Source organism: Anabrus simplex, chromosome 10, assembly GCF_040414725.1.
Source record: "Anabrus simplex isolate iqAnaSimp1 chromosome 10, ASM4041472v1, whole genome shotgun sequence".
Lineage (NCBI taxonomy): Eukaryota > Metazoa > Arthropoda > Insecta > Orthoptera > Tettigoniidae > Anabrus > Anabrus simplex.
The window spans coordinates 102182525-102254024 of NC_090274.1; the positions used below are offsets into that span (position 1 = coordinate 102182525).

At 37.3% G+C, this 71500-nt stretch overlaps 1 protein-coding gene across 1 annotated transcript; it reads left to right on the forward strand.

Annotated features, from left to right (window-relative positions):
* The first annotated feature begins 28118 nt into the window (after positions 1-28118).
* On the forward strand, positions 28119-57972 carry LOC137502375 (gastrula zinc finger protein XlCGF57.1-like). Its single transcript, XM_068229416.1, has 3 exons — positions 28119-28164; positions 49262-49344; positions 56783-57972. Exon 3 carries the CDS (start codon positions 56868-56870, stop codon positions 57957-57959), a length of 1092 nt encoding a protein of 363 aa, XP_068085517.1. The 5' UTR covers positions 28119-28164; positions 49262-49344; positions 56783-56867; the 3' UTR covers positions 57960-57972.
* Positions 57973-71500: the final 13528 nt, after the last annotated feature.

Here is a 71500-nt window from a genome sequence, read left to right on the forward strand (position 1 = left end):
GGATGTCCATTGTGTGCGGTGCCAGAAGTTGCTTAGGTTTAAATGGATGCGTAGAATTTGTTTATTGATTTGCTGTTTCCTTATGTACGCGAATTTGATTTCGTTTCTGATCCATAGTAACTGTGATTGAGATATTGATATTTTATCCGAAGTTGTTGTGGGTTTAGCTTTAATGGGTATGTACTTAGGAACGAGCTCTAATTATAGACATTTCTTATTAAATGTAATTGATTTGTCTATGTTCATGATTTTAATTTTAAGTGATTTGAGTTTTTGGCTTCGTAATTTGCCTGACTGGCCGAATAATTTGTTAAAAATGAAGCCATGTTTTCCAGTGTTGACTTAGTTAAATAAACGGATAAGGTAACACAACAGTCATAATGAAGAAAGATGAATACATAGAAAAAACAATAGAATTTATCAACAACAACGGTATTCAAGAATTGCAAAGAAAACAACCATCCTCCAGGCACAGTGGACACACTATTAAATAATCATAAGAAAAGTCGCCGGGAAAGCACCACACACGACAAAGAAAACTACGTGGTTCTCAACTATGTTAACAATAACACATACAAAGTAGCTAACATTTTCAAGAAACAAGGTTTAAATTTTAAAACCAAATAAAGCAAGCTATCAAGGAAACAGACTTAATTTTCACAAAACAAGAAAAAGAAAGCCTCACCATCAAACATCCTAAACTCCCCACACTGAGAGCCCTGCCCAAAATACACAAAGAGCTGTGTCCCATTAGACCAATAGTAAATTTTAAAGATGCGCCAAGTTACTATTTAAGCAAACAACTGAACATGATTCTAAAAGAGAAAATTTCACTTAAAGGAGACAGATCAATTAAAAACAGCCAAGAACTAATTAAAGAATTAAATAAACTTACAATAACAGAGAGCACACGTATGATATCCTTTGACATCACTAACATGTACACCAACATACCAATAGGTGAATCCATTAAAATAATCGAAAACCTTCTTAAAGAAAACACCTCTCTACAAGAAACCAAAGAAATTATTAACCTTCTTAGAACAACACTACACCAAAATTGCTTTGCATTTAACGACAAAATCTATTGCCAAACCGTTATCAGGTATAATAGCAGACATTTTTCTGAATAACTTCGTGAACATCTTCTTAATGGGCCAGTTTTCAAAAGGAATCTGACATTGGAGCAGATTTGTGGATGACGTCATATGCATATATGATAATGACGTCACTAATGCAGACCAGTTATTAAACACTCTAAATTCTTTACACAAATCCATCAGCTTCACTATGGAGCCAGAAAATAACAAGAAAATAAACTATTTCGACATCACAATCAACAGGAATAATGACAACCTATCTTACGAAGTATACAGAAAGCCCACTCAGACGTCGCACACTATTGACAACAACTCGAACCACCCATACACACACAAAATAGCAGGACTGAATAGAATGACACATAGAGCTATTTCCATACCAATGAGCACAACAGATTTCAATGAAAAGATGCAAATCATGAAACAAATCACGAAAGAAAACAACCATCCTCCAGGCACAGTGGATAAACTATTAAATAAACATAAGAAAAGTCGCCGGGAAAGCACCACACACGACAAAGAAAACTACGTGGTTCTCAACTATGTTAACAATAAGACATACAAAGTAGCTAACATTTTCAAGAAACAAGGTTTAAAAATAGCTTTTCGAACGAATAACACACTACAGAGACACTTCAGCAGGTGCAACCTAAAAAAAAGGACCCTTTCTCAAAGTCAGGAGTGTATGAACTCAAGTGCCAAGAACCTAACTGCAACGCCACATACATAGGTCAAACAAAACGTAATTTCCATACAAGATACAAAGAACACAAAAACGTGATCAGATATAATCGGCATTCAGCCTTCGGGGAGCACATCTACGACTGTTCACACCATTTCACAGACATCAACACTAATGTAAAAATTTTACACTTCGAAAATAAAAGTAAATCTTTGAATACCTATAAAAGAAGCAATAGAAATTTACGTCGCAAAAAATGCTAATGCCAATAACCTGAATGAGCATACACATTTAAATAATTCCCCCCTATTCGCTCTACTCACATAGTATCTGACCACACCTACTCATTAAATTGCTTCTATCGTAATAATAATAATAATAATAATAATAATAATAATAATAATAATAATAACACAAAGACAAATCGCTTGGCAAAGGTGTAATTCCCTGAAGAATCCAGAAAGATATGAAGACTTTCTGAAGGCTAGGAAACATGCAGCGAAAGTGATCCGCCAAGTAAAGCGCGCATTTGACAAAATCCAACTGACACAGACCGAGCAGGACTTCAATAAGAATAATACTAGGGATTTCTATAGAACCTTCATACGCAACCTCACCAAGTACACCCCACCAAGTCTACATTTCCGAGATCACAATGGAAAGGTTGCCCACAACGACAAGGATAACTGCCAAATCTTGGCTAAATATTTTGAATCTCTTCTTAACTGAGAAGAACCAGAATCAGAATTCACCTTTGAAGAATCCAGACATCCCAACCCAGACTCTTCTCCCCCCACAAAAGAGGAAATCAAACAGATAATTACATCATTACAGAACAACAAAGCACCTGGAGAAGATGCGATAATTGCTGAACTCTGGAAGTCTGCAAGTGAAAAGGCGATCGATAATCTAACTGAGATCATTCACGAGATATGGGAAACAGAGAGGATCCCAAATGATAGGACAGCAGCCCTGATTCATCCCCTACATAAGAAAGGTGAGAAAACAGATGTAAACAACTACCGCGGCATCTCCCTTCTCTCAGTAACATACAAATTCTTTCCAAAGCTCTTCAAACTCGGGCAGAAGAGCAACTAGATTCACAGTTGGGTGAATACCAAGGAGGCTTTAGAAAAGGACGATCTTGTGCAGAGCAGATCATGAACCTTAAGTCTGTCCTGTCGTACCTAAAATCCAGGAATAGGAATTTTGTAGTTACTTTTGTTGACTTCCAAAAAGCCTATGACTCCATAGATCGACACACTCTCCTCCGCATTCTGAAGGAAATGGGCTTAGACAACAAAACGAGAGCTATCATTCAACAGATCTTAACCAGCACTACGTCCAGGGTGAAATTCAGGGGAGAAATTTCGAATGTCTTCGAAATCAAGACTGGTGTTAGGCAAGGGGATGGACTATCGCCCCTTCTCTTCAACTGCGTTCTAGAGAGAATCATTCAGGAATGGCGCAAGGAGATGTGAAAGGAAGAGGTTGAGAATGGCCTTAGAATAGGATATAAGATAGATGATCTTATCATAGACTGCCTAGCTTTTGCAGATGACCTAGCGATCTTTTCTGATTCCCTAGATACTGCTGAAAAACAAATTAACCAACTGAAAATCCAAGCAGCAAAATCTGGCCTCCAAATCTCTTTCCAAAAAACAGAGTTTTTAACCAACATCAAGCCAGCTCCCAGAGAGCTCATTGTGGAACAGGGAAAAATCAAGCAGGTGGAAAAGTTTAAGTACTTAGGTGAGTGGGTAGTACCTAACAACTCTGAGAAAGAAGCAATCATGTACAGAATCAACAAGATGGAGATGGCATATCAGCTGACTAGGAACGTCTACAACAAAAGATCAGTGTCCATCAACGCCAAGCTTAGGCATTATTGTTTGGTTGTACGCCCGGAAGCACTGTACGCAGCAGAATGCCTTGCAATGATCAGAAAAGGTCTGATGGAGAAGCTAGAAGCTAAAGAAAGAAAAATCCTGAGAAAGATTCTTGGAGCAATCAAAGAAAATGGTGAGTACAGGAGACGACACAACAGCGATCTGTACCAGCATATTGAGAGGATAACGGACACGATTCGGAAAAGGAGGATTCATTTTTATGGCCATATAGGACGCATGAGCACACAGAGACAGACCAATAGGATCTTTTCCTACTTTCTTAACAAGAAAACCAAGGGACCCTGGTTTATCGAAGTTGAAAAAGACCTTCAGGAAATAGGAATCACACTCGAAGACATCCAGAAACGTGCTCCTCTCCAGAAAAAGCTCCAGGGATACAAGAGGTTCCAAGAAAGGCCAAAGTTGAAAACAGGCAAGAAGTGGACTGATGAAAGAAAGGAGGCTCACAGAATGAGAATGCGTGAGTACTGGGGAAGAATTAAAGCTCAAGGATGCAAACGGTTGAAATAACGTGGTCCACAGCAGGCCGAAACGAAGAAAGAATAATAATAATATTAATAATAATAATAATAATAATAATAATAATAATAATAATAATAATAATAATAATAATAATAATAATAATAATAATAATAATAATAATAATAATATCGTTCCTTACTTTATTCACCTATTAAAAAAATTAATTTGCTTTCATCCATATTCCATGCAGGTACAATTAACATGAAATAGGTCAATAACATCTTCCCCCCTCCAATGTTGATGGAAGGTTCCACAGCGCTCCAACCGCGCGGCCTTACATCTCCCTCCCCTCTCCACTCTATAGTCTACTCGATATAATCATCCAATAGGAGAGATCCACATCGATCTACAAGGCGCCTCCCTTTCTTGCCCGCCCCTCTCCACGCGCAGCGTGCCCCACCAAAAACTTCAATCAATCATCAATCAATCAATCAATCAATACTGATCTGCATTTAGGGCAGTCGCCCAGGTTGCAGATTTCCTATCTGTTGCTTTCCTAGCCTTTTCCGAAATGATTTCAAAGAAATTGGAAATTTATTGAACATCTCCCTTGGTAAGTTATTCCAATCCCTAACTCCCCTTCCTATAAATGAATATTTGCCCCAGTTTGTCCTCTTGAATTCCAACTTTAACTTCATATTGTGATCTTTCCTACTTTTATAGACGCCATTCAAACCTATTCGTCTACTAATGTCATTCCACGCCATCTCTCCGCTGACAGCTCGGAACATACCACTTAGTCGAGCAGCTCTTCTTCTTTCTCTCAATTCTTCCCAACCCAAACATTGCAATATTTTTGTAACGCTACTCTTTTTTCGGAAATCACCCAGAACAAATCGAGCTGCTTTTCTTTGGATTTTTTCCAGTTCTTGAATCAGGTAATCCTGGTGAGGGTCCCATACACTGGAACCATACTCTAGTTGGGGTCTTACCAGAGACTCATATGCACTCTCCTTTACATCCTTACTACAACCCCTAAACACCCTCATAACCATGTGCAGAGATCGGTACCCTTTATTTACAATCCCATTTATGTGATTACCCCAGTGAATATCTTTCCTGATATTAACACCTAGATACTTACAATGATCCCCAAAAGGAACTTTCACCCCATCAACGCAGTAATTAGAACTGAGAGGACTTTTCCTATTTGTGAAATTCACAACCTGACTTTTAGCCTCGTTTATCAACATACCATTGCCTGCTGTCCATCTCACAATATTTTCGAGGTCACGTTGCAGTTGCTCACAATCTTGTAACTTATTTATCACTCTATAGAGAATAACATCATCCGCAAAAAGCCTTACCTCCGATTCCACTCCTTTACTCATATCATTTATATATATAAGAAAACATAAAGGTCCGATAACACTGCCCTGAGGAACTCCCCTCTCAACTATTACAGGGTCAGACAAAGCTTCACCTACTCTAACTCTCTGAGATCTATTTTCTAGAAATATAGCAACCCATTCAGTCACTCTTTTGTCTAGTCCAATTGCACTCATTTTTGCCAGTAGTCTCCCATAATCCACCCTATCAAATGCTTTAGACATGTCAATCGCGATACAGTCCATTTAACCTCCAGAATCCAAGATATCTGCTATATTTTGCTGGAATCCTACAAGTTGAGCTTCAGTGGAATAACCTTTCCTAAAACCGAATTGCCATCTATCGAACCAGTTATTAATTTCACAAACATGTCTAATATAATCAGAAAGAATGCCTTCCCAAAGCTTACATACAATGCATGTCAAACTTACTGGCCTGTAATTTTCAGCTTTATGTCTATCACCCTTTCCTTTATACACAGGGGCTACTATAGCAACTCTCCATTCATCTGGTATAGCTCCTTCGGCCAAACAATAATCAAATAAGTACTTCAGATATGGTACTATATCCCAACCCATTGTCTTTAGTATATCCCCAGAAATCTGATCAATTCCAGCCGCTTTTCTAGTTTTCAACTTTTGTATCTTATTGTAAATGTCACTGTTATCATACGTAAATTTTATTACTTCTTTGGCCTTAGTCTCTTCCTCTATCTCGACATTATCCCTGTAACCAACAATCTTTACATACTGCTGACTGAATACTTCTGCCTTTTGAAGATCCTCACATACACACTCCCCTTGTTCGTTATTTATTCCTGGAATGTCCTTCTTGGAACCTGTTTCTGCCTTAAAATACCTATACATACCCTTCCATTTTTCACCAAAATTTGTATGACTGCCAATTATGCTTGCCATCATGTTATCTTTAGCTGCCTTCTTTGCTAGATTCCATTTTCTAGTAAGTTCCTTCAATTTCTCCTTACTTCCACAGCCATTTCTAACTCTATTTCTTTCCAGTCTGCACCTCCTTCTTAGTCTATTTATTTCTCTATTATAATGAGGTGGGTCTTTACCATTCCTTACCACCCTTAAAGGTACAAACCCGTTTTCGCATTCCTCAACAATTTCTTTAAACCCATCCCAGAGTCTGTTTACATTTTTATTTACCGTTTTCCACCGATCATAGTTACTTTTTAGAAACTGCCTCATACCTGCTTTATCAGCCATATGGTACTGCCTAACAGTCCTACTTTTAAAACCTTCCTTTCTATCACATTTATTTTTAACTACCACAAAAACAGCTTCATGATCACTAATGCCATCTATTACTTCAGTTTCCCTATAGAGCTCATCTGGTTTTATCAGCACCACATCCAAAATATTTTCCCTCTGGTTGGTTCCATCACTTTCTGAATCAGCTGTCCTTCCCATATTAACTTATTTGCCATTTGTTGGTCATGCTTCCTGTCATTCGCATTTCCTTCCCAATTGACATCTGGCAAATTCAGATCTCCCGCTACAATCACATTTCTTTCCATGTCGTTTCCCACATAGCTGACTATCCTATCAAATAATTCCGAATCCGCATCAGTGCTACCCTTTCCCGATCTGTACACTCCAAATATATCAAGTTGCCTATTATCTTTAGAAATGAGCCTTACACCTAGAATTTCATGTGTCTCATCTTTAACTTTTTCGTAGCTTACAAATTCTTCTTTCACCAGAATGAAAACTCCCCCTCCCACCTTTCCTATCCTATCTCTACGATACACACTCCAGTGCCGTGAGAAAATTTCGGCATCCATTATATCATTTCTCAGCCATGATTCAACTCCTATTACAATATGTGGTAAATATATATCTATTAAATTACTTAATTCTATTCCTTTCTTTACAATACTTCTACAGTTCAACACTAATAATTTTATGTCATCCCTACTTGATTTCCAGTTCTCTGTTCCCTTATCACCGCTCCCTAGGCCATCCCGTTTCCCTGAATGTACCTCCCTATTACCCTTCCAAACAAATTTCCTAACTTATACGTACCACTGCGGTTTAAATGAAGGCCATCCGAGCGCAGATCCCTTTCTCCTACCTACCCATTAGGATCTAGAAATTTCACTCCCAGTTTCCCACATACCCACTCCATAGTCTCATTTAAATCCCCACTCACCCTCCAGTCAGTATCCCTCCTACACAGTATTCCACTAATAACAATCTCCGCTTTCTTAAACTTCACCCGTGCTGCATTTACCAGATCCCACACATCTCCAACTATGTTGGTACTTATATCAGCTTGCCTTACGTTGTTGGTACCAACGTGAAACACTACCACCTTCTGCTTCCCCTCCTCCCTCTCTCCTACTTTCCTCAACATCTGCCTCAACCTAATTCCTGGATAACATTCTACCCTGGTTCCCTTTCCTCCACACACTTTCCCCACGTGTCTAACGATGGAATCCCCCATGACCAGAGCCTCAACCCTACCCACCTCATTTGATCCCCTCCCCTCCTGGTCAGCCCTATCTTTCCTGATAGCTGCAGAAGCTACTTCCTCCTCCCTTTTCTCCTTCCCATGACCCTGTTCCACCTGTCTTTTCCTATCCTCTACTCTACATTTCCCTTTCCTACCTTTTCCCTTCCTCCTACTTCCACGCATCTCAGCAACAGTTCCCTGTCCCTCATCTTCCCTCTGTTGTTCTACCTGGAGTGACTCGTACCGATTTCGCACAGACACCACAGTCCTGAGATAGTGTTTGGTGACAACAGACTTAACATCGGCAGTCTAGATAAATACGTAAGTTTTTTATTATATTAATAATTGTATATATTTTACTTTTTGTCATTACTGTTTCATGTTTTCGCTAATCTCTCTATCATTGACAAGTTTACGCTACGTAAACAATACTGTACATATATAAGCTTGTTTTTAAGTGATTTGATAGAATCTGAGGATGTTCTTGTAGAACGAAACATGTCATTCTTTGTATGTTCGTGTGTGTTTTACAGATATGTTTATAGTGTTTTAATTTACATTGTATTTGCTGTGTGTTTGACAGACTGAAAAGCCTTTGTTACATTTTCTCGGTATTGTGGTTTTGGTTGTCCCAGATGACTTTTGACTTCTGTCCATGTGCAGTAGTTAGCTGGAGATAAGTGAATTATACCGCGTGTGTAGGTATTAGGTCGAGGAAGGACGCACTGATTTAAATTTGAGAGACCTATTCCCTATTTTCGGTTTACTTTCGAAGTGGTTACCTTGTCGTTATGTAATGTTCGTTTTAATCAGTTTTGTACTGTACATCTCGGACATTGATTGCGGCTGCTTGTGCAGGTGTAGCTTTATCCTGTCGAATGTGCTGTTTCTCTTAAGATTATCTACATCAGGTAATTGCAGTTTCTTACTTTTTCACCGTGTTCAAAGGAGTCTCAGTCTTGTACATCTCCGTATGGAACATTAAATACGTACTTTACGTGATAGGAAATAAGGTAAGCTTTGTTGTTCAGTTCGTATTTAAACATAAAAGATCAGCGGCAGATAATTCAGTTTCTCAGCCGACTGTAAGCTGTCTACACTAAATGTATCTCAGCTACCCTTCTTAGTGATAATACATGCAAATTTGTTCCAACATGCTACCGAATTGATTCTGTATAGCCTGTTTAATGTGCATTAGTATACACTGGCACCAAACAGTAATGGTGATGGCAAGACACCGATATATTTATTGAAATGTACAGTAGTAAATGTTACCGTGTTTTTGCGGTAGGTAGAGGTGAAAGAAGGTGCGGGCGTGAACGGGTCTCAAACTACGAAATTAAAGTTAATGTAAAATTTAACAAGGTTATATTTTCTTTTCAAAATTAAGAAATAACAAGCATGGCAGGTACAGAGTAGCAAGGCAACAAAAGTATAGTTACAATATTTACCGGATTAGGGCTTCGCGCCCCGACTTCACAATTCTTGGGCAATCAGCCCAACCTTACTCCAAAATAAGTTTTAACAGAGGGGCAGAAAACCCCATTCATGCTCAGGAGCACTTGCTCCAAATTACACAGAAAAGCCTCCTTGAGGCATACAACACTCAATTTTCAAGAAAGAGCGACTCGCTCTCAAACTTTAAGTCTCTCAAAGGCCACACCAAACTCCACCTTCAAGTTGTCCTCTCAGGACATAGACACAGGGGTAAAATACCCAACCTACTGAGGTCTATTAAGTGAGAAAAGGATTAATTACATGACCTCTAAAATAACAATTTGAGAGGAGGCGATCCGCCCTCCTAATACCTTTTGTTAAAAACCTAACCTGGCTCTAGGCCGCTAATGCAAGGGCTAATCCCATACTAAAGAGGTGACTTAGGAAGGAAACAATTTACATTACGTTAAGGAAGAATCGGTTATAAAAAAATAAGTTCACCTCAAAACAATATGAGTGGGAGCTCTATCCCAATATGTAGCTTAAAAGAGAATAGATACAAGGAGTCTTTACATTTTAGGGAAGTTACATGGTGGAAACGCTTCGGACCCGCCCCGAGAGTTAAACTGCTGACCTAGCAAGAAAAGAAGTTATTAACTGGCCATTACCTGGATGTTGAACTGCTGCCCGAAAAGAGGGCGCTTCCCGCCCCCTGCTATGTACTATACACACTGAAAGATGGTAGAGAAGTGGCACAGAGACCCTAAAATCAGCAGTTTATATACTCTCGCAGAAAGTTCGAGGCGTTTCAGGAAGGAAAACACCCGCCCACAATCATTTTATTGGTGGATAAAGAAAACCCCTACACAATACGAAGAAGAAACATACTATTGGTGGAAAATTAATTAAAGAAATTTGGGATTGGCTGAATTCAAAACAAGGGGAAAGAAGGGTTAATATTGCCAACTTAAACAATGACTGAAAGAAATTTAGCAAGGAACAAACTTTTGAAATTAAATTTTCTCCAAAAAAAAAAAAAAAACAGTTCTTTCACTTCGCACTAGGGTGCACCGTTGTAGTTCTTCAGTAGTGTCCTCTAGAAGAGAATGTTCACACTTCTTACTACAAGCAAAACAAAAATACGTCAAAAACAACACAGTTCAGAAACTTCAAAATTTCCAAGTAGTGACATCTTCAGGGTAACTAGAAAATTAACACATAAGACAAAGTTCAGACTTCTTCCAGTAGGGGAGTTTCAACTGGCGCAAGGTTTGAATTAGCGGCGTGGAGGTGTACCGCCCGGTACAGACAATATAAGGTTTTTCGAGTATAAATGGTTTCTCACAACAAAAGTAATAGTTTACAAAATAAAATCAGTTGCTGTACACATCAAAAAAGTATTAGCACACCTATACACAAATGAAATTAAGCTCTCTGTAATTCACGTACTCAAGTCTAGTAGCCTGTGTGCATACTGATGGCAGCTTGTAGGCGTCTTTGCATCGAGGGAACCATGTTGCAAATTATCTCTCCTAAGATCTTTAACCATTCTTCCAACAACACCATCTGAAACTCGCGCCTCCCTGTAGAAAGACATTTTCAAACTTTTGTCTCCAAGTGATTCCAAAGATGCTCTATTGGGTTAAGATCAGGGCTCTGTGTGGAGTGAAACCTCTTCTTGGTATATTATACAGTAACCAATCCCGCGTTCGCAGAGCCATATGTTTCGGGTCATTGTCTCGTCTAAAGTAAAAGATGACATCAAGACCCAGTTTCTGTGCACTGGTACATAAATGGCCTCGCAACACATCGGTATATTTACGCTGATCCATGACCCCTTCAATAATTGCTAAGTCATCAAGATCAGAAATTCCCATGCATCCCCAAACCACTATACTTCCTTCCCCATGTTTTACTGTAGGTAGGTCATGTTGTGATTGGAGTTCTGCATTTGGTTTGCCCCACACATCTACATTTCCATCAGACCCAAACAAGTTAAAACTTGGATTCATCAAAAAATATTACAAAATTCCAAAATTCAATTGAATTTTTGACATAATCTTTGGCGAACTGGAGGTAATTTCGTCGGTTAATTTCCAGAATAAATGGTTTCTTTCTGGGAGATCACCCATGAATATCAGCTGCATTCAAAACATTCATAATAGTTTGAGAACTGACCTGTTTGTTGGGCCTTGACTGGATGTCCGATACAATCGACCTTTTATTTTAAAGGACACTTTTAGAGCAAGACAAATTATGCCTCGACGCTCCATACATGTAAGAGCTCTTGGACGTCCAGGTCTGCGTTTATTGTCTGTTGTACCAGTGTCCTGAGACTTGTTGATGATTGCCCGCACTGTTGAATAAGTAACAGAAAGTTCTTTACCAATTTCACGGAAAGTATTACCTTGCAAATGTAAGAAAAGCACCTTGATGCAGAATGACATGGAATACTCCTTTGTGTTCAGATTCATTGTGACAAGTGATTGACCCATACACTGGCGTTGGGCAAGCGGCTCAACTGTTTGTCATCTCCAATTGCACAAATCTGGTACACGTAGTGCTGTCTGTAAAGCTCGAATAAAATGACGAAAAGTGTGCCACTACTTTCTTGAGTGAGAGAAAACCCTAACTTAATAGATTACGTGTGTTATGTTGTGTTTAGAAAAAGTAAAGGTTAATGGTATACACATAATGTTGTTAGTATTCATACAATTATATTATATGTGAAATGGTGTCTGTGACAATATTTTTTGGTGCCATTGTTCATGCTCTTCCGACAGAAATTCAGAACTGCTTCTCAACTGTGAGTTCTGAATTCATGCTGTTCTAAATATATTCAGAACCATTTCAGAGCCAATGCTAGCATTGCGCGTTGAATACCAGGTTCAGTACCATGTTGTATATATTCACATTTGATTTGACGAGTAAATGGTGTGACTACATGCAGTACTTCTCGTTGGAATAATGGGGTTTTCCGTCATCCATTGTTTAACGTTTTGTAACAATTGGTAGATGGCGGTGATACAGTTCACAAATGCCATTTACTACTTCTAACAAACCATTATTAACAATCAGTTCTAGAAGCATGCTTATTCATGTATGCTCATTAAAGTAATTTTGAAGGACTTCATAGCCAGTTCGAAACTTTTTGTTGTAATGGACATACAGTATATATTGTAGCATAATCAGTAATGGTTCCAACTTTTTGGATAAAGTTGCCAATGAGTACATGGCTGTCTTCTATCAAATCATTTGTTTGATCAATAAGGAATCTGGCTAAACTACTACTGAATTCAACATATTGCATGGTAGTTCTTAAAGAGGCGCTAGCCCAGGTGAGTACTGTGCATCGAGAGAAGAACTATGGCTATAAGACCTGTGTAAGAAACGGGCTTGATAAAATATATAATGCGCAGGGCTTACCCACAATTATCATTAACATCCAGGATGATTTGCATAATTTGTAAGTGTTATGAATAAGGCTGGGCTCACCACTTACTATCCTAAGGTTCGTAGATTGAAAGCAAAAATTGAAGGTACTATATGAGAACATTCCCATTAGTGACTTTCAAATTTTATATTGTATCTGAACCACTGCTGAACTCTAGTGAAAAGAGAGTGATGTTTATATTGAGCAATACAAAATGTACACGGCCAATAGAGCCAGTGGGGGGACAGGGCACGGGGATTGTGTCTTCACAATGGCTAAATGCTTATCTTGCCCTGCAATTTGAGCAAGAAATGAATAGTTTTGAAGGTTAGCTTGTAAGATTTCTTCTTTTTTCTTACAATTGGCTTTACATTGCACTGACACAGATAGGACTTTTGGTAATCATGGGATAGGAATTGGCTAGGAATGGGAAGGAAGTCACAGCCCAAGGGTCAGTTTACTGTGTTTTCCCATTTTTGCACCAAAGAAATGCTGGGAATCTACCTTACTCACTGCCAAATCCACTTGCTTCCCACTCCTAGCTGTAATGCCATAAGTCCTATCTGTGTCACTGTGATGTAAACATATCGTAAAAAAAGAAGGTACATCAAACAAGTGATTGGATTCCCAGTTTAGTGGGTGATATGTAAGTTGCATAGTCACAGGCTTTTCACAAGGGGTGTGCAAAGTAATCCCATTCTCTGGGTGTGGGATGTTCTTTCATTGAAAATGTTTATCACTGAGGTTCAGTTTCCAGGTAAAACTGGAGGCCCTGTGGCTATGAGCACAATATCAACAGTCACCTAAAGTTACAGACTTGACTACAAAAGAGCAATAATAGTGTTTTTCGCTCATGTTTCAGTGCAAGATCTGTGGAAGTAATTTACATCTCAAAACCGTCTATACCTTCACGCGCTATTTACAATGGACTTGGAAATGAATATCAAAGAGGAACCAATCTGCTGTGAGGAAACATCAAATACTCCATGCATAAGTATGATTCTAGGTAACTTTATAGTGACTACAATTAAACCCTTAGCAGTCATCTGAGTTTGAATGGTTACATAACTCTACTTTTATCTGATGTTCGGGAGATATATGAGTTACTTCCTGTCTATTCTTAATGCACGTATATATTTGCATATTAATCTCAAATTGATTAAGTATATTTTTATGATTACACGAATGCAGAATTTACGGGTATGCATCTTTAATTTGGCACAGCATGTGTTAAAGCTGAAGAAGTGGGTTTCTCTACATCTCTCTTTGCTTTGTAGTTCTTGTCAGGAAAAATGGCAGTCTTAGTAGCTTATGTTGTGGAGGTCTTGCCTTCTGATTTCGAGTTTGCATATTAAATCCTTTTTCACCCCGATGGTATTAAAAATGCTCAAATACATTAGCCTCTTGTGGAAATGATTTCCGTCATCTTAGTGTTTCGAAACCTTTAAAGCTAGTTTGCAAGACAGAATCAATAAGTATTAGGCTGGTGAGTGGGTAGTCTTCCTCTGCATCAATAATTTACAATAAGAAGAGCATATAATAGCCACGAATTCAAGGACATGATGGGAGGTTTGATCCTCTCCGTCGAAATTCCAGTCCAACACAAACATAGAAAGATTCCATCTGACCTGATATAATGAATTGCTCATTTAGATCTTAAGGAGTCAAATAATTCAATGGTAAACCAGTTCATTCTAGAAAGCATTCTAAGAATAACAAGGCAAAAATGTTAATTTTGGTAGTATAATAGTTAATTTTTTAGTAGGTCTACGCTTATGTGGGGTATGACAGAACAAACAGTAGCAAGAAACATTGTATCACTGATCAGTTTTTCTGAGGAAACATTCTGGCATTTTAATACGTGTACTAAAGTGTAACATAACATAAGTATAACCAGTTGAACCTTTCATAAATGTTCTAAAGTGTTCCATTCAGGTTAAAATGGTTCCATTACAACAATCATTATCAAGATCTGGTCATTAAGTGTGTATGTGTTAAAAATAATGGTATATATTGATGACATCTTATTCATAGATGAATAATGTTAGATCCTATGATATGGGGAATATTTATATATGATGTGGAAATTGCTGATGAAGTGAGTTGAGGCTCCTGATACATGTACGAGTGAAATAATTTTACTAAATTAGAAACTGATAATATATTGAGAGGGCAGACTAAACCATCACCCATAGTATATTATGTGCTGGATGTCATTCATTGTTATTGGAAATAGTAGATAGTTGTTGGCATTGGAACCTTGTTTTCATTATTTTTCCCCATGGATAATTTCATGATTAGTTACATAACACTTATTATTTTCAGTGTAAATTAACTGAGCAGGCCCTATTCTTTAAAGAATGAGCACGTTTATCTTACCTACAAGGCCCCAGTAAGATTTCCAATGAGTTTGAGATATCAGTACCTGAAATTTAGTGCTGATTCTGGATCCTATCAGTGGTATGGACTTTTTTCATTTGGTAAAACTACTCGAGTGACCTTTGTGATATTGTTCATGATAAGATTACTGATTTTGACTGGTCACTTCTTTTTTGCCTAAAGTTATGAGTGGATTGTGACCATTAATGCGGTATTGATAATTCTATATTACCCTCTTTGGCACGAACAGATTTAAATTAACGTTTATATGGGGAGCATTCTCATTAGTGATTTTTACTCATCTTTTCTCCTGATTGAAAACTTTTTATATTATTGATGGTCAACTTTGATAATTGGATTTTTCACTATGACAATACCCTTAAAGCTTCCTAAAGTGTTGCTTTTGAGATTGCACAGAGGGATAAATCTAGAGGAATACTGTACTAATTCCCTGTTAGGGTGAGGAATTTACAGCACTCATGTGGATAGTGAGATGGTTAAGTACTCCATTGAAGTGAAAAAGTCATCTTATACCCTATTTAAAAACCAGTTAATGGCAAAATAGTTGACCACCTCTTTTTCTACCATGATGTAACAACACTGGTATCACCTGATCTGATTGTGTGGCTATAGGTACTGCAACAGCTTTATTTATTATTTATAATGCTGTTTGGTTGGGGCATCGAACTGTAGAGATCTTCGCCCCTAATTGCACCATCTAATATGAACCTGCATATAATTGGAATGGAGTCAGTGTAGAGTGTTGAATGTAAGGAAAGGATTTTAAGGATGACACAAACCCCAGTCCCCAGGCCAGGGATATTATTCATTTAAAATTGGAAACCCCCGACCCAGTTGGGAATCGAACCTGGGGCCGCCAGGTGACAGGAGTGCTCCCTACACCACGAGTCCAGCTTTATTAATGTTCTATGAAATCTACCACAATTGAAGGAATGTTATAACAACCTGTTATCTTTTTAGAAACAAATTCCTGCAGGGTTTCATTAATTTAGTTTAGGAGCAAATCTAGAGGCTTAGAGTGATAGGGCATGCCATGATGTTAATATGATAAAAGAATTGTAGTAAATATTACTTCAACTACAATGCTATCCCTAAGACCTCTTAATGGGTGAAGTGACCTGCCATGTTCACTGACTGCCCAGCTAACATAAAGATATGCACTGTTTAATTAAATGATCAATCATTATTTTCAGCATAATTACATCAGAGTTTAGTTGTTTAGCGGTTTTGAATGATGTCACAAACCCGTATGGCATTCCATAGCAATTGAATAGTAATCCCAGAAATTGAACGATTATGAATGAGCAATAGAACACTAAAAGTTCAAAATTCTCTGTTGTCTAATTTAGGGTAAAAATACTAAAAATAGTTCAATTTTGCAGTTACTGTTAATACGAATGCCGTGAGGGGTATAAATTTAAAAAAAATTTATATCCATTTTAATGCGTAGTATTCCCTATGTAGCCACTCATTCCTTATACCCGGCTGACAAAATTTCTCGGATAACACTGTGCTAGATAGAGAAGAAGCCGGTAGGACTGGATAAATTGAAATGGAAATGTGCATCATTCTAGTCCATGGACTGATAAGCCATGCATATTAGTACTGACTGTAATCTATATCAAAAAAATGTAACAACTGTGAATCTATATATTGATTATTTTGGCTGCATTTTCTTTTAGTTATCCATTTCAGGTGTAATAATGTACCTAAATATTTTTTAGCTTAGGGGTTGTGCCTTTCTTTTTTGTTGTTGTTTGAGTTCTTGTAACTGAAAAACTACTGGATGTATTTTAACCCACATTTAGAATCCTCTTATCCATGGGTAGTTTTTAAGTTCAGTATCATTTCAACATCCATGAATTGACTGGGGATTTATGTGAAGACTGCAACAGTAATTTTACTCTCCCAAAAATATACATGGCCATCCGTATTTGAAATCTACCAATCTTAGAGGAAATCTGCTTGTAGAACTTTCTGCTCATGTACACTATTTTGATAGGGGGATTAATGATGGAGATATATTTTCAGAATGCCCTACAGTCTTAATTCCTAAAGCACATAGCCTGTGAGAAACTTTCTTTTTACCTGTGAGGAACTTCACATTTATTGTAAATTACTCGGATTTAATCAGTTCTTATATTCATATGAAACGGTAGAAGTGCTGTCATAATACCAGTTTGAGGAGTGATGAGTCAGACTGTTTATGAGAGGGAAAGCTACTGGGGCAGTCATTAGCATCCTCCTTCACAGTTTCAGAAGTCACTGATGTGGACTAGTCACCTCACATGACACTGTTTCCAACTTTTTCCCACGATACACTTCTAGCACCCGTGCTAATGGCCATTCGATCCAGTTCTTCCATCAGCTGCAACCAGCACCACATCTCCTCCAGATTTTATAGACATTTTATTCTTCTTCTTGATCAACTGACTTAGGTAAGTTACTCTTCTCAAAATCTTGTTGCAACTGTAGTAGAAATCAACATCTCTTTGACAACTTCACAGAATCCAGTTGATCTAAATATGGTATTCCCATGCAGACATCGCCTTGCAAAATACTTGAAGGTGAAAGTTGGTTGAGATCTTCAGGCTTCTCAGGCAAGTAGCTAAGAGGACGGGAATTAATGACGGCTTCACACTCACACAGTAGTGTCGTCATCTCATCGCAACACGGTGAAGCTCTCCCGAGGACACATCTCAAATTTCTCTTTACTATCTGAATCAGACTTTGCCACCAACAACCCCACCAGTCTGCTTTGGCGTGGTTAATGCTTTACTCTATTTGCTGCATTGTGGACTCTCTTTCTGTGTGGTTTTAGTCGACAGTTTATCAATTACAAGATGGTGGAGAGCTGAGTCATAGTGTAAAGTGTGTGTCAAGGCAAACTCGTAAATCTGCAAGATAAACAGCAACTAAGTGCCATTCGTGACCTCATCTACATAGTTTTAATAATCACCGTCCAATACTGACAAAAAACATGACGCTACGGGATGTAGTTCAAAAGGTATCGGCAATTGAAGATTCAATGCAGCATTTTCGCGCCCAACTCAAGGAGGCGACCAGCAGCACCAACCGGGAGGAGAAACTACAGCGGCTGGAGGAGAAGTTCTGTGCGTTTCAAGAGAACGTGTCTGGTGAAATGAAATACATTAAAAACAATATTTTAAAAATAGAGGAAAAGCTGAACGAGCAAAGTGAACGGATGGACGAAGCGGAACAATACAGCCGCCAAAACTGTCTAATTTTGCATGGCGTCCCGGAAGCACCAGGTGAAAACGTGTACGCTAAAGTATTATCAACTATTAAAGGAAAACTGGATATCGAGTTTAATATGTCAGACATTGATCGTTGCCATCGCCTAGGTGTTCCAAAGTGAACAACGGCTGATGTGGTTGCCACGGGTAAACGCCCTTTGATTATTAAGTTCCTGCGGTACTAGAATCGTGACCGCATTTGGGGGGCTAAACGTCGGCTAAAACGCACGCACCTTCTCCTGACGGAATCGCTCACGGGTACCAGGAAAACATTTTAAATCGTGCACGAGATCACTTTGGCTTAAATCGTGTCTGGAGCCAAGACGGTCGCATTGTTGTGCTATGTGACAATGGACGAAAGGTGTTAATTACTACAATGGTACAACTTGTTAGTTTAATGTAAAACACGAGTGAGCATTTATACTGACCCATTACTGAGATGGCATTAATGCATGATGATGTAGTTTTAAGTAAATGTGCGTGTATGTGTGTGAGTTAATGTGAGTACTTGTGGAGAAAACAAGGTGAGTAAGCAGAAGTATTTCCTAGATAATGGCTAGTCATAATACGAGTGTTATTTGTACCGATTGTAGTGACCTTGATGCCAGTGACCCGCTCCCACCCCCTCCCCAGTCGCCCCCCTCACCCTACCCTTCAACAGCGTCAGCGGGAAACATTCTCAGGGAATGTCTTTCAAGATATCGGCGAGCCCTACAGTGTTGTCATATTAACGCGCAATCGTTAATGGCTCACATTAACGAAATACAATCACTCTTTCATGATAGTAATACCTTTCACTGCATATGTGTAACTGAGACTTGGTTACAACCCTCACTAAACTCAGGCCTTGTTGAACAAAATAACATGACTTTACATCGTCTAGACCGAAGAAAACGTATAGGGGGAGTGTGTGCTATATACTGTCGTAATGATCTCAAAAGTAAAATAGTGGCTACTTCAGACCAGGCAATTCCCAATCGACGTGAGTTTATGTTTATAGAAGTTTTGGCTAACAATCAAAAAGTACTGATCGGAGTAGTTTATAAACCCCCAGACGTAAGACATAAATTTGCTTAGCCAAGTTAATTCCACTGTAGGAAAATATAATTATACTTTGAGATTTTAATACAAATCTGCTGACTGCGACAAATGACTCATTACATTTACAAAATATGTTCTTTAAATTAGACCTGAACATCCTACCTCTAAACGCTACTAATCATCTACATACAGTTAACCGGATGACTCATACTTTGGTTGACTTGATCATAACTAACAATACTCAGAAAGTTTTAAAACACGGACAGCTTGCAGTGCCAGGTATTTCTACCCATGATCTAATATATGTCTGCTATTCATTAAAGATGCCAAAATACGAAACTAAATATATAACACGCAGGGATATAAAAAATCTGGACAAGGAAATAATACGACACGAAGCATATTATCTGCCGTGGAACGATATTTTACACACGGATGATTTTGACGTAAAAATAAATAAACTAGTGAGAAGATTAAATCAGAAATGGCAAACCGTGACTCATGGTACAGAAGGTTTAAACGAACGGGTAATGCTAATGACTTTGAAAATTACTGCGTTCTCTGCAACAAGGTTAAACAGTTAATCAAAAACAGTAAATATAAACACATATGTCAAGTATCGAAATGCAAGATTTCGACAGAAGTATGAAAACAATTACGAACGATGGGTATAGGTCGAAAGTTATTAAAGCAAGCGCTGAATGTATCCCTTGATGACTTAAATTTATACTTCACGTCTGCTGAATCCACTGTAAGAGCAAATAATAATAATAAAATAATAATAATAATAACAATTTTCATAACTGTACAAGTAATGATAATAATAATTTTATAATAATAATAATAATAATAATAATAATAATAATAATAATAATAATAATAATAATAATAATAATAATAATAATTTTCATAACTGTACAAGTAATAATAATAATAATAATAATAATAATAATAATAATAATAATAATAATAATTTTCATAACTGTACAAGTAATAATAATAATTTTTATAACAATAATAATAATAATATTCATTTTATGCCAATTTAAGATACGTTTGTCTTTAAAGAGGTTGGTATAAATGACGTAAAACGAGTTATGTATTCTCTCAGATCAAATGCTGCTGGACACGGCGGCATACCACTGTCCTTCTACAAATATATCATTGGCGCCATTCTGCCGATCGTAACACACATTATTAACTACTGTTAACCCAGAGAGTTTTCATTACGGTGTGGAAGGATGCCCTCATCATCCCAATCCCAAAAAAGGATGGACCCAGTGTCCCTTCAGATTACCGACCAGTTTCTATCCTACCACCCCTGTCCAAAGTGCTGGAACACCTGGTACGTGAGCAAATCCTTACGTACTTTCATAAATATGCTTTACTCGACTCTTACCAATCAGGCTTTAAGAAAAAACATAGTACCATGACAGCTCTGCTGAAAGTGACAGATGACATTAGATATGCGATGGACAACAAACAAGTGACAATACTTCCTCTTATAGATTTCAGGAGCGCATTTGATACTGTTGATCCTAGGTTGCTTCTTCCCAAATTACAGTCCTTAAACTTTAGCCAGAAAGTGCTGGAATTTTTCTATTCTTACCTCACGAACCGCCGGCAGTGTGTGGTTGCAAATAACAATAAATCAACGTGGCGAACAAAAAATATTGGTGTTCCACAAGGGTCAGTCCTAGGCCCTCTCATATTCACTTTATATATAAATGATATCACCAGATCAATTAAGCACTGCAAGTACCATCTGTATGCTCTTGATCTGCAAATTTATTACCACACTAGAACTAATAATATACAACAAGCAATAGTAATGTAAATGCTGACCTGGAGCAAATTAATAGCTATGCAATTAAAAACAACCTTAAATTAAACCTCCATAAAACGCAACCATTATCATCGGTACATCAAAGAATCTTCACATTTTAAAACAAAATTGCATTCCTCCCGTAACTTTAAATAATACTGTTATACTTTATTGTGAATCAGTTTCTAACCTTGGTGTTATTATAACGGAAACTCTAAACTGGTCAGCGCAAGTTAAGAATATCTGCATAAAGGCTTATTGTGGCACCCCTTAAAACGGTTCAGAAATGTATTCCCTCGATCACTAAAAATTCAACTTGTTCGCTCATTATTATTTCCTATTTTTGACTACTGTAATGTAATTCTTACGGATATAACAAATGAATTAAGCTTGAAACTACAACGCACTCAAAATGTTTGTCTTAGATATGCTATGGATTTACGGTATGACGCTCGAGTTTCTCCCTACTATAAACAATTATCTTGGTTACGACAGGCGTAAACTACGTGCAAATACTCGTGTGTACCAGGTACTTACGGAAGACATCCCTGCTTATCTCTCCAGCAATTTTCGTCACCTTGGTTCTTTACATCTCCATGATACTCGGTCAGTGCCCCTCCTAGAAATACCTGTCCACCGAACAACCACATACCATCGATCATTTACTAGCACCGCTTCGGGATGGTGGAATGCTCTTCCCAGAGACATCAAGGATGCTGCATCAAAAAGCATATTTAAAATCTCCTACCAGCAGTTCCTCGTTAAGTGCTTCCAGCAAGGTACGTGTATGAGTGGAACGAGTGATTGTGAAAATGATATGAGATTATTGTACAAAAAATATTCAGTTAATATGATAATTTAAATTGAAAGCATCCGTACTGTATTTACGAAGTAGAAGTAGCCTAAAAATAGCTAGTAGTAAGTACAGTATTTAACTTAGATCTAGTCTTGCAAGGATACAATTAGTTAGATTTCATTTAATATTTTTATTAAGCTTACTAGTATTGTTACATTCGTATTTCTTTCGTTGTGTATTGAATTTTTTTTTCAAACCTGTATTATGTAAGCAGTTACTTTTTCTTTCTTTCTTCTTTGCGTGTATATATTCCTATTTTGTCTTAAAAATTAGTGTTGTTTGTAGTTCTTGGTATTTTAAGTTAATCAATGTCATTGTATGGAATAATAACAATATGTGTGTACTTAAGTGTAAGAAAGGGCCAAGAGCCCTAACTTCGCCACAGAAAATAAAGGCTTTATCTATCTATCAAAACAAGTTATCTGTACCAGTGAAATTTGTTCTATTGTTGTAGACACTTTTGGTCTTTCCCATCGAGTAATGAACCATCGAAAACTCAGTAAAAATCCATTCGTTATGAAATTGCTTACAAGATCCAAGTGCACTGCGTATACACAGCACATGTTAAGATCATAATTCGCGCCTTCCTTTTTTACTTTCTGTGACAAGAGTCCAACAAGGTCTACACCTGTCGCCTCAAATACCACAGCATATTTTATCATGTTTTCCGATAGAGTTCCAGAATCAACGTCCGCCTTCTTAGCTTGGTGCCATTTTTTATCTCACACATCTTGACAGCATGGTCTGTGTGGCTTCTCCTTCATCCTTGTATAACTGAAAATCTTTCACGCAAGTGCAGCAGTGATGTGCGAGTGCCAATGTGTAATATTCTAACACCTACTGGCCTCTCTCTAAACCTGAACAGAAGAGAGGGAATTTCAATTAAGTTTGGACCTTTGTCATACAGTAATTCAGTGACAACTCCCTCTTCCTTATACTGGATGTGTCGAATGTGGGTCTAATTCACATCGTTGCATTGTCCTTAAATACAACCTGATGAAGTAGAATGTAACCTTTACGTCTAGCCCCTTCATAATTTCTCTCTTCAGCAATACCATATTTAGACCATTCTAGCAGTTCAGCATCATACTCATCAAATTAATTCACACAAATAATTTTCACAGTCATAGTACACAGTCTTTTTTTCTGCAACATTGCTGTGTCATATATTACTTGCAGTCCTTATTGTTTCTGAACTCTTGTGTCAAGAGGGCAATGATGTTGATGAAATTATTCTTAAGGTATTGGAAAGGATGGTAGATATACTCCATTGTCATCAAGCAGCACGAATAAATCAAATTAGTCCTGAAATGGTGAAGTATAGTGGGAAGGGAGGGTTGAAATGGCTTCATAAAGTAAGATTATCATGGAGTGTTAGTAAGGTACCTTCAGATTGGGTGGAAGCTGTATTTGCACCTACCTATAAGCAAGCAAAGGGGAAGGATTGCATCAATTATCAAGGTATCTTAATAATCAGTATACCAGCCAAGGTGTTTACTGGCAACGGGGAAGGGAGGTGAGGTCAGTGTTTCAGAGTAAGTAGGACAAAAAGCAGTGTGGTTTCGGACCACAAAGGAACTGTCAGGTATGTATTTTCTGTATTTGCCAGAATTTTGAAAAATCTTTGTTGTTCGTATTTTACATAAATCATCTGCTAAAAGGTATAAATTGGCAGGAAGGGATTCAGTAAGGTGAAAATTTAGTAAGCAATCTGGCATATGCTGACAACTTTAGCTTAATGGCAGATTTTGCCTGAAGCCTGCAGTCTACTGTCTTGGAACTTGAAAATAGGTAAAATGAGTATGATATGAAAATTAGCCTTTCTATGACTAAATTGATGTCAGTAGGTAAGACATCCAAGGTAAATGAATGTCAGATTGGGGAAACGAAGTTGGAACAGGTAGATATTTCAAATTTTTAGGATGTGGGCACGTCCAGACTGGTAATATAGTAAGTGAAATTGAATCAAGCTAATGCAGTCTGCTCACAGCTGCAATCAACAGCATTCTGGAAGAATGAAGTCAGCTCCTGGACGAAACTATCTTTACATAGATGTGTTTTTGGACCAACTTTGCCATACGGGAGTGGAAGCTCGGTAGACACAGGATAACTTATTCACAACTTAGAAGTAACAGGCATAAAAGTAGCAAGAATGATTGTTGGTAAAAAGAGGTGTGAACAATGGCAGTAGGGTACTTGTTATGAAGAAATAAAAGCTAAGTTAGGATTGAACGCAATGGATGGAGCTGTAGTCATGGAGGGAATTGTGGTGCAGTCATGTGAGATGAATGGGGCAGGATAGGTTAACTAGGAGAATGATGGAGTCGGTCATGGAGGGTAAGAAGAATACAGGGAGACCAAGGCGATGTTGATTGGACTGTTTCACATGAATAGATAAGAGATATAGAACTAGTTAGAAGTAGGAAATTGTAGTGGTGATAATTACATTCACAGCAGCTTGCAGACTGAACACCAAATAGAATAACAGTCTATAATGAATATGTATGTATGTATCTATTCCTGTAACTGGACATTTCATAACGTGCTCATGGATAACAACGGCATTAGCACAGTGTCCGTGTTTGCCACTATAGGCAGCAAGTTCTGAAGTTATCCAGAAGATACCTCTGTTCTTTATGCAGTACAAAACACTAAATGCATTCTTACATAAAATCATTTATTGCGTTATTACGTGATATACAAAAATGAGTGTTGGTTCACTTTTAGTTCACCACCTTGATGGTGTTTTCGATCAGTCAGCCCCATTAAGGATGAGTCTTGCTATTAGAATAAGAATGAAACAAGATTTTGAATGAATGGTCCTGCTCATCTTAATTTAGCCATTCCGAATATTGATGATAATTCTGCTGCTGCTGCTACTACTACTACTACTACTACTACTACTACTACTACTACTACTAACATGCTCCGTTGCATTTTTTTTGAACTGACCCCTATAGAAAAACTTGAATGTCTAAGCACTGAGGCAAAGAATGATAAATGTGTCATATCTTCCATACTGTGCATCTCAACCATGATGATAAGAAAAGGATGTGTTTCATGTAGACTCATTACACTGAGCCAGTCCACATGTGTCAGTGCTTGTGCATTACACAGGAATTATACCTTTATTGGACTCCATTGGATCCTCATATTCAATACAAGATATGAATTGCATTAGTGCAGTGTCTGTGTTTTCCCCCGTTGGCAGCATGGCCTTAAGTTATCAGTGAAGTTGGCCTGAAGTTAGTGTTGATTAGAAGGATGTAATGAAGCCCTGTAGGTGAATAATTCAGTACTGCCAGCATGGATATGAAGCTGATAGATATTATGTAACACTGCAAAAGATGCAAGTACTGCACATATTTAATTGATTTAGAGGTATATTTTACACACTATTAAAAGAAGATATAAGATGGTTCAACCTTTCAATACTATTAAAATAAGAAATGTAATTTTTACATTCCTACTTAATTATAATTGGTACCGGTTTCGACCGTTATTCCTGGTCATCATCAGCCGATCACAAGTAAGTGTAAAAGACAATGCACTGGCAAATAAAATGTGAAGTTTAAATAATTCCATCAGTTGCTGTTTGTGAAGCACTAAAACACTTTAGGGAGCACTGTGTGTTGGAATTTCAATGTTATGGAGAAGTCTAGGATGAAACATGTATTTTTAGTTGTAGTTCATGAAGCACAGTGCCGATCCGCACATGTCTTTGCTACTCTTCAAGAACTTGCTCCGTACTACATTTACGTAGACTCTATTCATTGTCTTCTATTCTTTTTTGTGATCGCCTGAAATTTCAACACTCAGTGCTCCCTAAAGTTTTTTAGTGCTTCACAAACAGCTACTGAATGAATTATGTAAACTTCACATTTTATTTGCCTGGGCATTGTCTTTTATACGTATTTGTGATTGGCTGATTATGACCAAGAATAATGGTCGAAACCGGTACTAGTTATAATTAAATAGGAATGTAAACATTACATTTCTTCTTTTAATAGTATTAAAGGGTTGAACCATCATATATCTTCTTTTAACTTAATAGTGTGTAAAATATACCACTAAATCAATTAAATATGTGCAGTATTTGCATTTTTGGAGTTTTACACAATATCAACTTTAATTTTAACAAGTTGCCTCTGTTGGGTTTTCGTTATGTTTTATTGGCAGTGAGCACAATATTTTCTTTGTTTGCGAATATGAGGAAAAATAAAATGCTTAGAACCATGCCATGTTTGGCAGTAATAGCCACTGGTCATTTGATACATGTACTTAACTTCGAAGTATGCACAGCCTAAATGACTCTGTTGGGTGGGATACAATTTGTCTCCTTTCATCCTCACAACCCATTGTTGAGTTAATTCCTTGGTTTTAAAAAGGAAGTCAGTAACATGATCAAATTGATAATAACTCAGTCTCACAGTACTTCCTCTGTTAAAGTATTAAAATAGGTTTATTAACTAGCAGGAATTGAATCCAGTAACACTTATTTATAACAAAATGTGTCCTTGGATTAGTTATACTGATTTGTGCAGGCATATGCTGAACATAGGGCTGGCATTCTTGAGACAACAATCTGACCTTTTGCTTCTCAATACATACGAAGTCCTGTCACAATGCACAATATATCAGGTGGCCATGCGGTTAGGGTCATACAGTTATGAGCTTGTATTCGGGAAATAGTGGGTTGAACCCACTGTTGGCTGCCCTGAAGATGGCTTTCTGTGATTTCTTGTTGTCATGCCAGGCATATTCTGGGGATATATCTTAATTAGGGCCACAGTCACTTCCTTTCCACTCCTAGCCCTTTCCTATCCCATCATCGCCAAAAGACCTCTCTGTGTTGGTGCAATGTAAAGCGTACTCGTACCTGCACAAGGAGCACTGATGTCAGGCATACAGGCCCTCTATGATATTGTAGATAACCTATAGGGTATGGTTTAAATTGTTTAGGGCTTATGACTTCCATGACTTCCATTTCTGGTGAGATACTATGTGCTCAATACCTGTTGTCTTCTGGATTGGCCCAGAACAAGTTTGTCACTTGTATTTTGGGTCTCAGTCTCATTCTTGGCTCTTATGATATGAAAGTGACTGAGATATGAGCAGTACGGGCAACACCATTCCTAATACAGCCAGATCCTATAGGAAAAGGTGTGAAATAGCAGGTCTGTGTGTACAGTACCGTGCTCATGAGAGACTGGTATGTAACAGCACTGTCTGGCTGGAGGAGGAACGCAATGGAAAGCTACCTTACTCTTCATTTCCTTAGTTTGCCTCCTCAGTGACACCTAGCTCTCTATGCCATTTGATGGTAGGGCTATTGAGGATCTTCCCTGTCTTCAAGCTGAACACTTCATATAGAAGAGGAAATAAGGAAGATACATTTTCCTGCTGAGCTGTATTTGTTGGTACAAGACATGAAAGATAACAGTGATAAATTGTGAAGTTCTTAATATTTCATTATTGGTTTCTTTATAATGAGCAGATTATTTGTAAGTATGTCTGTACATTTTCCTGATCATTCGGTGTTATTTTAGAAGATTTTATTTTATATAATTGTTCTACTCTTCAAAATTAAATATGAGCATTTAAACAGGACATTCCTCCACGCCTGAAGGTCTCTTAATTGTCATGCTTTTATGGATACTCAACATGGAGATTTTCTGATAAACGATAGTTCAAGATTTGAAACTTAAACTGTCTTATTTACTAGGAAATGATGAATTGTTAAGCCCACTCATATATAAATACATTTCCAGATGTGTCTGAAAAATTTGCCTAATATATTAACTTTTCCACAGGACAATTACAAAATTATATCAGAAGAGATGCGTTTGAAAGAAGAACCGAAATCCGAGTTGACAGTGCCAAGAGAAACACAGGTGAACACATTTGAAGTAATCTAATATTTTGATGTCATTTTTCTGATAATGGAAATTCTAACAAACTGCTGAATAGACTTAATTGGGCAACTCCTCGTTTTTAAGCAGACATTTTGAAGATCCTTGGAAAGATGTATAGTGAAATTTCCAATATTTGAAACGATTTTCGTAATTTCTTCAGGTAGCTCGATATTTTATGCTAGTTAATATATAGCAGCTATTATTGTTCAAAGTCCCTCCAATGCATGGCATATGATGGCTGGTTTCTTCACTGTTACTGGTACCTTATCCTAACTGGAATTTGGCTACAAGCATGGCTATCTTCCTTTTGTCATGTGCCAAAGAGCTCCAACCCATTCAAAATATTGATCCAAGATGTCCATCTTATTCTAAGTCCTCTTCTGCCTAAATTTTTTCCTCAAAATATTACTTGTAACAGTCCTCATAATGTGATACGTGTATTTCAGCCTCTTGAGTTAAATTGTCTTGATAAGCTGAGGTTGACAGCTCTTTGTGTGGGGTACCCAACTGGCGGCAACCCTGAAGATAGTTTTTATCATTTCCCATTGTCATGTCATTAATATGTTGGGGCTGTACCTTAATTCAGGCCACCACTGCTTCCTCTCTACTCCTAGCCCTTTCCTATCCTTTTGTTGGCATAAGACCTATCTCCATTGGTGCGACATGAAAATAGCCCACAGGAATTACACAATTTGCCATTATATATCCACATCTTGAATGTTTGGATTCTCTTTTCTGTGGATAATAAATTATATAGGGCTCTATGGTATTTAGTAGGGAAGAGAGGATACAGCATTTTGTTTTTGTCTTTTTGAGCTTGATTCTGTGATCGTATCAGGATAGGTGTTGCCACTTGCTAATGAAGATAGTCTCTGGTTTCTTCGGCATTTAATTGCAGCACAATGGTCCTATGTTACTCCCTAGATACACCATACTTTTTACCCTGTCTGCCTGTATGTTGTACACCAGGAGGGTTCCTAATGGTGTAGGTTTCTTTCTTATACTTTTGTTGTGTTGAGGACTGAGTCACAATCTTTGGGTACATCTTTTGCAAATTGTGGAGAACATTCATTTAAGTGCAGGACGGGAAGTGCGCTGTTGTGGAAGGTGACAAGGACTAGGTTTGAGCATACACAGGAGAGTATAAGTGAAGGATATTGTACAGTGCATGCCTTATGAAATGTACAATCTCATCATAAATTATAGTATTCCTGTTAAGCCTTTCAGAAATCCTTCCAATAATTACACATATAACAGCACATTACACATAACTCAGTATGTTAATCACTTGATAGAAGACAATGGATCATTCACTGTCACTATATCTAGGCATAGATAATGCCCCTCCCACTGTTTCATCATATTCTCTATTCATGCCTATTTTACTTCCGCTGGCAGTGTTGTTTTATTACCACTTTCTCTTGGGATTTCAGTATTGCTTCCATCACTGTCACTATAATCAAATAAATCTTCAGTTGAAATGACTGATGTTCAAATTAATTTACGTGCTCGCAAATTTTACTTCCAGTCCTCATTTGTAATAGAAGCAATTTGCTCACCATAAATTATAGTAATGCTTCCATTCTGAACATCACATTTTGTTCAGAAATGCCATTCTTGACACTTGACCAGATGAGCTTAGTGGGATTCAATACTGGGTGATATGAAGAAAGGTGTAATACAGTATGACCATGTTTGGCTTAAATACAGTCTATTTTATAAGTGCACTGGACTGGCTTGTTCATCTTGATTAATGAATATAACCGGGTTCTCAGCATGTCCTCTTGGAAACAAATTGCAGTCTCTGTTAACCAGGACACAATTTCTCACATGTTATTGTTTGAGAGTCATCAGCCCAAAGACTGACGTGATGCAGCACTTCATGTGCCCCTATCCTGTGGTGTCTTTTCCAACTGTAGATAACTACTACATCCTACATCTCCTGTGATCTGCTTGTCATATTCATATCTTGTTCTACCCCTACTGTTCTTACTGACTACAATTCTCTCAAGAACCTACTGAACAAGTCCTGGGTGTCTTAAGATATGTCCTATCATTCTATCTCTTCTTGTCAAATTTACTGATATTGATCTCTCACCAATTTAATTCTGTACCTTTCATTCATGATTCGATCTACACAGCTCACCTACAGCATTCATCTTTAACACAATTTAAGGAGCTTCTACTCTGTCTTTTTCCTCAGCTAGTTATTGTCCATGTTTTTCTTCCACACAACACCATGCTCCAGACAAATGTGTTCAAAAACATCTGTTTATCACTGTTTGAAAGGTGCAAATTTGTTTTCTGAAGAATGGCCCTCCTTGCTTGTGCTAGACTGTAATCTACATTTTACGTCCTCATTACTTTTGCTGTCGTTAGTTTATTTATTACCCAAGTAACAATATTCATCTGCTACCTTTAGAAGTTCATATCCTAATCTCATTTTTCCTCCGTCAGATGACTTTTTTTCTACTGCACTCCATTACTTTTTTGGGGGGGTTCTATTTATTTTGGACTTGTACTCTTTCCCCAGACTCTGCCTGTACCATTCAACAATTTCTCCAGATCTTCTGAAAACTGAGATAAAAAACAATATCATGAGCAAACTTGAGAGCTTTGATTTCCTCTCCTTTGATTGCGATACCCTGTCCAAATTCCCCTTTGATTTTCTTTACTGCTTTTTTCTTCTATATAAACATTGTGAAGAAGGGGGAATCTCCAGTCCTGCCTGACTCTGTTAAGGAATACTGCTGCTTTCTCAATGTCCTCGATTCTTATCACAGCAGACTGATGTTTTGCATATTGTAAATTGTTCTTCTTTCTCGGTATCTGACAATGAATGCCTTTTGTTTTTCTACGGATAATGTGTATGTGTGCTGGTCCCTCTTAATTCAATCCTCTAAGATCAGACATAAAGTCAGGATTGCTTCATGTGTTCCTACATTTCTTCTGCAGCCAAATTGATGTCCTCCAACTCAATTGTCTTTCCATACTAACTAATGGCACGATAGTTTTCACACTTGTCAGCAGCGGCTTTCACAAGCATAGATATAACATCATTTTGCCAAAAATCATATGGCAATTCTCCTTTTCCATGTATCTTGCACAATAAAGCGAATAACCTCACCGTGCTGGTTTCTCTTACGGCAGTCAGTAATTCTGAGGGTATGTCATCAATTCCTGGTGCCTTGTATATACTTAGTTCTTTCAAAACTTCTCAAATTCTGACTTCAAAATTGGGACTCCCATTTCATCAGCATCAGCAGCCTGTTATTTTCCCAGAATGCTATCATCTACTTCTTTACCTTGATAATGGTGTTGGATATGTTCCTGTCATATCTGTGCTTTATGTTTTTTTTGCTAGATTTTTTCCATCTGAGCTCTTGTTGAGGGGCAATTGCTTGGATAAAGTGGGAAAGATGCACATATGAAATGAGCCCGATTGTTGGACTGTAGTTTCATAGGATTATCAGCAAGCTGTTGACTATGTTCCTCCATATCCAATTCATCAGCACTGTTGTGTCAGCCATCACTACTCTTTCTTACCTAGTTTTCCTTTCTCGAAAGGCTTCATTGATTTGTCTGCCTGCATTTTCTACCTTTCCTCAGACCATAAAGCCTTGAACATCCTTGCACTTCTGTTTCAGCCATTCTTCCAGATATGGTTTTCTGTGGTTTCCCACTTTCAAAGCAGCAAAGTTCTGAAACTATACTTTAAGTAACCCATTGGAACCTGACTACTAGTCTAACTTGCAGGGACAGAAAACTATTTAGTTTAGAAAATTGTGTTTTAATTTTGTATATTGATGCTTGGTCAAAAACTGGCATTTTTTCAAAGCTATATACTTCACAAGTCAATGCCTAACTGTTCATTAACTGTTTCTCAGTCTTCAGTAGTGAATCATTGTGTGATAATTTTTGAAGCAGCTCTCCAGATGGAGTAATACCACAATTTTCACATAGCCACCTCTCTTTGGACCTTATTTTATGACCCTTGCAAACATTGCAGGGCCTAGAAGGAAGTTTCTTCCTTTCTGTTGGAGTAACAGGCACTGGAAAATGCCCCATACATTTGTTTGAAGTCTTAGGTGGCTGTGTTGACTGGGTGTTCTTCTTTTGTTGTCCCAGGCAGGAGAGCAACACTGCAACAATTGCTTGGCAAATGCTCTGAGAAATTCTGTATAATGCCACCACCTGCCAGTAACTTTCATGAACACAATGTATGAATTGAAGATAGCCATATCCAATAGATACAGCATAGTCCATCGTGTTACAGGGAAATATGCAAGGGCTTGGTCTTGACGATATACTGTATTCATTTTCTGGTTGTTATCTTCCAGTACCCTTGGGGTTTTTCACTACTTCCTCTCCTCAACCTCATTTTCTTTGAATTTTCACATCAAAGTCCAAGTCCTTATCAACAGTTGAAAGTAAATGCACATCCTTTCTCTCTTTCCATTATATGGCGAGAATATTATTAGCATGGATTATTTCCACCATGTTGGTTAATCCTGTCCATATTGACTTATAAAACACGTTCCCGCCTTGTCAGTTCTTTACATATTTTATTTAACTTAATTACCGTACATGTTTCTAGAGCTAACTACTCTCTTCTTCAGCGGTGCCAAAACATCAATAACATTTGGACTTTGTGCATTATTACAAATATACGTATCAACAGGACAATTATATATAATTCTTTGAAATTGTTGAAAATTTCTTTGTGTTTTAACATTACTTACTTAATATGTTATTTATTACAGACTTCAATATAGAAATTTTCAAATCATAATTGAATAAAATCTATTAAATTAGTCACTACATGCTGAAATTTTAAATCAGCTCTGCTATTGGAACTCAAATCCTTATTTAAATCTGAAAAAGAATAAAATGTTTCTTTGTGTTTGCTTTGTCATTTAATAAAACACTTGAGATAGAATAATTTTTGATTCATAAATAAATAAATAAATAACACCTATTAAGTTAGTCACAAGTTGAACTTAAAATATTTTCTGCTCTCTTCTTGAGAGGAAAGGAGAAATTTTCAAGAAGAATGCAGGAAATATTAGCCCAAAAACAGCTCGTACTAGACAGAAATCTCAACACAAAAAGCAAAATAGAAAATCATAACAATTTAAACAACTTGATTGAGAAATTTCACCCTCCAATTATAAATTTGTCAAAAACAGAATTAACACAGCAGGAAAACAAGATACTGGAAAAAGGTCCGAAGCACAATTCGTCGAACATGAATATAATCAATGCCACTACCATAATGATTGTTGAGTCAGAAGTAGCTGTTAATGAAATGCCCCCGGAAATACAAGATGAGGTCAGATTCGATAATAGGAGAAAACTGATCAAAATCCATGTATCGAAGAGAAAAGCATTATCTACAAGTAACAATAGAAACCAAGAATATTTTGTAGAATGGGAACAGGTAATAAACCTCAAAAAAGAAATTAGAGAAAAGAACCTCATTATCACTAGGGCAGATAAAGGGAACACGACAGTAATAATGGAAAAAACAGATTACACCAAAAAATGAGGAATTTTTCAAGAAAAGCTCTTTTACAGTGACTAAAAACGATTACAAGTAACAATTCTCATTTTGGTTCCGTATTGAAGATGACATATATAAAAAATATTATTACAATATTTACAGATCCACTGATTTTATTATCTTGAACTCATGCTATGGGAATGGAGTAAATATCCCCCTTGGATGATAGTGCTTTTACATTTAAAGTTAAAAACTTCATGATTGTTCCGTATTGAATAGAGAAATAAGAAGATGTACAATACTCCGGAGTATTGAAAGGTGGATCCTTCCCTATAATATTGTACATCTTCTTAGTGCTTTTACACTCAAGGCCGTCACAGTCCTAATGATGTATAAGAAGAGAATCCGTTTCGGTTTTAAACGCTCAAATATTCATGATTAACCATGTTATAATCTTCAAAAACTGTTAATTCACGGTATTTTTTAACATACATTCTGTGCAATATCCCAATTTTACATGTTATAGTACAACATTTTATGAGATCGTTGTCCAACATTTTATTCTATAGTTTATAAGATTAGAAATATCCCGTATCCATTAATTTTTAAGATTGTTATAGGCTGATGATGCCCATAAAAAAGGGTGAAACATATACCTGTGAATTGTGTATTATTATTTACATATTTTAACCACATAAAATAATGGATTTCATTGCATTGTATTGAACAGGTGGATCTACAAATATTATAATGATATTTGTGATATACGTCATCTTCAATACGGAATCAAAATGAGAATAGTTACTTGTAACTTAGTAGCCAACCAGGCAAAACTCAAATTGAATAGGTTTATCAATCTCAAAATTAAAATATGCAAGTTGTCTAAAGATATAACATTTTTGAAGCAATGTTTAGAACTAAAATTGATCCCAAAATTTATGAAACCTACACAAAGAAGAAACTTAACCATTCCAAGTATGAATAAATCCAAAAGAAAGTAAATGAAATATGGTTAAGGAATGAAGTTAGGTCACTACATAAAAACAGTTCGCAGTTGAACTTAAAACCATATTAACAATTAATTTAACAGTGACCCACGCATTGCCCCCATTAGAATGGAACTCTTTCCAACTGCACGTAGACTACAAAATGATGGTTTTACTGGACAAGAAACGGACTACATTAGATAAGAAATTAACACATTTAAAAGAATCCCAAACACAGTTCATTGTACAGAATGCAGATAAACAAATGCAAGTATTCCACGTGTCAATTCACCTGCTATTGTTAATTTAACGAGTGTGCAGTTTTCTGAAATAGAAGTGGAACTCCTAAATAAGGGTCCAAAGTATAACTGGCCTAGTGAATAAAAAAGAATTTGGATATAATTACCACAGTAGCTGAGGTAGAGGCTAACATTTCTAAAGTCCCCTTTGAAGTCCAAAATGACACTATTTTTGACATAAAATGAAATTACGAACCCTAGCTAAAGGACTTAACGCTAAATGTGATTCTAATCAAAAACAGTAATACGTATTTTGAGAACAAAAAAGAAGATAGTTACATCTTAGTCACAAAAGCTGATGAAGTAGGGTCTATAGTATTATTGGATAAGGACAGTTACATAAATAAAACAGAATAATTTTTTAAGGATAAGATTTGTACAATTGCTAGCAAAGATCCTATTGTAAGAATACAGCGCAATTTAAAATCTATAATGAACTCCACATTCCTTCTTAATGAACAGGAACAACAGAGACTTATCAACATGAACCCCAGCATTTCAGTAGCCAGAGCCCTACCTAAAATCCATAAGAACAACATTCCCGTACGTCCGATTATTAATTGCCGTAATAGCCCTGCCTATAAAGTTTCCAACTATATCCACGGTTTTCTAAAACAACATTATTAGTTTAATAATAAACTTCCTTTAAAGAATTCAATCAAATTTGGCGATATTTTAGTAGATTTGTCTTACAACCTAACCACATAATGTGTTCCTATGATGTCATAAACATGTATCCAAATATACCTACTAAAGAAACAGTCAAAATTATCTATGGCAATATTTGAAAACATAGCAGCCTGAGTAAGGTGGAAATTGATGAATTTATGAAGATATTGAAATTTGTTTTGAATAACAACTTTTCTCCTTTAACGGAAAGAGTTATCAACAAACTGGCTTAGCCATGGGTGACCTTTTGTCCGGCATCTTGCCAGACATTTCATGGATTCAACGTAGCATACGGACATCAAAGCGCATATAAAAGCTATATGTTTATGGCTAAGATTCATGGATGACACCTTTGTGGTTATTGACAAAAATGTTACTAACAGTGACGAAGTTTTAGGTAAATTAAATAAAATTGACCCTAATGTAAAATTCACTTAGGAAGACGAAGTTAAACAGTCCTTAAATTTTCTAGATATAACGATCACGCGCGTCAATAATACTTTTGATTTTCAAATATACGGGAAAGCCACACAATCTCCTATAGCCATAGATAATTCCTTTTTACATCCCAATACTCATAAATAGGCGTCATTCTATAATTTAATACACAGAGCTTTGAAAATCCCACTCTCCCCTCACAGCTTAAAAATTGAATTAAACTATATAAGGAACTTGGCTAAACTTAATGGGTTCAAAGTTGAAATGATTAACCGGTTAATTGATAAAGTTAAATATAAACTATCCACGAATCTCATTCCGAATAAACCTAAAAAACTAGTTATGCCACGTTTACATACAACAACCTAGCCGTCCACCAGATCGCAAACACATTCAAGAAATGCGGCATTTATATTGCCTTCAGAACAGTAAATACAAATCAAAGTATATTTTTTAATCATAATAAAGTCAATTATAAAAACAGCCGTTTTTTGAGATCTGGTATTTACGGACTGACTTGCGTTCAGTGTGGATTTAGTTACGTTTGTCAGACTGGGCGCAGCTTCTATACGAGATATATGGAGCATTACAATGCCTTCAAACATAACAAATATACAGCGATGAGCTCACATACATGTGAAACAGGACACCAGTTTACATCAATTGATAAGGATCTCACTATTCTAAGATGTATAGGCAAAGGAAAACTTATGAATGAATTAGAAAGTCTTTACATCTTTTTAGACCAAGCCTATAACAAAGATGCCACAGAGGCAAAATATCCTTTATATGAGCTAACATTAAAGTTATTAGGTATTGTGAAGTCGAAACATAATACAATCCCGCAGACTTTTAGAACTTTTTGTTCTAAAGTTCCCACCACCTCGCCAAATGTTACGCCCGCCCATTCTGCTCCTAACAGCCCTCAAACAACAACACCTGCACGCAAGGATCCGCTCCCCTTCCCCCTCCCCCCCGTGTCCTTCACCGCCTCAGCCGCACCGGTATAATACTAGCAGTAGAAAGGTTGCCGGAACAGCCCGACGTACTTAACACGCACTGTACGAGTAAACACCGCCTTAGTCTCATGCACAATACTATTTAACTAACTCTCTTTAACATTTTGTTTCAGGTAAAACTCGATCATTTCTTCGAACAAATGTTTCAACAGGGTTAATAACACCCACTTGACCGTCTTTTGGATCCAATTGATTACCGTACTAACATAACTAAATACTGACATAAGCTAGCTTTGACACAACATTTTAGCTTTAGCAACGTCTCCACATGAAGTCCCATCTTCTTTTCTACGACTTTCTGATAAATCAACTGTACATATTTTAACACATTTGATATGTGATCACTTCTATTTTAAATAACTGACATTGATTTTACTATATTGAACTCATGCTATGGGAATGGAGTAACCATCCCCCTTGGATGATAGTGCTTATACACTCAAGGCCATCACAGTCCTAATGGTGTATAAAAAGAGGATCCATTTTGGTTTTAAACACTCAAATATTAATGATTAACCACGTTATAATCTTCAAAAACTGTTAATTCACAGTATTTTTAACGTACTTTCCGTGCAATATCCCTATTTTAGATGTTATAGTACAACATTTTATGAGATCATTGTCCAACATTTTACTCTATAATTTATAAGATTAGAAAGATCCCATATCCATTAATTTTTAAGATTGATATAGGCTGATGATGCCCGTAAAAAACGGTGAAACATGTACCTAAAGCCTGTATGTATTATGTATATATTTTAACCACATAAAATAGTGGATTGTATTGCATTGTACTGAAGAGGTGGATCTATAAATATTAATATAATATTTGTGACTAAAAAGATCCGACCCAACAGATACAACGTCTCCTAAAATCAGTCTCAAAATACCTCGTTTTTATTTACAGAACAAGAGAAGATAAAACTAATAAGTATGAACCCCGGATTGCCAGTAGCGAAAGCTTTACCTAAGATCCATAACTCTGGCGTCCCCATACGCCCCATCATCAATTATAGGCCAAGTCCATTGTATAAATTAACACAATTTATCCAGAAATTTCTAATAAAGAATTATCCTTTTCTGTCGAATAATTCTATGAAAAATACCATTAAATTAAAAAACAAGAGAGCTTTGAAGTACAGCCTGTCCACTCGTTGCATTCTGTCGATACAACAAATATGTATCCGAGTGTCAGTGCAAAGAAACTTTTTCCTATTATCCAAAATAATTTAAATAAACATAGTAACCTCAGTAAATTCGAGATTCTAGATTTCATGGAAATTTTGAAACTAGTGGTTAATAATAATTTTTTTCCTTTTTAATAATTGCATATATCTGCAGGATGGTTGGCTATGGGGTCGCCAGCCTCAGGGATATTAGCAGAAATATACATTGACTATTTAGAGCATACGGCAATTAATAACAATAGTGACTTTGCGAACATAAAATTTTGGGCCAGATTTGTAGATGACACTTTCGTTATCCTTCACAAAAGAATTACTTATGCAGGCTCCACTATAAACAATTTAAACAATATTGATCCATAGATAAAGTTCACTCAGGAATCTGAGTAAAATGGAAGCATACATTTTCTAGATCTCGCGTTAAACAGACTTCCTACTTCGATAGAATACAATATTTACAGGAAACCAACACAGGCCACTACTACCATAAAGAAATATTCATTCCATCCCAAAGTCGAAAATGAGCTACCTACAGCAGTATGCTAGACCGGGCATTCAGTATACCGCTAAATAGAGAAAATTGGAATAAAATATTAATTCGATCTATAGCTAAATATAACTGGCATACCAGTCGTACCGGCATTTACTCGTACAAGTAAACGAAGAGCAAGAGATAGCAAATATTCCTTACTTACGAAGGAAAACAGAGAATACTCACCAAATAGTTCAGTAACAGGCCATAAACTAGAGGTAACTCACTCCGAAGCAAAAGATTTGCACGGCAGGAAATATTATAAACCATGAAAGAAAAATTTGCGAGTTTTTCAAAAAACTAAATAATTCAATTTTTGCTATAAGAGAAAGTTACATATGATAGGAAAATAAAACTCCCTTGAAACTACAGGTGCACCTTCACAAAGGCAAACAGTTTAACTAATTAAAATGGTAAATTGATCAATAAAGTAAATACTGAATTGGGATAACAAGTTAATATGATAATTAGATTATTAATATGATAATTAGATTAAATTACATAAACGCTGAATTGAATAATGAATTAATATGATAATTTGAAGAATTAAATAAACTCTGAATTGAGATGACGAATTAATATTTTAAATGGGTTTATTAAATAATTCTGAATTGAGTAGAAATGTATACCTAGTGTCAAGGGGCGCTTTTCAATTTAATTTATAGATAGACTTAAATCGAGATTAAATTACAAGATAATTGGTTGTCAGAAAATGTCCATGGACTAAACTTTACTGCGTGCCTGGGAGGCTCAATCTTAATCTTTCAAAAGGAATTATTTTGTACATTAGGTGAAACACTGCTAAGGTGAGGCTGCTAGATCATTCTATGAACCGGGTCGCAATAGGCACAACAGGAAAATTAATTAACATTCACAGAAAGCATATCCAAAACCGAAGGCGCTCTCAAAGATAGATAGACATTCAACAGGTCACGAAACGACCCCAAAAATTCACCGTGCTTCGAAATGGAAAAACAAGAATGGTATCGTGCCCACCAAAAATTAGAAATCAGTCATTGGTTATCACAGTAAGCAGCTCTATACAACAAAAGAAAAAAGCACACATAAAATGAAATCAGAATGAAGAGCAATCCAGCTCAAACCACCAGGAAGAACTCGCACATTCAATTCATAAATCAACTAAGGCGGAGAATTAAGAGCGAACAGCTCCCAACTTAATGGTACGCTCCTCACAAAACTAATTAATTCAGCAATATAATCAATCCTTATCAATAATCCAAAACAGTAGTTCCCATGGAGACGACAACAACAGTAAGCGGTACTGAAGTGTAAAAGAAAGACAGAAAAGATAAAATTTAAAGAAAGAAATAGATCCCGATCCACGGAGATAATCTCGCGATCTCAATCCTTTTAATGAATGACTTCACATTATTAAATTATTTCACTCCTAACTTCAACTAAATCCGAAACAGGAACATTATTTAGTGCCAAGAACATCTCGTCGGAAAGGTTTTCTTCTACTCATAGTAGGTTAAAACAGAGCAGACAGTAGGCCGAAAATCAAACATGTTACAGAATTTTTAAATTTTGTCAGAACAGAAGAACCACCAATTCGGTATTTCTCCGACAGCATGCGACTGCAATTTTAAATGAACTTCCAAGACGAGGTCATCGAGCTCCAGGAGAAAAAAAAAAATATTCTTGAAATAGACTTACATTTTAGTCCATGAGTGGAAACTAACGCATGGCGTCATTTGGGATGCAGGTTACTTAGAAATTCATAGAGATAGAATTAAGTAGAATAAGTAGCGGATGTCCACTCCAGGAAAGAAAATAAGATGAAAACAACACTTCAGGGCGTTAGCCCTGATCCTTTACATGCTATCCAGGCATGCTGAGGTAGGTAGACGCTCTAACCAAGAGCCACCACATTAAGCTCCTGACCCTCATGGCGCTCGACAATCAACTGACTGCACGCTACCCGGCGATGTACAGTAAAAGAAGTTAGGACAGCGAGCGGGCCAATTAAGACTCGCTCTCCGGCTGGTCCGACATCAGACCGGTAGACAAGAGTCATGAGATCAGGAAACATCGTATATGAACGATGGAATATAGCCCCGCGGGTGGAGAAGATGCAGTTACATTTAGCGAGAAGGAATAAAATTCCAGGCCAGAGTTGTGCTGTTAAGAGGCTTAGAAACGTGTCCCCACGGGTATTATAATGCATTTATTAATACATCATTGTATAATTTTAATGAACACAACAAGACTTTCGAGACTACGAGTGTAATGAGATTTACTAATGCATATTTCTACAAGTTCTTTACATGAACAAGATGTTATCAACTAAAATTACGTTTTCACTTTGACAACATTCGAATAACAAATGCCTTAAAGAACGGGCAAATTATCGCCAAAGATTCAAATGCAACCGTAAATATGACGCGAAGGTTTGTGTATTTGTACATAAACAGAATAGCAGAAAAAGTGTATCAAGTGATTGGTGTGAGTTTTTTTTACAATTTTATTCAGCACACGGTGTAAATAAGCGATTCAAAAGACTTATACGTCGATAACTTGTCAAAACGTTTTCATCATTTATCCTTAAAAGACTATATATTTATTTATGTATAATGACGTCAGTTTTAATTATCATGTCCTTTCTCAATTGTGTGATTAAAGTATTTTATGGCTGATGATGACATTTAAATACTGAAACCGGCACCATTATTCAGTAAATCTCTGTGATATGCACATACCTACCTTACGTGTTGGCTCTGTATAGGAAAGGAGTGTTCTCAGCCTTGACTGGTGGTGTAAACCCAGCCAGTGCCTGCGCCCCATATTCCCTCAGTCGTGTTTGCCGTGTTATAGTGCGCGGAGTGTAGCCTCATGGTGATCTTGACAACATAAAGTCACAACGACGCCATTTGGACCCCGTCTTGCAGGGTAGAATACTCGGCCGCCTGGAAGCAGGCCAGACACGGACCGAAGTCGCCGTATCCTTGAATGTGCCATAAAGTTTCATTTCCAGGTTTTGAAGACGATTTCGAGACACAGGAAATGTTAGTCATAGGCCGGTACCAGGTCTATCAAGGGTAACCACCCCACAGAAAGACCGATATCTGACATTAGTCGCCTTATTTAATGTAAAAAATTTCATTTTTGGTCCATATAGAATCAAGATTTTCATTAGGAAATATGGGTAAGTTGTTCCACCTATACAATACTACAAAGTTGTGAAGTTATTAATACGTCAGATATTTATTTATTTTATTTTATTTTATTTTATTTTATTTTATTTTATTTTATTTTATAGTTGCCATCATCAGCCTAAGAAAATTGTTACAAGGCATTCTGAAAACTACACTAATATAATTAAAAATTTATGTATTTAGAACTTGTTCTTCAAATAAGTTTTTGTATTGGGTGTATACCATAAAATTTGTATATTTAAAATACAAAGACTAGAATAATTCTTATGAGATACAATATATAAATACATACATACATACATACATATATACATACATTATCATTATAGACTGTTATGCCTTTTAGCGTTCAGTCGCAAGCCTTTGTGAATTTACTAAACGTCGCCACAATCCTCGATTTGCAACTAGTGTTGTGGCCTCATTTAGTTATATACCTCTTATCTTTTAATCGTTAGAAACCGAGTCTAACCATCGTCGTCTTGGTCTACCTCTACTTCTCTTACCATCCATAGCAGAGTCCATTATTCTCGTTGGTGACCTATCCTCCTCCATCCGCCCCACATGACCCCACCACCGAAGCCGGTTTATGCGTACAGCTTCATCCATCGAGTTCATTCCTAAATTAGCCTTTATTTCCTCATTCCGAGTACCCTCCTGCCATTGTTCTCACCTGTTTTTACCAGCAACCTTTCCTTTTACTTTCATGTCTGTTACTTCTAACTTATGAATAAGATATCCTGAGTCCACCCAGCTTTCGCCCCCGTAAAGCAAAGTTGGTCTGAAAACAGACCGATGTAAAGATAGTTTCGTCTGAGAGCTCACTTCCTTCTTACAGAATACTGTTGATCGTAGCTGCGAGCTCACTGCATTAGCTTTATGACACCTTGATTCAATCTCACTTACTATATTACCATCCTGGGAAAACACACAACCTAAATACTTGAAATTATCGACCTGTTCTAGCTTTGTATCACCAATCTGACATTCGATTCTGTTGAATTTGTTACCTACTGACATCAATTTAGTCTTCGATAGGCTAATTTTCATACAATACTCATTGCACCTATTTTCTAGTTCCCAGATATTAGACTAGGCTTTCGGCACAATCTGCCATTAGGACCAAATCGTCAGCATAGGCCAGACTGCTTACTATATTTCCACCTTATTGAATCCCTCCCTGCCATTTTATACATTTCAGCAGATGATCCATGTAAACTACGAACAGCAACGGTGAAAGATTACAGCCTTGCCTAACCCCTGTAAGTTCCCTGAACCAGGAACTCATTCTACCATCAAGTCTCACTGAAGCCCAATTGTCAACATAAATGCCTTCGATTGCTTTTAATAATCTGCCTTGAATTCCATAGTCCCCCAGTATGGCGAACATCTTTTCCCTCGGTACCCTGTCATAAGCTTTCTCTAGATCTACAAAACATAAACATAACTGCCTATTCATCTCGTAGCATTTTTCAATTACCTGGCGCATACTGAAAATCTGATCCTGACAGCTTCTCTGTGGTCTGAAACCACACTGGTTTTCATCCAGCTTCCTCTCAACGACTGATCACACCCTCCCTTCCAAGATGCCAGTGAATACTTTGCCTGGTATACTAATCAATGAGATACCTCGATAGTTGTTGCAGTCCTTCCTGTTCCCTTGCTTATAGATAGGTACAATTACTGATTTTGTCGAATCTGAAGGTACCTTACCAACACTCCAAACTAATTTTACTATTCTATGAAGCCATTTCATCCCTGTCTTCCCACTATATTTCACCATTTCAGGTCTAATTTCATCTATTCCTGCTGCCTTATGACAATGGAGTTTATTTACCATCCTTTCCACTTCCTCAAGCATAATTTCATCAACATCATTTTCCTCCTCCCCATTTGTTTGGCTGTTCACAACACCACCAGGATTATTTCCTTTTACATTGAGAAGATGTTCAAAATATTCCCTCCACCTCTCCAGTGATTCCCTGGGATCTATTATGAGTTCACCTGAATTACTCAAAACACTGTTAATATCCTTTTTCCCTCCCATCCTAAGATTCTTTATTACTGTCCAGAAAGGTTTCCCTGCTGCTTGACCTAGCCTTTCCAAGTTGTTACCAAAATCTTCCCAGGACTTCTTTTTGGATTCAACAACTATTTGTTTCGCTCTGTTTCTTGCATCTACGTACAACTCCCTGTCTGCTTCGGCCCTTGTTTGGAGCCATTTTTGATAAGCCTTCTTTTTACGTTTACAAGCTGCTCTCACTTCATCATTCCACCAAGATATTCGCCTTTTCCCATCTTTACACATAGTTGTTCCTAGGCATTCCCTTGCTGTTTCTACTACAGCATCCCTGTATGCCATCCATTCACTTTCTATATCCTGAACCTGCTTATTGTCTACTGTTCGAAACTTCTCACTAATCATATCCATGTACTTCCGTCTAATTTCCTCGTCCTGGAGATTTTCTACCCTTATTCGTTTGCAGACAGATTTCACTTTCTCTACCCTAGGCCTAGATATACTTAGTTCACTACAGATCAGACAGTGGTCTGTATCATCGAAAAATCCGCGGAAAACTCGTACATTCCTAACAGATTTCCTGAATTCGAAGTTTTTTAAGATATAGTCTATTATGGATCTGGTACCCCTAGCCTCCCATGTGTAGCGGTGAATAGCCTTTTGCTTGAAGAATGTATTCGTAACAGCTAAACCCATACTAGCACAGAAGTCCAGCAAACGCTTCCCATTCCCATGAGCTTCCATATCTTCCCCACATTTACCAATCACCCTTTCGTATCCTTCAGTTCTATTCCCAACTCTCGCACTGAAATCGCCCATTAGCACTATTCTATCCTTGCTGTTGACCCTGACCACAATGCCACTCAATGCTTCATAAAACTTGTCAACTTCATCCTCATTCGCACCCTCACATGGTGAATACACGGACACAATTCTAGTCCTAATTCCTCCAACTGACAAATCTACCCATATCATTCGTTCACTTACGTGCCTAACAGAAACTATGTTCCGTGCAATGGTATTCCTGATAAAGAGCCCTATCCCAGACTCTGCCCTTTCGTTTCTAACACCCGTCAAGTACACTTTATAATCTCCTATATCTTCCTCGTTATCTCCCCTTACCCGAATATCACTTACTCCTAGCACATCCAGATGCATCCTGTTTGCTGACTCAGCCAGTTCTACTTTCTTTCTTCCATAAGCCCCATTAATATTGATGGCTCCCCATCGAATTCCATTTCGTTCGCCAAGTTGTTTCCAAGGAGTCCCTCGCCTGTCAACTGGGAGTGGGACTCCATTACTCCCATAGGTCCGAGGCTTGCTTAAAATGTTCTGAGCTCGGCAGATTCATGAAGCAGGATGCTACCCTACTTACACATAGTCCAAGGGAGGATCTCTCCTCTAACGGGTTATACAAATATACAAATAGTAAATGACTTTGTCAAATTGCTTGTGGATGTTATATAGGTTGAGTACAGCATTGAGTTTTTGTAAATACTCTTCATAAAATATATCTTAATTGGACATTAAAGGCATTCAATTGGCCTTATCAGATTATTAACGTTCTTAATTATATTTAACACAGTAAAATTGGCTGATAAAATATTAAAAGTCATTATACGTGAGGGAAAATCAGTTTACAGTACCAAGTTTTTGATAAAACAGCTCCTTGTAGTATACATGTAACAAAGGCTTTTCAGTCTGTCAAACACACAGCAAATACAATGTAAATTATAACACTATAAACACACCTGTAAAATACATATATATGTGGCATCAAACAAAATTTAATTTCCATTCAAGATACAAAGAACACAACAACGCGATCAGATATAATCGGCATTCAGCCTTCGGGGAGCACTTATACGACTGTTCACACCATTTCACAAACGTCATCACTAATCTAAAAATTTTACACTTCGAAAATAAAAGAAAATATTTGAATATAAAAGAAGCAATAGAAGTTTACGTCGCAAAAAATGGTAATGCAAATAACCTGAATGAGCATACACATTCAAATAATTACCCCCTATTCGCTCTACTCACATAATATCTGACAAAACCTACTCATTAAATTGCTTTTATCAATAATAATAATAATAATAATAATAATAATAATAATAATACCGTTCCTTACTTTAAAAAATAATTATTAAATTGCATTCATCCATATTACATAAAGGTACATTTAACATGAAATAGGTCAATAACATCTCTCCCCTCTTCAATGTTGATGGAAGGTTCCACAGCGCTCCAGCCGCTCCGCCCTACTTCTCCCTCCCCTCTCTACTGTATAGTGTACTCGATTTAATCATCCAATAGGAGAGATCCACTTTGCTCTCCAAGGCCCCTCCCTTTCTTGCCCTCGCCTCTCCACGCACAGCGTGCTTCACCAAAACTTTCCACGACCACAGTCCTGAGATAGTGTTTGGTGACAACGGACTTAACATCGGCAGCCTAGATAAGTACGTAAGTTTACATTATATTAGTAATTGTATATATTTTATTTTTGTCATTACTGTTTCATGTTATCTATAAACTCTCTATCATTGACAAGCTTACGCTACGTAAACAATACTGTACATATATAAGTTTGTTTTTAAGTGATTTAATAGAATCCGAGGATGTTCTTGTAGAACGAAGCATCTCATTCTTTGTATGTTAGTGTATATTTTACAGGTATGTTTATAGTGTTATAATTTACATTGCATTTGCTGTGTGTTTGACGGACTGAAAAGCCTTTGTTACATTGAACTTAGTCAACTCTGGAAAACATGGCTTCATTCTTAAGAAAAAAACGTAGTATATATGTTAATGACCTGTGTAGAATGTTCGAGTTTGTCTTGATAGTATCTAGAGTATAGAGACTAATATCTTGTGTGAATACTGTAAATTAAATTACATTAGTATATTTTTCACGTAATATTGATCTTATATTTTGAAAGCTGTAGCCATAAATATCCATAAATTTGAGAATTGTAGATTGACGGCCGAGATTTTTTGAAAACACAGTATGTTCAGAAGGATTTTTGGAGGGTCTAGAAAGATTTCGAACCAAGGCGGACCTAAAGGAGGGAAATCAATTGCGTATTAGCGTGACGGAAGCTGAGACAACGAGGAATTCCTTTTGTAAATAGAAACTCACCTGAAGCACCAAGTTGACCCGGTGTCTTGGGCCAGCTCACATGCCATATGACATCGAGCAGTGTCCATTAACACGGGAAGAACATGCACTTCCCCTTCACTGACACTAGGATAACCTGCCTGACACACGTCTGCCACTTATTGGCGTCCTTCGTTAAAGGCTTTTACCCACCGTGCCACTGTCCTGTAAGGCTATGCAGCTTCGCTGCAAGCTTCTTGAAGATCTTGAAGACACTCTCGTGCTGTACGATTCCAAAACATCGCGACAACACTGACCTAAATTTCCAGCTAACCCGAGACTGTGTTCATTATGCCAGTTTGCGTGCGTGTGATGTGAGAAGGTATGCTCTAAGGTAAGGTAGGTATAAAACTAACGTGTGCTGTCAGTGACATTATTAGATTCCATTGCGTAGAGTCTCATCAGCAGTATCGTCCCTCTTAAAGTTCGAACCATCTTGTCTCCAGTACGTCAGTTTGCCTTCATTTACTAGAGCTAATTAAACATCGTTTCTGTTTTCATCCACTTAATCTTCATATGACCAGTCCGTTGAAAATATTTTATGGATATATCTGGAGAAACGCCTGTTTCAAGCATGTTTCTTCTCATGAAGTTAATATAGATTGTTGTTTAAAGCTTTGTTGTTGTGAACAAACGGGTTTGCCTTTCCGATATAAAACTTTACATTCAAGTCAATATAATTCTACATACATGTGCTTCGTGGCATATCCGTAGATGCAGCCGTTCCTGAAGAGACTCATCTGAGATGAATTGAGCCTTGAGGTTTTCCAGGCAAGTGTTACCCATGTGCTTTGGATCTTTGACTTTTTTGCAGCATTTGCTACACAGGACAATGGGAGTTTCTTCTCTTTTGCTGGTTGTTAGTTTCAAAATTCACGGCATTATTTATGATCCTTCAACTGTTATTAGTTAGGTTTAGATTGATGAATTCATTAGAATATTGCTCTATTGATGAAATAATCAATGACATTTAACTAAATCGAATCCTTTCACCTTTGTTAGAACAGTGGAAGATTCACTTGTGAGGAAGCAAAGTGTAAGGTTTCTCTTTTTCAAAAACCCCGAGAGATAACATTAATCTAACATTGCATACAAAGTTAAGCGTAGGCTACTTCAGTTGAATGATAATTTTTTTTAAAGTGTTAGGCATTTCGAGTCATATCTAGAAAACATACTAGGTAGTTTAAAACTCCCTGAACATAGTCCTTTTAAGACCAAAACCTCTGGCTCTACAACTCTGATGGGCATTACCCTGTCAAGTGGCCCCTGCTCAGCCTGATGTTCGGCAGTTTATAAGTCAGTGTGTGGTGAACAAAACAAATTTTCTTGGCGATTATTCATGGCTTCTTAGACTAAGGACTCTACCTCTCTATCAATTAACAACTTCTTTGTTCTCACACAGCCTGACTGGACCAGCAACTAGCCGTCAGAGTGTGATAATAATCTCTAACTTGTCCGAGAATCAATTCTGTGGCTTCCGGGAATGAGGTGTACTTGCTCTCCGTAGAGACACGGCCATCATTGTCCTTTAAAATCTGAATGTAAATGTTGTAAGTCTATATTAATAAAGCCTTCAGATTGTCTAGAGTCAATGAAAAGTCCAACAACTAACTATTTGTTGTACGAAATTGAACATGGTAGGCAAGACTTGGACCTTTCTCATGTTAAGATCCAATGTATGTCTTTCTGACAATGAGAGTCGTCTGCGGGAACACAAGAAAGAAACAAGTGACCAGTCATTTAAGAACACATAATACGATGAACACGATGACAGGAAGTTGTAGGAAGAGAAGAAGAAATGTGCAGAGATTATTGTTGTCCTTCAAGTTTTTCTTCTTCTTTTGCTCCCTCTTCCAGTGCTGTCCTCTTTATCTTTTATGAGTTCCTTTTCTTATTCTTGTTCTTAATATAAATTTGACTTGACACTTGTTTGCTTGTTTCCTTTTTACATTGGGAGAATAAATTGATATTTTATTGTGCAATTATGCAGTTTATTTTGTCAGCTATGCCATGTCTTTTTATAATCATTTACTCTAGTTATCTGTTTACTCTACATTTCTTACTTTGTTTTGCATATTTGTTCTTTACAGCCTTCCAGCGATATTAAGAATGAAATAAGTGTGGATGAACACACAGTGGATCAGTTGGTCACTTGTTTCAAAGAAGAAGACAAGTAAGTACCGGTTAGATTAATTAGATTTTACACCCCTAAACCTCAACAATATGGAATTTGCTATTTATATGTTGAGTAGCTCCCTCTGCAGACAAGAGGTGGAGTTAAGTCCTCAGTATCCCAATATCTTGGGTTCAAGGCAGCACAGGTCCATCCATATCATTCTCGAATTCTGTCTCCTGTACTTCATTCATGGTCCGAACTTGTTGGTTTGATCGTGGCTCTTGAGAAAATTACACAAAATTAAAGTAAGTCAGCCTGTGATCAGCAGGCCGCCTAGTTGGCACCAATATAATGGTCCGTTATTGGACATTATAAATTTTGCAGCTAACTCATTCTTGGTTGCCTGCGTTTCGCTCTTATGTGCTAAGTTGGGCACATCAGTTGGCACATAACACACCTACCAAGATGCAAGGCTAGTGGATACCGTGGAGGCCACTGCATAGGCTACTCGAAGCCACCAGCAGTGCCAATGCACAAGGAGAGACTATGTCTCACTTCCAAAAATTGATGCCTACCTGGCCATCAGATGATATTGATGTTGATTCCCATAGGGAACATGAAATATTTGTCCTGAACGAGTAAATTTATAATACCAATATAATGGTCCGTTATTGGATATTATAAATTTTCCAGCTAACTCATTCTTGGTTGCCTGCATTTCGCTCTTGTTTGCTAAGTTGGGCACATCAGTTGGTACTTAACACACCTACCAAAATGCAAGGCTAGCGCATACCGTGGAGGCCACTACATAGGCAATGTGCAGAAGCATTAGCTCCCTTGGAGCGGACCTTGGAACAAAATTTTGGCGACACATTATACTAATGAGACTAGACTGTAAGGCTTAATACATATGCTTGACTCATAGAGGGGAAAGATTCGAGGGTGATCTTCGAGACTCGGTGCTGGACTTCCAACAAGATGGTAGCTACACATTTTGCTAATGGGAATACGGAGATGGTGTAAGGCCTAACATATTTGGATGGCTTATATGGACGTAATGAACGTCAATTTCAGAAGTGAGCGACCACGGAGTCACTCACTTGTTGATTTTTAATTTTTGAGCTCATAGATTTAAAATTTAGAGACTTTTAATTGCATACCATAATGTTTACATCACTTAGAGATTAAAGTTTTGGCTGCAGAATTTAAATATATGCTGAAAGATACCTATCAAGTCTGTGTAGACTAACTTTGGAAGCTAGCGCTCCACTGTCATGAGGATCACTGGATAGAGGTGATGGTGAAACATTGCAGCGTGTGACGTCTGTGTAGACTAAAATAGGTGGTGAGCGCTCCACTGTCATCAGCCTAAAGGGCTGATCTATGGATCACTGGACAGAGGTGATGGTGAAACATTGCAGCATTTCACGTCTGTGTAGACTAAAATAGGAGGTAAGCACTCTACTGCCATCAGCGTAAAAGGCTGATCTAAGAATGATAGTCAGAAGTGAACTTTAAAAAAGTAGCATTATATTTATTTATTAAATGTGCCACCAACACAGACACACTCCGATTATAGGTAGCCTCTACCAATTATTTGGCACAAATCACACAGAAATACCAAAAAGAAGAAAATATGAAAATGCTATGTAAATGAGATGATGAAATGGATGAAACAGCATCACATATACAGAAGTCTGTTACTACATTTAAAAAATAAACTATAACCAAATAATGTAAATATTATACATATTAACAAATCACTTTGATGAGTACAATTCTTTTAATATATTTACATATGTGTCGCATTCATACACAAAGTCAAGATCTATATGATATGTATTAATTATGTTATTGTGTTTCACACATATTGATAAGTGGAGAGTTCTTACAAAATACAGTTTCGAAGACTGGAGTTATGAACAATTGCCAAAATCTTAAATAATTTTTTCTAACATTAAAACACAACTCGTAAAGCAAACTATTGTCGTCAATTAATGCATTAACAATCTTAGAGAGATATACTTCATGAGCTGTTACACACCCACTGGCTAGTGATATGTATTTAAATTCATTCAACAAAAATTATTTTGAAACATAATTTCTAAAATGGAATTTCGTATGTTTTTAGAATAAAGATATCTTTAAAAGCGTTTCTGCACTCTTTCAACTTGATTTTGATAATATATCATGGAGACCAAATTATACATGAATACTCAAGTTTTGATCAGACAATACTATTGAACAATACGGTGAGTACATATGTGTTAGTGATGTCTCTTGAATTTCTAATTAAAAATCTATGGAGGATATTTTATCTTTGTGTGATAATTCTTCATTGGTACCATTTCACAAAATACCGAGTGCACCTGAGCAAAAAATTAAAAATAAACACTCAACAGCCTGGTAAGCGTTTGCAAATTCTATAATCTTAGACCAATCCAATTTCTCAAACATTTATACATTTGAAAGTATTTAACCCCTCTAACATCAAATAACTGCTTAGATTGTTTAGATTGTTGTGAAATGTGGTTACACTATCTGTTTAATATTAGTGTGACTACAATTGCAGGATGATAACTATCCTCCTTAAATAAGGGGCACTCATATCTGTATACTGTTAATGTGTTAATATTCGTAATTATAAGATCAAGTGTATTTCCATTTTCATTAAGAATATTATTATTTACAGTGTTTGCACCAAAAAATTGCACTACATGACATCTTATGGAAGTCTTGCTGTACCACCAGAGGAAGGTTATTCCTCAATCCATGCAAATATAACCCGGCTTGTTTCATGGTAAATATTTTCCTAAAGGCAGAGAGAGGCAAAGAAAGATGAACCAATCTTCTTAGTTTAATAGTTATTTCCTTCTCCCCACTTCAGGAGCGAGCCATCAGTCTAACAAATGGACTCTTTGGCCAATTACATTTACAGATATTTGTTTTAGTTATGGTTGTGTGCTAATTTCACCTGTTTTATGGAATTAAATTAAAGACTTTTCTTCTGCTTTTGTAAAACACGTTGTAGGAAATAAAAATAGTTTTCTTGTCAAAGTATTGAATCATTACAAATATAATAAGAGAAAAGAAAACATTGTTTTTCTCGAAGTGAATCAATGTTAAATATATTTTATACATTTACTTAGATACATTTATATATATTTTAAGTTTCAGTATACAATCGATGACATAAAATTATTAAAGAATTCTTCTTCATGTGAATAAGCCAAGTTGTCATAATTTCTGAGGATAAAATTAACAATGAGAACTTCCCCCAAGAATGTGCGATCTGTATATGTCCATAATTCCCTTTTGAGTTTAAATGTATCTATCGTCTGACTTGGAAGCGGGAAGTGGTACTAGGTGTGATTTGTATGCCTTTTAATCCTCAGGTTTGACCTTACAGCCAGGGGAGGATCTGTATCCTGTGGGATGCCTCTTTATAAATTTGGTCCAAATGTACATCCCATTGAAAATTATCTTGAAACGTTATGCCTAAGTAGGTAAGTGTGGTCATTACAGCAAGGGGTTGATTATGTAAGGTTAGAAAGGGTTTGTTAGTGGGAGGGCATCTGCATTTACGATTAGGAAAGAAAGTACATTTTTTGCTGACATCAATCTTGATTTGTCAGAGAGTGAGCCATTGTTCCAGTTCAGTTAAATTCGTTTGATGACGGGATTGCAAGGATCAGTTATTGGATTCCACAGCCAGTAGTGCTGTGTGTTCAGCAAACTGACACAATGAAAGTGGGGGTATAGGTTGGGTAATATTGTTACAAAACAGGACACACAAATGTGGTGACAGTGGGAACCTTGTGGTACTCATGCTTTAATTGGAGAGTTGTAGGTAAATGTGTTTTGGATATTGATTTTCGCTAGGGAATTGGTGATTGTCTTTGGAACTGGAAGATGATGGAATTTATATATCATTCCTTTGAAAGGCATTCTCAACATCAATACAGGTAAGGGCTGTGCATATTTCGAACCCCACTGTCGACAGCCCTGAAAATGGTTTTCCGTCGTTTCCCATTTTCACCAGTAAAATCCGGGGGCTGTACCTTAATTAAGGCCGCGGCCGCTTCCTCCCCACTCCTAGCCCTTTCCTGTCCCATCGTTGCCATCAGACCTGTCTGTGTCGGTGCAACGTAAAGCAACTAGCAAAAGGAATATCACTCTGATGTTGAGATGTGATATGCCGCCTGATTGAGAGTGGTGTGTGTGTTCTGCCCAACAATACAAATGGAAATTATTCCTCTGGAGGAACAGCAAGCTACATGCAATTATTTGGGATTGGAGAATCACTGTCTGCTAGGCTCCTAGCCTGCTTCCCTGCATTCTTCTCCATTGCAATTTGTTGTCATCATGGTGGTGGTTATGGTGTAGAATTTCCGGGCACCATAGAAGAAGCTTTTCCCGCAGGTGGTATATTTCTAACTGATGGTGCTCTCTGTTGGTTTCTGTTGAAGTTGTTATGTCGCAGCTTATAGTTGCTTTGCCATACTACTCAATATCATAGGATATAAATTACTTGTTTTTGATCCGTATTGAATTGTGATCACAGTAATAATTAAACTTATGTTTAGTGGTCCACCTTCCCAATACTATATAGTCTATACACATTGCATAATATAGGATTGAAAAGGTGGACCATTAAGAGATAAGTTTAATTATAATTGTCATTCAACTCAGTAGTCGAATCCCGTGATGAACCGATTCTCTGTAAAACGATTATATCAATACACGTCTTAAAGTGAATATGAGTGGAGTTTTTGTTGTAGTTTTTGGGGTTCAAATCTCTATCTCAGAACACGGAGATTCAGCGTTTGTTCCTTAATGGTGGTGGTGAGGAAGGCATTTATTTTAATGTGAATTGATGAAGTATAAATTTTAACAGCAATTCATTTAGGTCTGTTCCATAAAGGTGTATGTTTGGTTGTCTGTTAAGAGGTGTGAGAGATAAATCTGAGGTTTTCTCAATTTTGTAACAGAAATGAGTACTAGGTACGAAGAAGTCATACAGTACTCTGTCCATAAGGCAGAGGTTAAGCGCTACTACGTCTTTGAGGAGAAGAAGTTTCACAGTACAGTGACATGTTGACCAGCTAGGTATGAAAATGTGAAACCACTTTAAAACTATCTTCTTAACTGCGGATTCGAACTTATCATCCATCGGGTGGATGTTCTTGGCTATAGGACCTAAAAAGGTGTCGCAAACTCGTTCTTTGGAGGAGGAAAGCACGCTGACTCTGGGATGCAAACAGGCTGATGCAGCATTGAGCGCTGGGACTCCAAGCTATGTTGTATGTTTTATAATAAAGTTCTCTTTAATCCTACCGTGCATAGTGAAGTCATGAAAGCATTGTCATTTGGATCCACTGATTATTTTGAATTCATGCTAATTTTTCACCAACATTTACTTCAGAATCTTGTCGATGAATGCATGTTTATGTTTTAATTATTGTTCCATTTTGTTGCACCTCATACCAATAGGGTCTGGTTACCTAGCGGGTAAGCCCCTTTGAACAAGAATTATGATCATCATCATCATTGATCTAGGTGGTGACCGTGTTTAGTCCCACTGTGTGAGGAACACCATCGGTCTGTGTTACATTTGAGGTGTGCCATTATGTATGGCATGCTCTGTGTCTATATTACCAGTGATTAGTACCACCATGAGAGGAACGCCATGAGTACGGCATGTGTGATTTGTACCACTATAGGAGGAAGGCCATGGTTCCACTTTACCAGTAATTAGTACTGTTGCAAGGTTCTGTGCATGGATTTTGGACCCTTCTGGACAACAAGCATTATCTCCGAAAATAAGGCATTGTGAATTGGATCCACTAATTTTCTTTCATTCATGGCCCTTTTGTCATTGTCGTTTGTTTTAGATTTTATTACACAATACCAACAAGAGCATTTCCTTTAACGGTGAATGTTGAAAACTTGATAATCATAGCAATTCTGATTGTAGAAAGTTCGAACAAACATTAATTATCACTGCAAGTTTGTGATGGAAAGTAACCGTTGGTATCTATATTTTTTGCTTCTCATGTATTTAAACAGTGTAAGTGACACAAGTGTCCCCGGTACAATGGACCCCACACCTTATTGGTTTGTAAAGACCAAACAATTCCCAACAATGATATACCTGTTAGAAGTTCTGCAATTGTGCCAGCCCACAAATATTAAGTTAACCACAACGTGTGTAGCAGTGAAGAACTGTTCAGGAGAGATTGTACTAGTTGAAGATTCTATTGGACTGGGGGAGTCATTTATCCTTAGTGTCTTGAAGTCTTGTCACGAAGTTTGGCATTTGTACTGAGGTTTGTTAGCTACCTGTATTTGGTATAGGCAATACTGATGTATCGCCTGCATGATACACATGCAACCTTGTTTCGTTCTCTAATGTGTCAGATTACACATTGAAGTTGAACTGTGCAGTTGTGAATACACCACAAGCCAACTTCCTGCACAACAAATTGATTGTTCCAGTTGGCATATTGCTCGTGATGTCGTTTTAAGTGTTAGTATATTTAAGCAGCGTTCTTCCTCTTATATCTTGCGAAGAGTTGAAGTCTACTATGATATTTTGTCTTCTAATACCTTGCATAAGGAAGGTTATCGCACTTTGTTAGATGACCAAATTTGGTTGGGGATTTTCAGGCACCATCCCTGATGTTTATGTTAAGAATATCGCCAAAGTTCGGTGTGCCAGGGTAATAAATCTCGATTCTCTTCACACAAAATTGCAGAGGTTTTGGAAGCTTGAAGAACGCCATAAACCATTCCTTACTTCTGAAGAAAGGGTATGTGAAGAACATTTTTTGAACAATGATGAAATGGATGATTCTGGCAGGTTTAATGGCAAATTTCCTATTCGTCCTGAAGTGTCACCTGTACCTCAGTTTAAGCATAATGCTGTTAAAATGCTCGAACACGCTGAAAATAAGTTTGCAAGGTAATGCCAGGTAATGTAATGTAAGGTAAGGTAATGTAATTTTCATGCGTGAATACAGTAAAACGGGACACATGGAAAATATACCCCTTGTGACTTCTAACTCATCAAGTATACATATGCCCCATCATTGTGTACTCTAAGATTCTAGCGTGATAACCAACCCAGCTGTTGAGTTTGACAGAAGTTGTGAATATTGAAATGGGGTAGTTTTTGAACCCTTTATAAACGGCTGACCCTGAAATTAAGCCTGACTTCCTGTCTATTGTTTTAAGATTCATAACCCATCTTGTTACTCATTCAGCTGATGTTCCTAAGATATACAAGTGCAGATGTATCATATATTCTATTTGGCACATGGAAATTATATGGGCTTATATGTTAGAGCCTTTATCTGAAATTATTGAGATTTGGTCTGCTATGTTATGTGATTAGAAGCAATTTTGGTACATATATTGCGTTTGCCTCTGATTATTATATTTTATTTTGTCAACTTAATTGTAAAATTTAATAACTTTTCTTTCCATGTTCTAGATTTGGGAATGTTCCATTAATTACTGGAGGTCCAGTTGGTACATGTAACAGTAGGTGCAAGATAACGAAAGAAGGAAGTAAGGTAATGTGCATTTTGTCCACTTGTAATGGATGCAACCTACACATGTCCTGTGTCTCTAATCCAAGTCCAATCCATCTCAATAACAAATGGGAACTATGTTGTAATGAATGTGGTTATAAGTTTTCTCGGAAATCGCACCTTCGACGTCACATTGCTACACATACTACTGTACGTTCATATTCCTGTAAACAATGTGGTGCGAAATTTTCCAAGAAGGCGCATCTTGATCGCCACCTTTATACACATACTGGTGAGCGTCCATATTCTTGTGAACAATGTGGTGCGAAGTTTTCCCAGAAGTCGCATCTTGAGCGTCACCGTTTTATACATACTGGTGAGCGTCCATATTGCTGTAAACAATGTGGTGCGAAATTTTCTCACAAAACCAATCTCAAAAGGCACCTTGTAACACATACTGGTGAACGTCCATATTCCTGCGATCAATGTGGTTGCAATTATTCTGAAAAGGCAAGTCTCCGGGTTCACCAGTTTACACATATTGGTGAGCGTCCATATTCTTGTGAACATTGTGGTAAGAGGTTTTCTCAAAAGGCCTATCTCAACAGGCACCTTCTTACACATACTGGTGAGCGTCCATATTCCTGTAAACAATGTGGTAGGAGGTTTTCTCAAGAGGCCAATCTCAACAGGCACCTTTTTACGCATATTGGTGATCGTCCGCATTATTGTAAACAATGTAGTAAGAGGTTTTCTCACAAGTCCAATCTCAAACGTCACCTTTTTACACATACTGGTGAACGTCCTATTTCCTGTAAACAATGTGGTAAGCGGTTCATTGAGAGGTCGACACTTCGGCGTCACATTCTTACACATACTGGTGAGCGTCCGTTTTCGTGTGATCAATGTAGTTCTAATTTTACTCAAAAGTCAAGTCTTCTGAAACATCAGTTTACACATACTAGTGATCGTCGACATTCTTGTAAACAATGTGGTAAGAGGTTTTCTCACAAGTCAAATCTCAAACGTCACCTTTTTACACATTCTGGTGAACGTCCATTTTCTTGTAAACAGTGTGGTAAGAGGTTTTCTGAGAAGTCACATCTTCGGCGTCACCTTCTTACACATACTGATTAGCGTCCTTATTTTTTTTTTTGTAGACAATGTGGTAAGACATTATCTGAGAAGACGAGTCTACAGCGTCACCTTCTTATATATATATTTGTGAGCGTCTATATTTCTGTGATCAATGTCCTTCTAAGTTTACTTTAAAGTCAAGTCTTATTAATCTCATACTCGTGAGCGTGCACTTTTTTTTTGTAAATATGTGGTCAGATGTTTTCCCAGAATTCACATCTTAAGTTTCACCATCTTACACATACTGGTCGGCGACCACATTAATGTAAATAATGTGGTAATAATTTTTCTAAGAATTTTTATCGTGAACGTTCAGACAAGACGTCTAGTCAGCAACACCTGCTTATCCATACTAGTGAGAGTCCCCGTTCTGGTAATGACTCTGCGAAGAAGTTTTCTAAAAAGCAGTTCTTCGACAACATACGCTGACGGATACTGGGGTGCGTCTACATTCATTTGATCAGTGCGATAATTAGTTTTATTACCTATTCCATTCTTCGAAAACACAAGATATATTGCATCTCTTCCTCTTTGTTGAGATCGATGTGCGTAACAGCTTTGGCCAGAAGTCCGAGTTGAATATGCATTTGGTTATATAAATCTTAATTGCGTGTTAAAAGACAGCGGTTATTAGACACATCCACATAATTTTGTTCAATGTGGAAATATTTCAACCTAATCTGATAATTGACCACACATGTTTGCGATTAATGTATAGCGCCCACATTGTCGTAATGGATGTGGTAGGAACTATCGTGAAGAGTGCAAATTTGGTGTACTATAATATATGTTAGTAACAAAGTCATTAATAAACATCGCCATATGACTAAAATTATCGAATCAAATACTCAAACACCTCATGCTGGGTGCCATTTTAATGTTGTTGTTTTTTTAGTCATCAGTCAGACTGGTTAAATGCGGCTCTTTGTATTCAACATCTGCACTTATCTGCTTGTCATATTCTTTCCTTGGTCTACCTCTAACGTTCCTACCGCCTACACTTTCTTCAATAACCAACTGAATAAGTTCTGGTAGTCTTGAGATGTGTCCTGTCATTCTGTCCCTTGTTCTTGTCAAATTTAACCAAATCAATCTCTCACCAATTCGATTCAGTATCTCTTTATTTGTGATACGATCCATCCATCTCACCTTCAGCATTCTTCTGTAACACCCCATTTGAAAGAGCTTCTATTCTCTTTCTGTCTGAGCTAGTTATCGTCAATTTTTCACTTCCATGCAATGCCACGCTCCAGATGAAGGTCTTCAGAAACATCTTTCTAATTCCTACATCAATGTTTGAAGTAAGCAAATGTCCTGTCTTAAGAAAGCTCTGCCTTGCTTGTGCTAGTCTGTCTTTGATGTCCTCCTTACTTCTGCCATCGTTAGTTATTTTACTACCCATGTAACAATATTCATCTACTTCCTTTAAGACTTCATTTCCTAATCTAATATTTCCTGCATCACCTGCCTTCGTTCGACTGCATTCCATTACTTTTGTTTTGGACTTATTTATATTCATCTTGTACTCCTTACCGAAGACTTCGTCCACAACAGTCAGCAGCTTCTTGAGATCTTGTGCAGTCTGAGATAGAATAACAATATCATCGGCAAATCTCAAGGTCTTGATTTCCACACGTTGCATTGTGAATCCCTTTCAAATTCCACTTTGATATCTTATACTGCCTGTTCTATGTAAACATTCAAAAGGAGGTTGACAAACTACAACTTTCCCTCAATCCTTTCTGGATTGCTGCTTCTGTTTCAAAACTCTCTGCAACGCCCAACAATGAATACACATGAAATGAAAAAATGAGCACAAGACGCAAAATACTTACCTTTGGGGGCTGCAGCATTAAACGTTCCGACGTGGAGGACCCAGGACCTAAAGGATAATAGGACAGGATCTTAGCTTACTACTTGAGGGGTGGCCATGTCAATATCGCTAACTACTAAATAAAAGCGAAATTAAAATTCAGATAATAAAAATTTATTTAAAAATTTGCAAAAGAAAAATTATGAATGATACTTAAATACGATTTAAAACTTTCTGCAATATATTGAAAAATGAACAAAATTAAGAGCAAATAATTTAATGATAAAATCAACTCTTTTAATTATGCATTAAATACTCAGTTTTACATAAATAAAATTATGATAGCACACTCAGATAATAATGTAAAATAATCCTTATGATGTAATGAAATAAGCAAGTCGGAGAACTGATACCCCCAAAAGAAAATATTTCTTATTAAATTTATTCAAATAAGAGACAAATTTCTTATTTAGAAAAATTAAAAATGTGAAAACCCACTCACATTGCAAACTAAATTAACTCTTACAGTACAGAGATATAAGCGTAGTTGCAGCTCGCATCAGAATCAATAAATGACAAATATTAAGACGGATCCGTATATCAAGAATTAAATACACCACTGGCCAGTTTATCATAAACATTTCAATCATCCCAGAATCACGGTAACACGCACAATTTTAAAACCAAAGGTCGCAAACCAAATTTTCCATACATAAATAATTAAATGAAGAGACAAGAGAACTGCAAAATTCCACATAAAAATATTTCCCAAATTAGTTACAAATTACGAAGGCAAACGATATTAAAATTCCACAGTTAACTGAACAGTCGTACACACGATGAAGCCTACAGCTTCCCAAGCCAAGCTAACATAAAATCATCAAACAAAAGGCAAGGCCCACACAAATGTAGCGTAGAGGGAGATAAGATAAATTACACTTCATAATGGAAGAAAAAAGGATAACACGGACATGAATAGTCTGAGGAGCGTAAACGTTGGTATCTTTAAGGAATGGCAGAAACAAATTTCAGTTCCCTACAACCACGATATTACAATAATAAGGTATAGAATTTTAAATTTGTCATGGAGACATTATTAAGGAACTTAAGCTCCTTTCGCAGGTAAATTGAGATTCGTGTCAAATTATGAATTGAAACGAGTGTGCATCGCTGCGCAGCCTGTTGGCGTTCCTCGTTAATAAAGACTCAGCTAGTTGGTGGCGCTACACGCAGCTGCCAGTCGGAACTCCGACAATAAGACAGCTGAACTGAACTCCTTTGTAGTCGAGCAAGATGGTTTTTGAATCGGAAGCAAATTGGGTTGTGCGACAGATAAGAATGTGTGCAAGAAGGATTTTTGATCCTGAATAAAAACCCTTGTGGCTTTTCGTGTTTCCATGATGTTTTCTTCAAGTCAGCACTAGCCGTTATTGTTTGATTTACCACGAATATTCCCTTTCTTGAAGGGCAAATCATTTTCGTCCGTTTCACGTGCCCATGTGGTAAACTATTTCATTCAATTTCCATTTTTAATCAGGTAGTGTTGTGATCCGAACCTCAAGGTAAATATGTAACCTTTTTGTATGCTATGAGTTAAAATTTATGCGTGGAACTGATTCCAGTGGCCGTGTGATCGGCAGATATGCTACATCTGTAATTCGCAATTATTCTGTTTAGAATTCTTAAAATGTGCTAAAATGATAACCTTAATTCAATATACATCCCTTCTAGTAAGTTTTAAAAGCTATATCATGGCTCTAACTCGAGGTTAAGATTATTAAAGGTGTTATGTGAACATCGCATGATGAGTGTATACCTAAAAGTTCACAACTGCGTTTCGTGGTATTCTTCCCTAATGTAGACGAAACCTCAAAATTATCAATGGCCATAAGGCTAGATTTATTTAAGCTTATTGCCTTGCCTATTATCATGGCCGTTTGCCCGGTTACGAGTTTCTTTGATGATTATTTTCTTTTTCTCTGCCCTATCTTGTTGAAAAATAGATTACCGTTTCTGAATATTACTCATAGATGGAATAATTGTGTTTAATGGCTGTCATTTATTCTGCTAGCTAGCTAAATGTGGAATCTATTTATTGAATTAATTGTGCTAGTCAGTTTTTAATATTGCCAGTTGATTGTGCATGTCAAGTACCGAAATTAATTTTATTTAACAATATTCTTTGCCTAGTAAACGAAGGCCTGTTCTAATTCTGAGGTTCCGGATTATGTACACACTCCAATAATAATAGTGATAATAATAATATATTAAGGATATAGTTAAGGTTGTTTTGAGGTACCTCAACCTTCAATTTTTATCTTGATCTAAGAAATATTTCAACTTCTGGTTTCAGTTGTTTCACAATATTAATTTTAATTGACAAGATATTTCTTTTCAGTTACTTAGTAGAAATTGAAATGCATCTGTAGGTATGAATATGTTGATTAATATCTTTTAACTTTAATGGCGAGGCTCATTTCACATGACATGTTAAGGCAGGTTAAAACTTTAGGTGAGTACTTGTTCCCGGCCTTTTGATGAACCTACTCTTGGAGTGGGCTTCTCCCTTCCGCGTTAAATATTGTCATCGGTAAGTATTTTATGTGTGACAGTCATTTCCTCCAACAAACTATTAATAGTGGATTAAAATGCCGGTTACTGAATTTAATTTTCAGGAGGTCTTGGAATACGGTTATGTGCGAATAAGACAGGAAATAAACGATCCCAGTAAGGAGTTAAAGAATGATCCCATAACGTAAATTATACTAGCACACAGCATCATACAATGCATTGATAACAGTGCTATAGAGGCCACAACCCTGAACCAGGAAATTTAGAAAGAAATCCGCCAACTAAAATTAATAATAATAATAATCTCAATAACTTTAAGGAACAGAAAAGGTATCACAACGACAATCTCAATGAAATAAAAATGAATGGAGAAATTTGCCTCTCATCCGCGCATATACCGAGTTCCAGAATTATACCATTATCAGTTACAATTGGAATATTGAATTTTACAAACGTGTTACATTTTAAAATCTTGAAGATAGAGAAGTCCCACTTTAATTAACGAATAAACCGTCGCCGACGGGTCCTTGAAAAAGTAGGCGTAATTTCGAATTACAGTTGCGAGGTTGGCTTGATACAATTCTGACAGCGTTGCCGAAATTTCCCACAATATGAATGTCAATGATAGCGTGTTACTCAGACTCTCCTTCTCCAAATAACAAGAGCAGTTTCGAAACAATTAAAAGGATACTTGTACTTACATCCTTGGGTGTCCAGTTTAATATAATCCGATAGCTTACGTTGTTAGGTCATTTTGCAATGAAGCACGCTCACTCAGATATTCCAGTCACTTATATACTAAAGAACAGTAAATAAAAAATATTAAAACACTAAATATGCTGCAACTGAGGCAAATGCCTTAGTTTACATGGCTATCAGCCAGGGGTATCGCGCTCCATTCCACCAACTCTCAATCGCATCTTCCATAGAACACGGTTAGTAATAGCGTCCATGATGGCGCTTGGCTACCAAATGACTCGTTTGCAGCGAGCAAGAAGCACATCGCTTAGTTCAAGGGAATAGTGCGACTGCGCGCGCAAATCAACTAGCTTACTGAGCGAATGAGAAACATCGAAGCTACTGACGTATCAATAGCAGATTACACATTGAAATAGGCATAGTTCAGTCACATAAATTAACGGCAATTCAAACAATGGTAGATGAATTCCCCACACACAAATACCTATGTCAAATAAATGAGGTTAGCTTTAATTCATGTCACAGATTCTCCCCTCCGAAAGCCAAAACACGGGAAGGCGAAAAGTTGAGACGTTGGATACAAGATTACATGGTACAATTTCAGTGTCCAAATCAAATCTTCACACGTTGATTACAGAAGATGACAGTCCAACATTTTAAGTACAGTAAACGTGGAATAGTCTTACTTGGATGAAGAATAGCAGATCTTCACCATATGCCAGTAGATAAACACGTTAAGTGATGCCACGTGGCCAGCGCTCCACCACACATCACACAAGTTGACAGCAACCTTATCATACCAGTACAAAGTGCAGTAAACAATTATAACTATCACACATATTCTTGCTCATCAGATATAGTTGCATGGATGGAAAATCGCGCAGAAATGTCTACAGCAGAAATATGTGGGAGCACAGAATATTGTTCTACGAGACCAAAATAATTTTGCAGGTTAAACACACTAACACACGCATTAATCTCGTAAGTGCAAGATGCATGGCGTCACTCGAACAGTCAAAACGAAACAGCACCGGAAAATGTTCCAAGAGGGATTCCGTGGATAGTTTTGACGCACAAGTTTCAACGTGTCGTGATGTTTTCCGACACAATAATTTTTATGAGCCAACCACTAATAGTAATGAATTACAATACATCTTGTGGATGGGTAAGTTACCAGATTTAGAACAGAAGTAGTAAATGTAAATTTAGAAGTAAATACAATGTATGTATGTATGTATGCTGTGCGCATGCTTTTGGCCCTTGACATCATCTTCTTCCTCTTGGGATTTTCTTGGGCGCTGCTAAAAAGCCATTACCCAGTCGCAACACTTATTTTATCACAAATCTTCAATAGAAATATATACTGAGTTTTACGTATGACTGATAGAGTTGATCAACACTTGTAGAAACACTCAATAAACACTAGGGTTACAGGTCGAGAACGTGACGTCTTCATAGGTTAGAGCAAAGAGATTGAGTTACAGTTATGTAGAGGAGGATGCGAGTTAAGAAGCTCATAAGACTCACTAGTCAAAAGAAGTTAGAGTTTAATGTTACAATTATCCAAAAATTCTTGAATAGCAAGAACAAGTGAAGGTACAGGCTGTTGAACGAGGCGAGCAACTGTTGTGGGTACTTGTACGTTTTGCGAGCTTAAAGTGTGGAAGAAACGTTTTCCATGTAGGGCGAAATGGGAACATTGAAAGAATATGTGATTAATGTCGGCCATACTATTATTACATGGGCACATGGGTGAATCCACTAACTTTAATTTGAATTTATAAGTCGGAGTCAGAGCGTGATTAAAGCGTAATCTGATAAGTGTTGTAATATGTCTGCGTGAATATTTTGTTATTGAAAACCATGGGCGACTAGCAACACTTGGTTGCAGCTGATAGTAATATTTTCCTTTGAGTTTCGCCGATTGTGTCCAATTGTGCTGCCATTTTTTTTGACCAGCAAGTTTAATAATCGGCGTGAAATCTGTGTAGGGAAGGGCTAAGGAAGCATTGATTCCGGTTCCGTATGCAGCTTGTTGTGCCATTTTATCAACCTGATCATTACCTGCGTTGTTCGAATGACCTTTTATCCATGTTAGAGTTATATCAGCACCATTTTCATCGAGTTCAAATAAAAGGCGTCGAATATTGCAGAAATACCAATTTCTATAGGACTTGTGTGGCATTAAACTTTGAAGTACACTTAAGGAGTCGGTAAAAATGATCGCTTTGGAGATATGATTATTTTTTTATGTATATCAAAGCTTGTCGTATAGCGAAAGCCTCAGCAGTAAAAATTGAGGCATAGTTTGGAAGTGTGTATTGCTCGCGGACGTGTAACTGCGGAATGTAATATGCGGCTCCCGTGCCTATATGTTGTTTGGATCCGTCTGTATATATTGTGAGAGTAGGATTTAGATCGTTTATTGCCATTTTAAATGTTAGTTGAGGTTTTTCAAAAAGTTGCATTGTGCTGTTATTAAAGAAAATGTGCTGAGACACTACAATATTTGGTTTGTAGTGCATAATATTGTATGGCATTGTATTGTATGGAAGCGAAGCATTATGATATTGGCGCGTCAAGTTGAATGCGTCTAACAAAGCTGGAGTTCGTGATTGCTGTTGAGAACGTTGACGATATTTCTCCATTAATTGTAGTTTGGGTAGAATAGGATGTCTAGCTAGCGCCATTCGGGGCAAAAAAATTTAGAAGCTAAATACAAACGGCGATAGTGGAGAGGCATGTCACATGTTTCAACAAGTAGAGGGTAAAGCGCCTATACATAGTCGGAGTGCTCGATGTTGAATTACGTTGAGCTTGTGAATAAGAGTGGAGGATGCGATATCAAAATAAAAGGATCCATAATCTAAGTGCGAGCGTATTTTATGCCGATAAAGTAATAAAGCCGTTACAGGATCAGCACCCCAGTTTCGTGGAATTGTTAATTTCGAAATATTAGTAAATTTTTGAGTCTTTGTTGAAAGGTATTCAAAATGGGGTTTCCAGGACAGTTTATTATCTAAAAATATACCAAGATACTTGTGCACCTGGACGATCGGAATTGTAATATCTGCAATTCTGAAAGAGTCTGTGTTATACTTGCGTTTATGCGTGAAAATCATGGCCACATTTTTAGTAGAGGAAAGTTCCAAACCATGCTCGTTTAACCATGCTTTAGCAGCAGTTAATGCTCGAGTGATATGAGTTCTGCAGACTTCCAGACTTTCATGAGAAGAGTAAATGGTTATATCATCCGCATAAAGTAATATTCTTGCATCGCGAAGCACACCTTCTAAATCCTTTAAGTATAGAGAAAATAATAGGCCACTTAAAATGTTGCCCTGAGGCAACCCATTAGACGCGTATCGTACATTAGACGTAGAGGTTTGGCATGTGATTTCCATTCGCCGAAAATATAAAAGATATTGGAGTATTTTAATAAAATTTGCAGGGAGGTGTACGTTATGAAGTTTCGACAGTAACATGTTGTTACCTGCGTAACAATTTTTCCCTCTTGGGAAATATTTTCGAACTAGCCCCATGGCTGTGGAAAAACTGTGTTCTTAGAAGTGGTTCGCCGCTTCTTTATTTCTTCTTTTCAAAACTTATTGCTGGAAACTTCGCCGCTGAGAAGGTTATTTGTTGTCCAGCCGATCATATGCACGTCCTGACTGTATTCTCCTGCACTCTAGTGGCGTAGGTATGTACTACCTCGCGAACTACTTTACCATTCAGGCGCTTACTCTCTGTGCACATGTGATCGTTGGGGCCGTGCACTGCGGAATCTCGGGAAGTCGCGATTGCTGTTTGGTGAAAAGGAAGAGATGGACGTGTGTGGCTTCTCTCTCCCTAAGGAGATGATTTCTCCGAAAATGTTCGAGCCTGGTTAAGGTTACATACGTAGGGCTTTTGCCCTGGTGAATTTTGCAAGTTGTTTTGGTTTATTATTCCTCGTCTGGAATTTGCATGTTATGTTTTTCTTCTAAGTAAGTAAGTAGCATAGACTACCGAAGCCGTCCTCACAACTTCATCTGGATGAAACTGTAAGTGTTGTTACAACTAAACCTTTACTGATTTTTGGTGAAAGACCTGAAAATTTTCCTACGTGAAGAAAGTGTGTGCGACACTATGTAACTGGCGTCATCTAAAAACTAAGTCTTGCCTTGTGGAATTTCAAATTTTCGGCTTGTTAATTGGAACTTATAGCATGTGTAATTATGTCTGTTAAATTGGGGCTTGCGTACTGTGTGAAAGAACGTTTTGGATTCTTCGAAGTCGTAATTGGGAAACCTAGTGTTTATTAATGGCTTTTCTAGGCCTAAACGTTTTGTGCTAAAAGGCTATTATTGAACTGGAATAATTTAACAAGCGAGTCGCTTCAGGGATGTGGGTGTTACGTGTACAGACTGTCCCGGTACCTCTTCTCTCTTGCTTCTCTGTTTAATTTTTATTTTAATTTAAATTAATTTTATTCTTCCTTTTGAGGTTTTTGGGTTATTTTCTGCGTCTGTTTTCTTTGTCCTTTGTCAGTTTTCGCCTATTGTTGTTTGCGGCCTGTGATTGGCCCTTCCTTCCCTTGACCCATTGTTGGTCGTTGCCATGGCAATGCTAATGTTGTTGATGTTCTTGTGATGGGATTGATGATTTGTATTTGATGTGCCCGTGATGAATTCTGCCTTGTGCGCGGATTACCTTGGTCCATTTAATTTTTCTTTGAGATTTTAATTTTTCCTTCTGCTCATTTTTCCTCCCGGTGTTTCGGTGCTTATTATTATTATTATTATTATTATTATTATTATTATTATTATTATTATTATTATTATTATTATTATTATTATTATTTTAATTTCGCGAAAAGTTCACGTAATACCTACCCATCCTTGCAGGGGGTCGTTTGACACATCCTGAAAAGGGGTTTTCAGTATCAATATTAAAAACTGTTTCTGTCAAGGTTGTTTCTCACGGTTGAAAGGATATTAAAAAAAACTTTGGTACTGTACCAAGAAAACTTTTGGTTGTAAGAAAACTTGAGTTGATGAGGTGTTTCATTAATCTACATAATCTTACTAAGTCTTTTAAAAACTAAATAATTATTTTCTTTATAAACGGTCGACCGTAGGGTTTTGGTTTGAGTTTAAAATTTTTAAATTTTAATTTTATTTTTTCCAGCGAAGATATTCCTTCCTATTTGTTTATTGCTTAATTATGCTGATTAAATATATTTGTTCCCCAAGGTGTTGGTGTTTTCCTTTAAAAGGGGTGATAATTTGATATGACCAGGTGTATTTTATCCGCTCCTTTGGGGGCCCTGTTTTATTTTCTAATGGTAAGTGCCTTTTTTCCTTTTATTTGTCTTTGTCTAGCACGTTTCCACGTATCTGAACCGTGCCTTTGGTACACGGTCAGACCCTTGGTGCTGTCACTTGGGGTAATTATGCCTTTAATTGCTCTAAGTGTTACAATGTGTATGGGCACGTTGTCATAGGCAGCTTTGATATCGAGGAAAGCAGCAATTGTTCCATGTTTGCGTTGTTTTGCTAGTTGCAAATCCGTTAATAATATATTAACGGGATCCGCTGTGCTTCTCCCTTTTATAAAGGCATATTGATAGAACGGTAGCAAACTGTGATAAGCTGGACACCATAAAAGCCTTTCCAAAAGAATACTGAGGAAGACCTTCCTTAAACATGATCCTAAAACGATTCCTCTATATTCGATGAGATTGGTAGTCGAGAGTTTCGGTTTCGGTATGTTTACGAGCGTAAATGTATTCCATGCAGAAGGAGGAGCATCTGAGTTTAGTATTTTATTGTAAAACGCTACGATTATTGCATGTGCATGATAAGGAAGATGGGAGAGCATTAGGTAATATAGTCCGGTCCAGGAGCAGAAGTAGGTTTCTTTTGGAGTATGTTAATAAATTCTGGATAAGATATAGGTTGGGAGAGTGTGAGAAATTTATCTGAAAGAGGCATTGTAGTATACTGCTGAAATATAGGTTGGGAGAGTGTGAGAAATTTATCTGAAAGAGGCATTGTAGTATACTGCTGAAATTCGTGAACAACGAAATCCGGAGTTAATGTGTCGTAAAATTGGGAGATGCTTTCGAAGTGTGGTTGGTCGATTTTATTGCGTCCCGTATGAGCTAATTTTTTTGTAGCAGCCCAAATATCCTTCAAACAGGTGTTTCTATGGAGGGAGTTAATAAAACATTTCCAAGATTCTCTTCGTCTTTCGTTGAATACTTTTCTCAGATGGGCAGTGTACTTTTTATATTGCAAATAATTAGCAGGTGTGAAATTTTGATTTAAAATTCTGAGCAGGCTGCGTCTTCGTTTCACCATAGCAGCGCATTGCTTATTCCACCAGTGAATATTAATTCGTCTAGTAGTATTGTTATATTTTCGATAATGAAAAGGGTGATATATGTCTAGGTAGTTTTGAATATGTTGACACCGAGCTCGATAGCTGCAGTCGCTGAAGTGCGGCCAGTATCCAGTATTCGGGAGATCGTGAGTTCGAGCCCCACTGTCGGCAGCCCTGAAGATGGTTTTCCGTGGTTTCCCATTTTCACACCAGGCAAATGCTGGGACTGTACCTTAATTAAGGCCACGGCCGCTTCCATCCCACTCCTAGCCCCTTCCTGCCTCATCGTCGCCATAAGACCTATCTGTGTCGGCGCGACGTAAAGCAAATAAATAAATATGTTGATATAAGGAGGTATAGGCAGAAGCTGTTTGTGAGGCAAATTTAATGCGATTCAAAATATAATCATGAAAGAGGCCAAAATCAAAATCGTGCAGATTCCGTGTTCTACGCTGAAGGTTTAAAACTATGTTCTGCGAATGGAGCTGTGTTATAATGTCAATAATTATAGGAAAGTGATTACTTAGATGAGTGTCTTTGTGCGTACACCACATTGATTTATGGAAGATATTTTCCGAACAAATTGATAGATCTACTGCACTGTTAGGGTGTCCGGGTGGAGATAGCCGCGTAGGAGAGCCATAATTTAAAATAAACAAATGGTTATTTAAGACTGCATTAAGAATATGACGTCCTTTTGTTGTGATATCGACACATCCCCAGTCAGTGTGATGTCCATTGAGATCACCTGCTATTAGTGCACTGTCTTGGGCTGAAAACTGTGAAAAATAGTGATGCCATTGAAAGGCATTGCCTTGTATGGAGGGCGGGCAGTAGAGGTTCACGATAAGGAAATGTTGTACTCTCACAGCCAAGGAACAATCGTGTAAGGTAGCAAGACGTTAGTATGTGGTATTTGCGACGCAATTAAAGTGAGTACCCCACCATAGCCACAATCATCGAGTCGTTCAACATTATAACCTGGATAGAAAAGGTGGAGTCAGGTTTTAACCATGACTCTTGTAATATAATAATATGGGGATGATATTCTTGGACGAGAAGTATTAATTCATGCTTTTTTGGAACAATACTTCTACAGTTCCATTGCAGTATGCGCATCCTCCTCTACTAAAAACTGACTAACCTTGTTAAAGAGTGTATTTAATAAATGAGCCCATTGAGGCTGTTCAACCAGAACGTCTGCTAATCGCTTGAAGTCTTGCAGTATGTCTGCTTGAACGTTCTTTGTTAATCGCGGGAGTATAGGTCGATCAGATGAAGTCTGAGGACCTTCTGAAGGGGGAGCCGTGCTATTTGACTGTTCCACTTGCACCTTTGACGGTTGAGACTGGGAAATAGGTGCCCGTGGAGCATGATCCAAAGTAGGATTGCGTAAGATCGCGTGATAGCCTGCTCTATCAAAGCCCGGCAGGGGGTCTGGTCGAATTTGTCTTTGAATTACTTCAGTGAATTTCCGTTTACGAGGAGTCTCACGCGGAGGCGTCGAATTGCTTGTACTAAGCTGCGGGAATAGATGTGGAACACTAAAGGGGGAAAATCCTGTCGGATGGCGTTTTTCTTGTGCTTCCTGGAAGGAAATATTGTCCACACACATCATGCGCTTCATTGCGATTTGTTGCTGACGAACTTCACATCGTTCGGATCCGACACTGTGATTTAGCCCACAATGTAGGCATTTACGTAATACATCAGAACATGTTTGAGTTTCATGATTCCTAGAGCAATTACCGCATCTTGAGTATTTTGTTCTGCACTTTTTGGCTGTATGCCCATATCGTTGACACTTCCCGCAGAAAATAGGGCGAAAAATGAATGCCTGAACCTCTAGTATTACGTGAAAAATGGTAACAAATTCAGGTAAAGCTTGGCATTTGAAGGTTAATTTTATCGTTCCCGTATGAACAAAGTTAGCTTCTCCATCAACTGTCACCCGTCGGTTGAGACGTTGAGCTTTGACTATAGGGAGGGGGGATTCAATGTACTTGATAATGTCCTCCTCAGTTAATTTCTTATCAACTCCCCGAATTAATCCAATGCGATACAAGTTGGATTCCGGAATGAAAGCTTTAAG

Bases quoted from the DNA above. Each gene is read 5' to 3' on its own strand.
- LOC137502375 (XM_068229416.1), top strand. From the start codon at position 56,868: ATGTGCATTTTGTCCACTTGTAATGGATGCAACCTACACATGTCCTGT.